This window comes from Lactuca virosa, chromosome 6, assembly GCF_052849685.1.
Source record: "Lactuca virosa cultivar CGN04683 chromosome 6, Lactuca_virosa_CGN04683_v6, whole genome shotgun sequence".
Taxonomy (NCBI): Eukaryota; Viridiplantae; Streptophyta; class Magnoliopsida; order Asterales; family Asteraceae; genus Lactuca; species Lactuca virosa.
This window is the reverse complement of record NC_136431.1, coordinates 181947696-182019784: the sequence shown is the minus strand read 5'-3', so window position 1 is coordinate 182019784 and position 72089 is coordinate 181947696. Positions and strand designations below refer to the sequence as shown.

At 35.9% G+C, this 72089-nt stretch overlaps 2 protein-coding genes across 2 annotated transcripts; both read right to left on the bottom strand.

Moving 5' to 3' along the window:
* Positions 1–37559: 37559 nt before the first annotated feature.
* Positions 37560–38856, bottom strand: LOC145119108 (expansin-A18-like). Its single transcript, XM_079054738.1, has 3 exons — positions 38601–38856; positions 38197–38506; positions 37560–38063 (listed from the first exon to the last, which is right to left on the bottom strand). Exons 1-3 carry the CDS (start codon positions 38770–38772, stop codon positions 37745–37747), a joined length of 801 nt encoding a protein of 266 aa, XP_078910864.1. The 5' UTR covers positions 38773–38856; the 3' UTR covers positions 37560–37744.
* A 9838-nt stretch (positions 38857–48694) lies between these two features.
* On the bottom strand, positions 48695–49857 carry LOC145119283 (expansin-A18-like). The gene is made up of 3 exons (XM_079054909.1): positions 49655–49857; positions 49249–49558; positions 48695–49121 (listed from the first exon to the last, which is right to left on the bottom strand). The coding sequence occupies exons 1-3, from the start codon at positions 49821–49823 to the stop codon at positions 48803–48805; spliced, it is 798 nt and encodes a 265-aa protein (XP_078911035.1). The 5' UTR covers positions 49824–49857; the 3' UTR covers positions 48695–48802.
* Between the last annotated feature and the right edge of the window lie 22232 nt (positions 49858–72089).

The window sequence follows — 72089 nt, the reverse complement described above, 5'->3', positions numbered from 1 at the left end:
CAATCAAGTTTGGAACTTGGTTGACAATGTACCTGATCATAAGATAGTTGGGTGCAAATGGATCTTCAAGAAGAAGACCGACATGGATGGTAATGTACACACTTATAAGGCACGACTGGTTGCAAAGGGTTATTCTCAAACTCCGGGAGTTGATTATGATGAGACCTTTTCACCAGTGGCCAAGATTAAGTCTATTAGGGTTTTGTTAGCCATTGCTGCATTTCATGATTATGAAATATGGCAAATGGATGTCAAAATCGCTTTCCTTAATGGAAAGTTGGCTGAAGATGTTTACATGGTTCAGCCAGAGGGTTTTGTCAGTACAGAGTACCCCAGTAGAGTGTGTAAGCTCGAGAAATCCATTTATGGATTAAAACATGCACCTCGCAGATGGAAGCTTTGCTTTGATGAGAAAATCAAAGAATTTGTCTTTTCTAGGAGTGAAGATGAATCTTGTGTCTATATCAAGGCTAGTGGGAGTATAGTCAGCTTTTTGGTACTGTATGTGGATGACATACTACTCATAGGAAATGACATCCCAACCCTGTAGGAAGTAAAGTCCTGGCTTGGGAAGTGTTTCGCTATGAAGGACCTTGGAGAAGCTGCCTATATCCTAGGGATAAGGATTTTGAGAAACAGGAGTAAAAGACTAATTGGACTTAGTGAAAGCACCTATGTGGACAAAGTGTTGAAAAGGTTCAACATGCATAACTCCAAGAAAGGAGAGTTACCCATCCAGAGTAACGCCAGATTGAGTAAGACACAAAGCCCTAGTACTGAGGCTGAGATAGCAGAAATGAGTCGAATACCTTATGCTTCAGCTGTAGGATCGATCATGTATGCTATGACGTGTACTCGACCTGATGTAGCCTTTGCTTTGATCATGGTTAGCAGGTATCAGGGGAACCCTGGCAAGGCACACTGGACTGCGGTAAAGAATATCCTCAAGTACCTACGGAGGACTAAGGACTGGGTCCTTACCCTCGGTGGCAGTGAGGACTTGAGAGTTGTAGGATACAGTGATGCTAGCTTTCAGACTGACAGGGATAATTTCCGCTCTCAGTCGGGCTGGGTCTTTTCTCTAAACGGAGGGTCAATTACTTGGAAAAGTTCCAAGCAGGAGACAGTGGCTGATTCCACTTGTGAATCAGAGTATATAGCAGCAAGCGAGGCAGCAAAGGAGGCTATATGGCTAAAGAACTTCATCGGAGACCTTGGAGTTGTACCAGCTATAAAGGAGCCAATGGAGATTTTCTATGACAGCAATAGTGCGGTTGCCTTAGCCAAGGAACCAAGAGATCATGGGAGATCCAGACACATTGACAGAAAATATCACTTCATTAGACATCGAATAGAAGAAGGAATCCTCGTGGCAAAGAGGGTATCATCAGATGAGAACCCAGCAGATCCCCTCACGAAGGGACTGACTCGGGCTAAGCATCTCCGGCATGCTCGGAGCATAGGGCTGAAGGATGATATTAGTTTTAGTAGTTAGATAATCTTGAAATTTGTAAAATGTAATTGACATTTGATGATAAATAAAAGTTGTTATTTATGAGTAAAGTGTTGCTATCTCTCGTCAATCGTTTACTATTATTTCTTTTTGTATGTTTTGACTTCCAGAATAATTATGTTATGGTTTATATAGTATTATTCAAACTCTCCACAGTCGGTCATATGTTGGAAGTAGATATGAATCAAGACTGTCATGGGTTGGCTTGTAGACGTCTAAGATGTTAGATAAAGCGGGGCTACGGCACTCATGAGTGCTCATAAGTTCTGAGTATTGGATTCAACCCACGCTCACTTGTATCACTTCATGGAATTTATCTCGGGTGATCGTGAGACGGTAATATCATATAAGTCTTCAAACCTAGAGATATGATTTGTTTCCTATGAGTTGGTTATGCATTGATTGCACGAAAACGCATTGGTAACTCGATGTTATAAACCGTGCTTTTGTGTGTAATTCAACAAGTAGTATAGCAAACATATGAGTCGGAGTTTATCTGTTCCTTCTAGGATTAGAAGCGATATCTGGGCCCCTCGATGATTTTGTTTTGACCTATGTATCGGGCCCGGTCAGAACTAAATTGATGTGTTCAGTTAAGTTCTATGTCAAACAAATCGGAAATCGGGAAACAAATGCTGGACAATAAGCAAGACCATGTTCCATGTATTTGTCCGGCTGATATCTAGAACAGAGGATTATATGATCACTTATCTAAAATGGCGCTTCATAGTTCAACAGAGTTTAAAGAGCTACGATTGCTGATCGGTTCCTGAAGTCATACTTGCAACTATAGTTATTAGACTTATCCAAGTGGGAGACTGTTGGATATAGTGTCTAAGTCCATAACTATATTTGGTATGTACTTGACCCGACCCGGCATGGTACATTTGGGTTGCACTTCACCCGAACAATTTATGGATAATCGTTTGAGAATAGTATAAGTTATGATTTATTAATATATTATAAGTCCTAATATATTAATATAAAATCATATTATTTAATTAGTATTGATCTATAATTAATTTAGAGATCAAAAGTATGACTAATTAAATATGGGCTCTTGTATTTATATAGTGTGGGCTAATGCTTATTTGGAATGGGCTAGGCTTGCATGGAAAGTCCATGGATACTCCATGGAGCTTTAACCCATGGATCTCATGGAAATGAAAAGACATGGGTATTAGGGTTTACATGGATGTAACCCTAATCCACCACACTATATAAAGGAGGCTTTGGTTCTTGAAATCACACTAGTTGATGTGTGTAAACTAAGAGGGCCGATTTCAAGAAGTTTGTGACTATTCTCTCAAGTTTCCAAGTTTGTGGTGATTTGTGACTTCCATTTGAGGCATCCACATTATTGGTGCTAGGCTCTCAAACTCCAAGCAATCAACTACTACTACAAGGTAAGTAATTCTACTAGTTTTATTTGATTCAAGTACCCCATGCCATGCTAGTTAGGATAAGAACCTTGGAAAAATAATTATTTGCATGTATCTTAGTCAAACATAGATCCAAGGTTTCTAAGGTTGCATGTACACTATAGGAGTGTTAGAATGCTGAAAACCTATCAGTGGTATCAGAGCCTGGTTTGTTTATTTGATACTTGAAGCAAAAAAAAAAACTTGAAAATCGAAGTTTTGTTCAAAAGCTCGTATCAAAATTTCAAGTTTTGTATATGTTCGTACGATTCTTGAAATTTTTGATATGAACATTCATAAACATATGAGTTTAGAAGATCATAGAAATTATGTGCTAATAATTGATTAGATTAATTCTTGATCTTTATGTGTTTTAATGGAGTCCGTAACTAGTTCTTAAGTTATGGATAACCAAAAGTCACATTTATAAATAACCATTAAAAGAACACATAGGTTACAAAAAATGAAGAGTCTTCATTTTTAATAACCATTAACTCATAAGTTATGAGAAATGAAAAGTTTTGAAAGTTTACAAAACTTGCCCTCAAGTTTTGGAACATGTAAAGTCATATTAAAAACTTTAGTTCCAACCCCTAGAATTTTAAAAGTTAAATTCAACCCTTATACTTTATAATATTATAAGTTTAATAATATTTATATATGTATAAGATCAAGTCGTCTTACCGCTAGTACGCCTCATTCACGAAGCCGGTCTATAAGGGGGGTATAAGGTTGTTGCCTATAAAATGGCAACTTAATGGGTGTCCACTCTCACCCACCGCTTCCTTGATCGGTGGAGGGTCGTTAGCCGAATGGGTAGGACAAGGACTTATAAATTCTCATTAAAAGTATAATGATAATACTAAAGTAACTAAACTTTATTGAATTCTCAATCTTAGTTATTTTAGGAAAATGTGAATAAGGTGCTAATCCATGAAATTACACTTTACACTTTGTTTAAGTCGTTAGTGGAGCGTGTGTGGTTAACCGGCACACTAACTTGAACTTAACAAGGTAGGTAAAGGGTGAGTTAATGTTTATCATAGTATCGATGGAGCGTGTGTGGTTAACCGGCACATCGATTGAGGGGTAATACATTAAGGGTACCAAGTAATTTGCATGGTTACTTCATACCTTGTTTTGTGATCCTCGGCATCCCAGTCACAGAACTTGAAGGGCACACTCGAGATTGAAACATGCCATTGAAGAAAGTTCAATGAATCTCAAAGAATCTAGGAGTTTCTAAACCAATTAAAACCTAATTAAATATTTCGTTTTTAATGGTGGAAATTGGTGAATCGTCATTCACCTACCTTCAAATATCTTATAGCTTAGATTACGGCATCCCTCTTCTAAGTTATAAAATATTGTGTTGGGTCCTAGCCTTAATATTACATTTGGGTTGCATCGGGGCTTCCATGGGTGCAAAAGCAACCCTTTTCTGCCTTGTAACTCCTTCATGGACCTAGATCCGAAGCGTCAACCCCCAACCATGCTTGCAATCGTGGTTGTTTACCAAGAATGGCTTATAAAAGCCCTAAATCTCCCCAAAAAGGGATATAGCAAAAGAACAAGCAAGGCATCGACTTTATACCTTCTGTGAACTGCAAATGGTGCACAAACTTGAACTTCCTTGGTCTCCTCTTGATTCCTCTAGGCCCTTCCTTCTTCCTTGTGATCAAGACCACCAAGAATCACCACAAATGCCTTTAGATCTGCACACACACAGTTAGGGTTTGCTATGGGTGGTTTCTGGAAGCAATAGGGACGAAGGGTGGCTGAATGAGACGTTTAAATAGGGTGCAAACCCTTAGATTAGGTTTTTGTCCAGTCAGAGCCTACTCGTCGAGTCTGCAGCCGACTCGACGAGACCGTCATTTAAATCCCGAATCAAATATGTTTCTACTCGACGAGTTGGTCCTTCAACTCGCCGAGTCCCAGGCCAAAAGTGCAAATTACTTAAATAAAATACGTACCAGGAACCGAGTGCTACATGTGGCCTCCGCCTCATTTCCTGTTCCTTGTTTGGTTGTGGGCTTGGGGCAGAAACACACAGTCGATTGTTTGTTCGATCTGGATTGTATATGATTTGTATACACTAAGTACTCGCAGGAGGAACTGGTAAGAATCATTTTTACTTAAGGTTATACATTCATTACATCAGAAAATATAGGATTTTCTGGAGAAAGATAACGCACTTTTCAAAGGAACAAAGGACAATTTTTCCAAAACAAAAAGGTTATGAACTCACCAGCTTTATGTTGATACTCTTTCAAAACCTACTTGTATTCTCAGGACATTAGTAGACAGGTACACACACTGGGTTGAAGAAGATGGAGCATAGTAGTTCGAGTCTTTGCTTGTTATTTACTTTTGGAGTCAATCGTGTATGATTCAAATGTAATGTAAACACTATACTATTAATACAATGGTTGTTGTTGCTTTGATTACTATTATTCAATTGTTGTGATACAATACATGACGTCCTCCGCCCCCCGAACGTTTCCGCCGTTTCGGTTTGGGGGTGTGACAAAAATCTACCAAATCCTCAGTTTGAGTTCAGACACACCCGAGAGTATGCAAGGTTCTGATACCAACTTGTAACGTCCCAAAATTTAAGACCAAAAATTTCATTTTTATAATAATAAAACCATCATCCAAAACGTGTTCATAAAACCATAGAAGAAAATCAGAGTATGTCAAGAATCATCCAAATACATAAAGTCAAAAAAATGTGGAAGAACATGGTAAGTGCAATGTGATCATCCCGAGCCTTTCCCATTCGGTCCGGAAGTACTTGAAACATAAACTAGAAACTGTAAGCACGAAGCTTAGTGAGTTCTCCAAAATACCGTATACGATACAGATCTGCCAACTCAAAGCTGTGCCGAGTCTATTTCACCCCCGTGTCTATTTCACCCCTGAGTCTATTTCATCTCATGTGTTGGCCCAAAGCCGTATCGGGTCTATTTCACCCCCGAGTCTATTTCAACCCATGTGCCAACATGAGACTGTATCAGGTCTATTTCACCCCACATACATATAACAAAGAGGCACACATGCATATAACACATACAACAACAGTCACAAAGACTACAAGCACATAACATACCCTAGTGTCCTACAATATAGTGAGCAAACTCACCTCAGTTTGCTGACAATTAAACAATGATCGGGCTGCTGAACTGGAAAATCCCCGCGCTAGTCAATCAAATAAAGACTCCAATTAATAAGCGGGCTATAAACCTTAACTAGGAATCTAGTTCACTTGTCCAATACCAAGGGTGAAAGACAATTTTACCCTTTCCTTACTTGGCCCAAAACAAAAGCCCAACCCAATGGCTCCAAAAGCCCAATATGGCCTATATTCCTAAATGACACTAAAAGGCCATTATGGGCCCAAATATAGGAAGTCCCAAAGTCATATAGACTAGTGGACCAACATGTCCCAAAACCTTAATAGTCCATGTATGGCCCAAAACCCAAAAGTCAACAAAAGTCAAGGATGGTGAGTATGCACGACGTACTTAGACTTACGCCCATGGTACACCATCTTTAGCCAGTACGCATGCCATACGAGCTGGGTACACCCAGGGTACTCCACAACCAACCCATATAACCATTAATTTCTTAATCAACTAAGCCACCTTGTCCAATTCTCATATCTGATCCTAAATGATGTCTTAACACGTAAAGTTGGCAAATTTACTCATTTTCATGGCTTAATGGGACCCAATACTCAATAAAGTCCATATTAAGAACCCTAACTCATGCATGGTTCACTATAACTCATCAAGATTGCATTTTTATGAATAAGAGACCTCAAAAATGCTAATATCTATCATCCTTATCTTCTGGAGTAGCTCATACTCTCATGCAAGGCTTAAAGGACCATAAAAAGTAAAAAAAAAAATCAAGCCCTAACTAGATCTAACAAAATGAATCATCAAGTTAAGAGCTTTATACCTCAAATAGCTTTCCAAGTTGATGACGATTTTGGATCCACAAGCTCTAGCCACACCAATGCATCTTCCAAGAGTTCCTCTTCCTTTAAAATTACCAAAAACACCCTCAAAGTTCACTTCTAAGATCAAAACACTCAAAGGGAAATTAGGGTTTTGTTCTTAGGGTTTTGAGAGGTGGAGGTTGGTCATAAGCGAGTCAAGAAGCAACTTAAGGTGTTTAAATAGCGTACAAAACCTAAAAATTACGGTTTTCCCCATCCAACCGTACCCCCTCCGTACTCCCATGTGTGCCCCGCGTATGTGGGCGCCTTCACGACCAAATCAACGAGCCAGTACGCCCAACATACTCATAGAGTATGCCCAATGTACTCGCCTAGGGACCAATTTGCAAGGATATTAAAATAAAGGTTTTAAAGGAAAATTACCCGAAATGCGAATGTTAAATTGAACTTGGACTATCTTGAACATTTGACTTCGGTATCCAATTAGTTACCGAATTGGCAAAAATGTTGACATTTACCTTTCGTATCCATTCCAAAATTGAGTTTGAAATACTTTTCGATGAAGATTTAAAAATACTTTTGAGAAATCTTTTCGAATCCACTTAGTTAGAAGATTTTGAACAAGTTTTAGCAATTGAATGAACCACATCTTGTTGTCTCACACACAAATTCATTATTTGATTCTTTGATTTCCTCTAGTGAAATTGATTTATCATCAAATAGATGGATGTTTTGGTATATCCATGAATGAAAAGTGTCCAATTCAGTTTTGTTCTTAATGAAAGTCGATTTTTTATGGTTTCACAAATTTTGAATTTGGAAAATTAGGTTGAATAGGTTCAAAAATATGTTTTTCCTCAAATGTTGACACTGTTTAGAGCTCCTTTATTTATTCTTTTTATTGTTGTGATTTGTGAATAAAAGTTTATCTTTCATAAATTGGTTTATGAAGTGTGGTGCCCTAACAACCCAAACTAGTTTCTTTTAATGATCAAAAATGGAATTTTCATTTTGAGCACCTTTTTAAATCCAAACAGATATCTTTGAATGATCAAAATTTTATCATGAATTAAAATTATTTTTAAACAGTTGAAACCAATTTTCAATCAACTTCTTATTTGGACAAGTTATAATAATTGGATATGCAAAAGCTTTGATATTCAAATTTTCTTTTCCTATTTCTTGTAAAAAAATGTTCAATTCAAAAGAATTGTCCAAATAAAATTTTGAATAATCACCATCAATTTCATCTATATCAGAACTTATTTATGAAGAACTATCTCCTTCGGAATTTACACATGAAGATTGAATTTTTAAACAAAGCTAAATTTGCAGAATCTACTTCCATTTCTTCTTCAATCTCACTCAACACGCCACTAATAATGTCATCTAAAGCAACAAGGTTCTCAATTTTATTCTATTCTTCCATCCTGGATTTAGTACAAATATAATTTTGTTTTGCAGCAGTTATTGTATTGTTAACAATTGGTACGCATTCAGAAGAAATCATATTTTCACACTCATATGACACTTAATCAACAACATCTAGTTTACACTCTAGAAAAGTTAGCAACTGTTTGAGAAGTTTTTCCAAAATAAAATGACTTTTTCAAAGTTCATTAAATTATGTAATCTTTTCGCAATATTACAAAAGTCATCAATCGTTCCTTACAACATGAAACTAATTCCTTATAAATTACAATTCAATCATTTTAAATTTCATCATGAACATATTGATTAGCAGATATAGAAATGTAATTTACGAAAATGATAGATATTACATGTTAATAATTTTACCCTTTGCATTTCGTGTCATGAGATATTTTATATCTTTAATTTTCTCCATTCTCTTATCGACTTCGCCAAAATTGTTTTCCTGTTTCGCAACAAAACACTTCCTATGTCTCGGTCATCTTACTTCTTCATTATTTGATCTAGAATACCATACCTCTGTTATATCAAAATCACCAGTCACAACTATGGAAAAATTCTTTTCCTGGTCTTGCACTTGCATCAACATACAATCTCTTGCAAGAAGATTCGTACCGAAACAATAATGATAGTCATAACTATAATCTCCTAACGAACTTTTCTTCTTAATTTCTTCCCCAATAGTCCTCTCTTGTTTTCCAATCTTAACAGCCGAACCAGAACCATATGAATGGTTGTTTCGAAAGCTTTTATTGACATTTCAACTTTGCCAAAAGCTTTGATTTCCAGACATAGTTTTTCGATAAAATTCTTTTATTTTACTGTTCCTCACAACCAAATGTATACTCTTCATCACTCTCTTCTCCATCATCATTCTCATAAAATTATTCCTTTGAACCCTCCATAACTTGTTTCAAAACGCCACTAGTTTTCTTGATATAAACACAATTCTCTTTAGAAACTAAAGTTAAAGGACCTCCATTCGATTTCTCATTATTCAACTCTAAAATTTCATCCTCATACGTTTTCAAAATGCCATAGAAAGAATACTGATACATTTGTTCATGTCCTTTTATGATCATGGAAATAAATTTCCATTCCTTTCGCAAAGAATGAATGACGTAACAATTATTTCATGATTATCCTTATGGATGTTTAATCTTTCCAGTTTGTTTATTAGAAAACAAAGTTTAAATGTGTCATCTAAACTTGCATCTGTTTTTTTGTTTTTTAAATATCTGAATTCAACGGGAAGATTTGTTGTTTTGTATTTCTATTGTTTAGTAGTACCTTAATACAAGTTTTTAAATTGAATCCATATTTCCTTAGTAGTTTTTTAATTTTGTATGAGAACAAAAACATTCGGTGGTAAACCATAGCTCAATTCTCTTTTGCATTTGAGATCATTTGCAAGTTTGTTCTTTTTCATCAATGTGATTTGATCACATATTTCCAATTAAATGCATCAATCATGATCACTTGATGAAATTTGAACATGATGACGAATAGATAAAAGGAACTTATTCTATAGATTTCCAAACGCCGGGGTCAGTAGCATACAAGTGGTCTTCCATTCTTTAAACCCGTTGACTGAATTCCTCTGGTTGATATCAAAACATGTTGATTTGATCCAATACTATCAGCTATATTTTATACTTATCGATGAGTAATTTACCATTTGAATAAAACAAGAATGATTAATTATCAAAACATATTAAAAATATGATCTCAAAAGACTAAACAAATCTAAGAACAAGAATAGATTTGTAAAATGAGAATTAAAATAGAAATTTACATAAACTTTTGATAAATCCTGCTCTAATACCACTTGTTCTGTCAAGAAATCAAATGAAAAATAAAATAAATAAACACATGATTGATCGGAATATGAGATTACAAAGGCTCCAGTGTTTCAGAGAAAACAAGAACTCTCAAAACATAAGCAACATACTCTCACTACACCTATATAAAAATTAAATAAAATAGAGTCGCTAATGTTGAACATGTCACTACAAAATATACCCCAAGACTCTTTCCTTTATTTTCGCTATGTTTTGGTCTTTCAAGATCATTGGATTCATCTTGTAAACTCGAGGATTGTAACTGCAAGTCTTGTTCATAAGAAGTGAAATCAAACTTTCGCATGCGTAATTCATCTCCTTAAGAGATTTTCAAGTGAAAATGTAAAGCAATCCTTTGATTCTTTTATTGCAACAACTATATATATATATATATATATATATATATATATATATATATATATATATATATATATATATATATATATATATATATATATATATATAAGTAAGTTCAAATAAAAAACAGTAAATATTGTGTAAACGTAAAAACATTATGTTTATGTTATTATTCTGCAGTGAATGTTGTATATGTGTATTGTTGCAGTAATTCAAATATGAATATTAACGTTTGATTATTTATATATTCATTTGTAACGCCCGCAGATTCGGGCTAGTCAATTTAGAGACAATAAACATCAAAAATGACTTTTTGATATAGGATTATTTATAATAAATAATCTTTACTAAGTTTTAGTAAATTTCACAAGGTTTCCGTACATATAAAAAGCGCCGAAATCCGAGTTATAACGAAGAAGTTATGACTTGTCGAAGTTTCGTGACAAAACCGGAACGACACCGAGAATCGTAAAAAGTGAGTTTACGATAAATTACTTTTTAGCCTTAGGGGTCCAAAATAAAATTGTAGATTACGTCTCCACCTACGCGTGGATATAAAGAACATCAAAAACGGAGCTCGTATGCAAAACTTATGACCTTCTGAAGATGCAGTTGTCTGAGAGCATGATACGTGTAAGAAACCCTAATCTGACTAGACTCACGATGTGAGCAGTCAAACAGACACTAATCGAGGCTAGAAACCACATGGTAAGGCTACGGGATGACTCTTAGAAGCTCACGACGTGAGCATATCATTCTCACGACATGAGAAGTCACCCGGACACCTTTCGGAGCTATAAACGCAAATGGCAAGTCTACAAGGTGAGCAGGCATGGCTCACGACATGAGCATGTGTGGCTCACGATGTGAGAGACAAAAAAATCAGCCTATAAATAGCAAATTCGACTCTTTCATTTCTTAAACCTTCTACTTTCATTCTCTCTCGTTTTCTGAAGGCCGTTTCCGGGTCCCGAGCCCACGATCACGAACCGCTGACCGTTTCTAGTTAGATTCTATCACATCACGCTACTAAAGTGAGTGCATAGTTACTTTCATCTTATACATAGATATAAAGTATTTAATACAAATTACGTGCTATGTGTGCATATTATCTGTATGCTTGTTATCTATGCTGGATGAATGATTTATACATGTTTTAAATGATTTAAATTGTATATGTATTTTATATCTACGAATATGTTGGGTAGAACATGGGTAGATAAATAATGAGGGATGAAAGATGATATAGATGAATATTGGCAGCTGCGCCATAACCCGTAGGTGTTTTTGATTTACGTGTTCACCAGATGTACTCTAAATATCCTGGATATTGCGCCTAAAGGATAATATCGGCAGCTGAGCCTAATAGAGAACATCATATTCATGGCAGCTGTGCCTAAAGGATAATACCGGCAGCTGCGCCTCATAGAGAATATCATAATCCTGGCAGCTGCGCCTAAAGGATAATATCGACAGCTGAGCCTAATAGAGAATGTCATAATCTTGGCAGCTGTGTCTAAAGGATAATATCGCCAGCTGAGCCTAATACAGAATGTCATGATCCAGGCAGTTGTGCCTAAATGATAATATTGGAAGTTGTTCCTAATAAATAACATTGGCAGCTGTGCCATAGGTAACGATGGACTTCGTGCCTATTCCTTAGGAGAATCCTTAGGAATGAAAAAGTGAATGATAGATAATTCTTAGGGTAGATCCTTAAGGAATAAAGAAGATAACGGGGATGGGTAATTGAGTTGATTGTTTGATGATTAAACATAATAATTATATTATTGGTGGTTGAAAACCCTATGTACTCACCAGATTTCACAACTTGACCCACTCAGTCTATTTGTATCACACGTATCGATACGAAGCTACTTTGCACTGAGAGATTTAAAGGAGATGTAGATCACTAATGTAAATAAATGTAAGGTCTGTTTATGCTTATGTTTCAGTAATGACGATGCCATCCCAAAGTTTTAATATGAACAAAATACATTTCTTCGGAAATGATTTGATAATATATTTATCATGTTTTTTTGGGAACAAATTCCGCAATATATTTCTTTAAAAATATACTCTGAAAATCAAATAAAGCATAAAAAAATCGGTATTTTTTGGCCGTAAAATTGGGGATGTTACAGTTGGTATCAGAGCATTAGTTTAAGCGAACTAGGAATTTGTAGGATTTCTAGACTTAAACTTAGAATGCTATGTGATGATCGTGAGGAGTGTGTATATTATGTTTTAGGTAGTACACCTGAATTGACACAAGCACTAGCTTACTTTAGGATTAGATGCCTAAATTGCTTTTATGTGCTAAATGATTTATGTTATAGCCTTATATGCTTTATGATGCTATTATTTGATCGGATCCATGGTCTATTGCCGACCGGATCTGAAAATTTTATGTGTTCAGCTTTCTAAAAGTTTAATTACGATATTAGAACTAGCATGTAACTTTTCGGAGGAATACGCATCAAAACCTTCCTCTATCTGTATTCTCGTTCCGATATGATGAACGCCTGTTTCCGTGAACATAACATCATGGTGAAGACTCATAGTGAACAGAGTAAATGGAGGAAATGAGAAGGCTTACGATAGTGATACCTATCGGAAGATATCCTAAGAGTGGTATCTTGCCTTTAGAATACGTCTAAGAAAATAACAGTACGTATAGAGGAGTACGGTACATCTGAATGTACACATTTGATTGGCGGGATGATAGAACGGTTGGTGTAATTCCTGAAGTTGTCCTATCATCTGGCGTTTCCATCACCAACCGAGTTGAAGCACAATTATGTTGAAGATATGCATGAAAGAAGTCCTAGTAGAGTCTAGGGAAATTTTTAAGATTATTTGGACACATTTATATGTGTTAAACTGTTTTGTGATTTTAGGAAATAAGAACTTGGGGACTGCGATACAATACTTGGAACAAGTATGAGTAGGTGTGAAAGGTAGTAGAGGCCTATACTACCGGAAGCACAAGACTCGCACTTGGATCAAGGAAAGTCATAAGGTTACCAAGAAGCTAGTAATTGATTCCGTTTTGTTCAAGTATGTCGTTACCATTGTTTCGGTGATGACTAAGAAGATGATTATTATTCCGAACCAAGTGGTCATATTAAAGGGAGTCCGAATAAGACGAGTATTTTACGTGGTTCAGAAAACCAAGATCGATGTACCATCCAACTTAAGCCAGAAGATTGAAGTGAAAGATAATCGAAGCGATCAATAGAAGTATCGTGATCGATGTTAAAGTAAGAATCTTGTAGCTAGAAGTGCTACATGCTAGAATGTGATTATATCACATTAGAGCATGAAGGAAGGTATATTCCATTCTGTATTTTGACTCTAAAAGACCTGAGTCTAAGCATTGCATCATACGATTAGAGGTCATTAGAACATGACCCACCGGTCTGTTACGATAAATGAAGGAAATAACTTATCTTAAGTCTTTTAAAGAGAATAAGGATTCTTCAATAAGGATTGATTTTGTAACTCGAAGGTTACGATTGAAAGTCCAACGGGAGATAGAGAGCGGGAGCAAGATTGAGCATCGCCTGCAGTGATGAAGTCCAAGAGTTAGATACTCATTCGAAGATACATAGGAATTACGGTTATTACCTATGATGAAAAGATAACGCAAGGAGTCATCATACAAGCCCTGTTTTGTTGATGATTTCGGGACGTAATCATCCTAAGGGGGAGATAATTGTAACGCCCGCTGATTCGAGCTAGTCAATTTAGAGACGATAAGTGTCAAAAATTACTTTTTGATAGAGTATTATTTAGAATAAATAATCTTAACTAAGTTGTAGTATATGTCACAAGGTTTTCGTACATATAAAGAACGCCGAAATCCGATTTATAACAAAGAAGTTATGACTCGTCGAAGTTTCGCGACAAAACCGGAACGACACCGGGAATCGTAAAAAACGAGTTTACAATAAAGTTCTTTTTAGCCTTAGGGGTCTAAACTAAAGTTCTAAAGTACTTCTCCACCTACGTGTGGATATAAAGAACGTCAAAAATGGAGCTCGTATGCAAAACTTATGACCTTCATGCAGCTGTCTGATAGCATGACACATGCCAGAAACCCTAATCTGACTAGACTTACGACGTGAGCCTGTTTTTGTTGGATTAGGTGTCTAATCCCATAACTATAATTGGGATGTACTTGCCCCGATAGTAGCATGGTCCTTTTGGGTTAACTTCACCAGTGCAATTTGATAGGATGGACTTTTGAGAATAAGGTTATTTGTGATTTATTAATATATTATAAGTATAATATATTAATTGAGAAATCATATTATTTAATTAGTATTGATCAAGAATTAATTTGGAATTAATTTAGTGATGAAAAGAGATTAATTAAATATACGAGGACTGATTAAGTAAATCAATGATTCTTATAGTGTGGGCCAATGATCCATGGTTAATTAGGATGGACTAAACCAATATGAAAGTACATGGAGGTTTAACCCATGGAGCCTAAGTAATATCAAGGGTCATGGTGCATTAGGGTTTGCATGGATGAAACCCTAGCCTTTGCAACACGATAAAAGCAAACCCTAGAGCCAAAATCGGTTGCCCCATTCATTCTAAGAGAGTGATAATCGATTTTGTGCTAACTAGCCTATTCTCTCAAGTCTCCTCTTGCATTTGGTGTTTGTGAAACATTAGAGGCATCACACTTGAGGTGCTAAAGCTTTCTAATGCCAAGAACTACAACTACATCAAGAGGTATTCATCTAACTATGAGTTTTATATTGTATATCCTCTATTCTATGCGAGTTAGGATGTATGCTTTGGAAAATTCAAATTGCATGTATAATTAGAGAAAACATAGATCCAAAGCATCTAGGGTTGCATATGCACCATAGGAGTGTTATAGTGCTTAAAACCCAACAGTGGTATCAGAGACTAGGATTGTTTTTTGTTATATTTGACGCTTGTTAATTTTCAAAGCTGAAAAAATTGATTTTCTGGCCTCTGACTGATGAACTCGCCGAGTCCATGAACTGAATCGACGAGTCCACTCAGTAAAAGGGCAACTCAACGAGTCATGATCATGCACTCGTCGAGTAGAGGCTTCTGTTTGCAGAATTTCGAGGTTTTAGCCAGAATTGGATTAGGATCATTACCACAAACTGTTTTGTATCATAAAAAATGTATTTTCTGATTTGGTAATGATGATTCTCATCCAATTAAAGGACAATTGTCAAATTTTAAGATAATAAGAAAATTATTTGTATTATTTGATATGAATTGCCTTGCTATGAGTTAGATTAGATCAATAGTGAAATTATATGATAATCTTGTTAGCTAAAATTGATCTAAGTTGTTCTTGAAGTGAGTTTTGTAACTTGTCCTCAAGTTATATGAAGAGTCTCATTCATGAACATTAAAACTCATAAGTTTTCATAAGTTATGGAAACCAAAAGTTTTGAAGAGCTACAAAACTTTCCCTCAAGTTTTGGAATTTGTAAAGTCTCACTAATGAAACATTTTATTCCAAACCTTAGAATTTTAAAAGTTTCAAATTCAACCCTTATACTATTATAATATTATAAGTTTAATAATATATATATATATATATATATATATATATATATATATATATATATATATATATATATGTATGTATGTATAAGACAAGTCATTCTTGCCGTTAGTAGGCTTCATTCATGAAGCCGGTCTATAAGGGGAGTATAAGGTTACTGCCTATAAAATGGTGGTTTAATGGTTGTCCACTCTCACCCACCGCTTCTTTGACTGGTGGAGAGTCGTTAGCCGATCGGGTAGGATAGGACATTAATTCTCGTTAAAAGTATAATGATAATTATAAAGTAACTCAACTTTTATTAAATTCTCAATCTTAGTTACTTAAGGAAAAATGTGAAAATGGTGCTATTTCATGAAATTTCACTTTGCACCTTGTTAAGTCGTTAGTGGAGCATGTGTGGTTAACCGGCACACTAATATGGGACTAAAAAGGGTGGAAAAGGGTAGTTTGATGTTAATCATAGATCAATGGAGCGTGTGTGGTTAACCGACACATTGATTAGGTGATTTGTAACATTATGAGTACCAAGCACATTTGCATGGTTATTCACACCTTGTTTGTGATCCTCGGCATCCCAGTCACAAACTTGAAGGGTACAATCGAGATTTAAACATGCCATTGAAAAGTTCAATAAATCTAAAAAGAATATAGGAATTTCAATCCAATTAAAACTTAATAATCAATTTCGTTTTTCATGGTGGAAATTGGTAAATCGTCATTTACATACCTTCAAATATTTTGCAATTGGATTAGGGCATCCCTCTTCCGAATTGTAAAACATTGTGTTGGGTTCTAGCCTTAAGATTTCATTTGGGTGTTATATTAAGGACTCTCATCTAATCTAAGATTTTTTTCTTTTCTTTTTCAGATGTCTATCCCAAACAATGCTTCAGGCTCCAACCCATCTAGCTCATTCTCCCTCATGAATTTGGTTGGGGGAACTATCTTCGATGGGTCAAACTTTAACGATTGGATAAGAAACATTCGTATGGACCTTCGCTACAAGGACAAAGAATATGTTCTCGATAAAGAGTTGAAAGAGATTGATGAACAAACTGCTACTCCCGAACAAATCGAGAAATACAGGGTTCATGAGAGGGACGCGGTAAAGGTGTCATGCATTATGATTGCTACCATGACTGATGAGCTTCAAAAAGTCCTATGAGGACTTCTGGCCCTTTGAGATACACCAAGATTTGATGGAAAGGTACCATCAAAGTGCTCGGCAGGAAAGATATGAGATCATTGCCTCCATGATCACAACCAAAATGAAGGATGGAGAGTCCATCACGGCCCACTTGCAAAAGATGCAGAGATATGTTGACCGCTTGCTGAAGTTGAATGTGAACTTCGATGAAGAGTTGGCCATTGACATCATCCTACATTCGTTGACTTCTTGTTATGCTCAGTTCCGTATGACCAATCATATGAACAAGGATGAGGTCAATCTTAGCAAGCTTCAAGGCCTTCTAAGAACAACAGAAAGCAACTTAAAAGGCAAGTCGGTTGTACCTACTCCTACTACTGCTACCCCTGTTCTGGCAACTGGACATGGGAAAGGGAAGAAGAGGAAGGCTCCTTCTAAGAGCCGCAAGGGAAAGACTCTTGATGGATCCTCTTCCAGTGGGACCAAAACTGGTTCTGCTAATCCCTCTACCAATCCAAAAGAAGCAGAGTGCTTCTATTGTCATGAAAAAGGGCACTGGAAACGAAGTTTCCCCAAATACTTGCAGGACATTAAGGATGGAAAGATAAAGCCCACCTTCGCATACATTTACACTATTCTTTCTAATAACTCATCACATGCTAATTCTTGGGTCCTTGATACAGGTTGTGGATTTCACATTTGTTCTGATATGCAGGGACTAAAAAGAAGTAGGGATGTGGAGCACGTGAAGATAAACTTAATCATGGGAAATAGGAAAATGTCGCATGTCACCAAGATTGGAGTTTATTCTTTATTGCTTAGTAGTGGGTTAAATTTAGAATTGAATAATTGTTGTTACTCGTCGGATATGCCGAGAAATATTATTTCCTTACATAGTTTGTATAAACAAGGTTTTACCTTTTCTTTTAATAATGAAATTGGTAGTATTAATGCTTATTATAATGGTACATTTTATTTTGAAGCATTACCTTGTAATGGTATATATGAAATTGTGATGGTTGTAGATAACCTAGGAAATGATGTGTTGAATATGGATTCGTCCAATGTTTTGGACAAGGCATGCTTGTGGCATTGTCGTCTTGGACATATCAACAAGAAGCGCATAGCCCAACTCCAAAAGGATGGAGTCTTGGAGTCATTCAACTTGAAATCGGATGACACTTGCGAATCTTGTTTGCTTGGAAAGATGAACAAGTCACCCTTCACTAGTACTTGTGATAGGGGGAAGGTCTGTTGGATCTCATACACACGGATGTGTGTGGACCCTTCAGAACCGCCACAAGGGATGCTAACCGCTTCTATGTGACTTTTACTAATGATTACAGTAGATATGGTTATATCTACTTAAGCAAGCATAAGTCAGAAACTTTTGAAAAGTTCAAAGAGTTTAAGCAGGAAGTGGAGAATCAATTGGGCAGGAAGATAAAGATGTTGCGATTCGATCGAGGATGAGAGTATCTTAGTATCGAGTTCCTAGACTATCTTAAGGAATGTGGAATTGTTTCACAGTTGACGCCACCTAGGACACCGCAGTTAAATGGTGTGGCTGGGAGGCGCAACCGAACCTTGTTGGATATGGTTCGTTCCATGATGAGTGGATCTTCGTTAACTATCTCATTCTGGGGGTATGCCTTAGAGACTACAGCCCATATCCTTAATCTAGTCTCTACTAAGAAGGTAGCCAAAACACCTCACGAGATGTGGACAGGGAAGGTTCCCTCATAGGATCACATCAAAGTTTGGGGTTGCGAGGCTTTCGTGAGACACGAGACTCACGACAAGCTCAAACCTCGTAGTGAGCAATATATTTTTATCGGCTACCCACAGAAATCCTTTGGATATCTCTTCTATAGAACGAGTGACAATGTTGTCTTCGTTGCGAGGAGAGGAGTTTTCCGAGAGAGATAACTCATATGCCAAAAGGACAGTGGGAGGCAAATTGACCTTGAAGAGCTTCAAGAGTTAAGTGATGAAGGAACCTCAAACACTAGCGCTCAACCCAAGGAGGAAACTCCTGTTGAACCAATTGACGAGTCCGTACCTCTGAGACGTTCCAGTAGAGTTAGCGTTCCACCTGTGTTATATGGATTTCATATAACATCTGAGGTTGATACATTTATCAGTGATAGTACATTGATAAATCTGAATGAACCTAAGAACTACAAGGAAGCCATGGCAGGCCCATAGTCTGCTAAATGTATGACAATCAAGTTTGGAACTTGGTTGACAATACACCGGGTCGTAAGACAGTCGGGTGCAAATGGATCTTCAAGAAGAAGACCGACATGGATGGGAAAGTACACACATATAAGGCACGACTGGTTGCGAAGGGGCTTTACTCAAACTCATGGAGTTGACTATGATGAGACCTTCTCACCAGTAGCGAAGATTAAATATATAAGGGTTATGTTGGCCATAGTTGCATTTCATGACTATGAAATATGGCAAATGGATGTCAAAACCTCTTTCCTTAACGGAAAGTTGGCTGAAGATGTTTACATGAATCAGCCAGAGGGTTTTGTCAATGAAAAGTACCCTAATATAGTGTGTAAGCTTGATAAATCCATTTATGGATTGAAACAAACATCTCGCAGATGGAATCTTTCTTGAAGACATCAAGTAGAAGAAGGACACCTCGTGGTAAAGAGGATATCGTCAGAGGACAACCCAGCAGAAAGTACTTCATAAGACATCAAATACCACTTCATAAGGACATCAAGTACCACTTCATAAGACATCAAGTACCACTTCATAAGGACACCTCGTGGTGAAGAGGATATCGTTAGAGGACAACCCAACATCTCGTAGATTTGAAACAAGCATCTCGTGGATGGAATCTTTGTTGAAGGCATATCGACAGAAAGTACCACTTCATAAGACATCAAGTAGAAGAAGGACACCTCGTGGTGAAGAGGATATCGTCCGAGGACAACCCAGCAGATCCCCTCACGAAGGGACTGAGTAGGGGTAGGCACTTGTAGCATGCAATGGGCATTGGGCTAACGGACAATATTAGTTTTAGTGATTAGATAAATGTTTAGAAACTTGTAATAGCTAAATTGTAATTGACATTTGATGATTGAATAAAATGAGTTTTATTTATAAGTAAAGTTACTATCTTGTGTCAATTATTTACTATTGTTTCACTTTTGCATGTTTTTACTTCTAGAATAATAAGATTATTCAAACTATCCACAGTCGATCATACTTTGGAAATAGGTTATGAGGTTAGACTGTCATGAGTTGGCTTGTAGATTGTCTAAGGTGTTAGACATAGCAAAAGTTTGCTACACCATTCATGAGTGCTCCTGAAATAAGATTTGAGTATTGGATTAAACCCATGCTCACCTGAATCACTTCATGGAATTTATCCCGAGTGATTGTGAGACGATAATATCATATAGTCTTTAAACCAAGATATATGATTTGTTGACTACGAGTTGGTTGTGCATTGATGATACGAAAACGCATCAGTAACTTGATGTTATAAAAGGTATCGTTGTGCATGATTTAACGAGTAGTTAGTACAAGCATAAAAATGTCGAAGTTTATCTGTTCCTTTTATCCTAAGAGGATTAAAAGCGATATCTTGGCCCCTCGATGATTTTGTTTTGACTTATGTGTCGGGCCCGGTCAGAACTAAATTGATGTGTTCAATTATGTTCTATGTCAGACAAATCGGAAATCGAGAAACAAAATGCAAGAAAATAAGTATGACTATGTTCCATGTATTTGCCCGCATGATATCTTGAGAACAGAGGAATATATAATCCCTTATCTAAAGGACGCGTCACTGACTAGGTCAGAGTTCGACAGCGGCTTTGGAAAGCTACGATTACTAATCAGATTATGAAGTTGCATTGACAGTTATAGTTATTAGACTTATCCAAGTGGGAGACTGTTGGTTTAGGTGTCTAAGCCCATAACTATAACTGGGATGTACTTGACCCGGTAGTAGCATGGTCCTTTTAGGTAGCCTTCACCATTGCAATTTGATAGGATGAACTTTTGAGAATAAGGTTATTTGTGATATATTAATATATTATAAGTATAATATATTAATTGAGAAATCATATTATTTAATTAGTATTTATCAAGAATTAATTTGGAATTAATTTAGTGATCAAAGAGACTAATTAAATATACGGGGACTGATTAAGTAAATCATCGATTCTTATAGTGTGGGCCAATGATCTATGGTTAATTAGGATGGGCTAAACCAATATGAAAGTCCATGGAGGTTTAACCCATGGAGCCTAAGTAATATGAAGGGTCATGGTGCATTAGGGTTTGCATGGATGAAACCCTAGCCTTTGTAACACTATAAAAGCAAACCCCTAGAGCCAAAATTGGTTGCCCCATTCATTCTAAGAGAGTGATAATCGATTTTTTGCTAACTAGCCTATTCTCTCAAGTCTCCTCTTGCATTTGGTGTTTTTGACACATTAGAGGCATCACATTTGAGGTTCTAAAGCTTTCTAAGGCCAACAACTACAACTACATCAAGAAGTATAAATCTAACTATGAGTTTTATATTGTATATCCTCTATTGTATGCTAGTTATAAGGATGTATGCTTTGGAAAATTCAAATTGCACGTATAATTAGAGAAAACATAGATCCAAAGCATCTAGGGTTGCTTGTGCACCATAGGAGTGTTATAGTGCATAAAAACCAATAGTTTTCTCACGACGTGCCGAGTCAAAGAGACACTAATCGAGGCTAGAAAACACCTGGGAAGGCTACGGGATCACTCTTGGAAGTTTACGACGTGAGCGTATCATTCTCACGACGTGAGAAGTCACCCGAACACATTTCGAAGCTATAGACGCAAATGGCAAGTCCACGAGGTGAGCAGACACGGCTCAGGACGTGAGCATGTGTGGCTCACGACGTGAAAGACCAAAAATCAGCCTATAAATAGCAAATTTGACTCTTTTATTTCTTAAACCTTCTACTTTCATTCTCTCTCGTTTTTCCGAAGGCCGTTTCCGCGTCCCGAGCCCGACGATCACGAACCGCTGACCGTTTCTAGTTAGATTCTATCACATCACGCTACTAAAGTGAGTGCGTAGTTACTTTCATCTTACACATAGATATGAAGTATTTAATATAAATTACGTGCTATGTGTGCATATTATCTATATACTTGCTATCTATGCTGGATGAATGATTTATACATGTTTTAAATGATTTAAACTGTATATATATTTTATATCTACGAATATGTTGGGTAGAACATGGGTAGATACATAATGATGGATGAAAGATGATATAGATGAACATTGGCAGCTGTGCCACAGGTAACGATGGACTCTATGCCTATTCCTTAGGAGAATCCTTAGGAATGAAAAACTAAATGATAGATGATTCTTAGGGTAGATCCTTAAGGAATAAAGAAGATAACTGGGATGGGTAATTGGGTTGATTGTTTGATGATTAAACATAATAATTATACTATTGTGGGTTGAAAACCCTATGTACTCGCCAGGTTTCCCAACCTGACCCACTCAGTCTATTTGTATCAAGGGTATCGATACGAAGCTACTTTGCACTGAGAGATTTAAAGGAGATGTAAATCACTAGTGCAAATAAATGTAAGGTTTGTTTATGCTTACGTTTCAGTATTGACGATGACTTCCCAAAGTTTTAATATGAACAAAATACATTTCTTCGGAAATGCTTTAATAATATATTTATCATGTTTTTTTTTGGAACAAATTCCGCAATATATTTCTTTAAAAATATACTCTGATTTTTAAATAAAGCATAAACAAATCGGTCTTTTCTGGCCGTAAAATTGGGGATGCCACATCATTAGAATGTTATTCTTCTATTATAAATTTATGTATGTGTATTTTTGTAGTAAATCCTAATTTTAATTTTAACATGTGAGCTTTCATTTATTAATTGTTGAATAATGACATAAAGTTGTGCATACAAAATTCATTGTAGAATAATAATATAAAAATAGTGTTTTTACGTTTTCACAGGATTTACAGCTTTTATTTGAACAATCCCCTATATATAGGGGTGAGATCCATTGAGAACTCATATTTTCCCTATAACCCGAGAACTAAAGGTGGAACGTTAGATTAAAATTAATCATTAAGGGCATGTTCGTCATCTTACCAATTTCATTTAATGTAATTTTTTGTGTTATGGGAAATATTAATAAAAATGTCTAAAATTTAACAAAAATAATTCAAATTTTCGGATTTTTTTTAAATAATAATTTTCGATTTTTTTTTTAAAAAAAATGCAGATTTTTATAAATTTTTTAGAAAAAATTATCTTTTTTAAAAAAAAAATTGAAAAAAATTATTTTTTTAAAAACCTGCAATTTGTTTTTTTAAAGCTGCAATTTTGTTTAAAAACAATAAATTAGAAAAAAAATGGAATATGTAAAAGAAAAAAACTATAAATTTTTTAACCAAAGAAATCAACGTTTCACGGGTGCATATATGCATATTTTTTTCAAGTGCATATATGCATATTTCGTATACTATAATGTTTATAAGTAAATCATAAAAACCCTATTTTTGTTTACTAATTTATAAACACGATAATACATGTATTTTCAAAATAAAATATAAAAAACAAAATACGCTACAAAGATTCAAAGTGCTATCATTTCTTCGTGTCAAAATTTTCATATTTTCTTCAATTTATCAGTTTTCACCTCTTCAATATTTTCCAAAAATTCTTCTAAATCTACAAAAAAATTTTAAACAAATTGATTAATGCAAGAACACTCACAAAAATGCATATGAATATATAATGTAATATGCACATGTGATTATATAAATATAATGTGATATTTACACGTGATTGTATCTTTTAAGATACAAATGTGAAATTCATAAGAAAATTAAAAAAAAAATCAATGAAGAACACTCACACAAAGCGCATATGTGCATATAGACGTAATTCATATGTGATTCACTTATGATTTACATGTAAATCACATGTAATTCTTATGTGATTTACTTGTGATTTACATGTGAATCACATTTAATTCATATATGATTCACTTTTGATTTGCATGTGATTCATATGTGAATTACTTGCGATTTACATGTGATTTACATGTGAATCACATGTAATTCATATGTGATTTGCATGTGAATCACTACATATCTGATATTGTAGTAAGTAAGAAAATCAAGTTGAATAAAAGGGACAAAAATATAAAAATAAAACATACTTGAGAGCCAACTCTGCATGATGAAGGTGATAGTAGAACACAAAAGATCCCCATAACTTTTCATGGTATCGAGATGATCCAATCCTAGGTGATGAAGTGGAAATGCTACAAGCTATGAGGTTCGAAATCGTATCCTTCCAGTTCATTTTCACCTGCGAGAGAAAACGAGGATGAAGGTGAAGATGGAAACACTATAAAAACCCTCATTAAAAGAGGGGTGATTGTTTGGTAGTTGAGTCATCGTCCAACGCATTAATTTCGGACACATCGACATCGCTACCGGTTGAATCGAAGGTAATCGGCTACAATGGGTTAGAATGCAAGTGTTTTCCGGTTTTAAGGACTATTTTGTAAAAAAAAAAACTTAAAAAGAGATGTAAAATATGAAGAAGTGAGAAATGCTTTGTGGATTTATGATCATAGCTATTGAAAACTATATAGGGTTTTTTTTTGAAAAGTCTCAAACTTTTGGCCAAGTTAACGAAATAATCATAACTTTTTTTTTTACAAAATAGTCCTTAAAACTGGAAAACACTTGCATTCTAACCCATTGTTGCCGATTACCTTCGTTTCAGCTGGTAGCGATGTCGATGTGTACGAAATTAATGTGTTGGACGATGACTCAACTACCTAACAATCACCCCTGGGTTTTTATAGTGTTTCCATCTTCACCTTCATCCTCGTTTTCTCTCGTAGGTGAAAATCAACAGGAAGGATACGAGTTCGAACCTCGTAGCTTGTAGCATTTCCACTTCATCACCCTTCATTTAATGGAACACATTCCTGATTTTGATACAATCGACATTGTAGTATATGAAGATTTGAAAAGGAAACAAAGAAGAAGATGCATTGATGATTTCTTAAACATCATTTGTGAAGATGAGCTTGATGACATTCATATCCCTGAAGATGACAACATTGACAAAGACTATGATGCAAACTCTGATGAAGAAGCTAGAATTGTATAGTTGATAATGGAAAGCAATGAGGAAGTAATTTATGAATTCGAGTACAATACCCAAAATCCAAATGTCAAGTGGAATCAAATGAAACCAGTATGGGGAGAAAGGTATGAAAATCCACACTAGTTGAAGCTTTGTTTAACAAACTATGCTATTAGTAAGGGTTATAAGATTAGGTTTAAAAAATGTGATAGTGTCAGGGTAGTTGCTGTTTGTGATAGTGATCCTGAAAAATATCAATGTCCCTTTGTTGTGAGAGCATTATCGATGAGTACTGAGAGGTCTTTTCAAATTAAAAACATAGTTGATCAACATAAATGTGTGAGGAATTTTAACACTGGAAAACTGATGGATCCAACATGGATAGTTAGGCAATTTCTCAAAGAGTTGATTCGGAAACCAAACATAAAGTGTAAAGAAATGCGGGCCATAATTTAAAGCAATATTCATTGCACGATTTCTTAGTCAAATTGATATAGAGCCAAGTACAGGTCCATGTCTTTAATTGAAGGAAAATTAGGTGATCATTATGCTAAAGTATGGGACTATGTGTATGAGTTGATGAGATCAAATCCAGTTAGCACTTTTAGAGTCTATGTTGATGTAAAGGCTGGTAACACAACTAAACCTCTCATACTACGAAAATCACGTTTCCATCCATCTTTCATAGATTTAAAACATATGTAAATACTATTCTCAAGGGACAATGTAAAGGAGAATTGTTGACTGCAATAGGTAGAGATGCAAGTAATCTGGTGTATCCTATAACATGGGTTGTCATTAACATTGAAAATAGGGCTAATTGGACGTGGATCCTGAAAATGATTGGAGATGATATTTATTTGGATTGTGTAAGGGGTATGTGTGTAATTTGATATCAACACAAGGTAATTTATACAAATATTTATTTTTCTATGTACTTGTGATTACTATAAACTAATTCAATTGTTTTATGTAATTGAAGCAAAAAAGGAAGTACTGCCACATGTAAAGCACATACAATGTGCCAACCATATTTATGCCAACTTTAGGAAGGTTTATAATGGAGTGGAGTTCAAGGTATTGTTCTGGAAGACTGCTAAATCAACAGCTGAAGGGGAGTTCAAGTTAAATATGGAAAAGATCAGAGAAATCAGCCCACCTACATATGAATACTTAATGGCCAGAGAACCAAAATCACGGTACAAGGCATTCTTTGGTCCTGGATTTCCTTGTGAAGCTGTGGAATATGACATGTTTGAATGTTTCAATTCCATTACTATAGGTGCCATAAAGAAGCCCTTGTTGACCATGCTATAAGAAATTAAGCTCTATATGATGGATATGTTCTTCAGCCTCAAGGAAGAATGTTAAAATTAGGAAGATGTAATTGATGGGTTTTGAGCACTATAGCAATCCTGTGGTGCACATACAACCCTAATGCTTTGGATCTAACTTTTCTCAAGTTATACATGCAATATTCATATATCCAAAGCATGAACTCTAACTAGCATACTATTTGAGATTCACAACATAAAAACAAGTTCGACGAATACTTCTTTGTTATAGCTTGTAGAACTTGGCCTTTCAAGAGCTTAGTACCTCAAATGTGATACCTCTAATAAGTCACAAACACCAAAAGCAAGAGGAGGCTTATGAGAGAGAGGTTAGGAAGCACCAAAATTGGCTAGGGTTTCACCCTAGAATGCATTGGCCGATTTTGGGAAGGCTAGGGGTTCAATTTATAGTGTGGAATCCTTAGGGTTTCTTACATAAAACCCTAATTTACTTAAACCTTTAAGTATTCCAACAATCCATATGATAGGCCCTTTGGACTAAATCTCCATGGACTCTCACATAGATTTAGTCCATCCTTAATCAACATGGATCATTAGCCCAAACTATAAGTATTACTGATTTACCTAATCAGTCCCTGTAAATTTAATCAGTCTCTTTTGATCACCAAATTAATTCTTGATTAATACCAATTAAATAATATGATTTCTCAATTAATATATTATTCATATAATATATTAATAAATCACAAATAACCTCTTTCTCAAATATCCATCCTATCAAAATGCTCCGGTGAAGGCAACCCAAAAGGACCATGCTACTATCGAGTCAAGTACATACCAATTATAGTTATGGGCTTAGACACCTAATCCAAAAGTAATGTATCCAGGAACTGTTAAGACAATAGATGAATTTGGTGAGACATAAGATATATTGACTTGATTGTTTGATTAAGGTATATGGACTTGATCGTATACTAATTCTTTTGTGTAATGGTTTCTAGGAATTAGATGATGCATCCAAGTAGATTAGGGGAATTAGAGGTTAGGAGTGGGTTTTAGGATTATGTAGTTGATTTACAGCAAATGGTATGTGCATGTATGGTTTCTAGGAATTAGATGGTGCATCCAAGTGGATTGGGGGCATTAGAAGTTAGGAATGGGTTTCAGGCTTATGTAGTTGATTTGCAGCAAATGGTACGTGCATGCACGCTTTGGGAGTTATCAAGGATACCCTGTATATATTCCCAAGTAGCCATCCTATATACTCAGTAGGATCCAGTGGAGTTCATCAGCCATTGGTTTATAAGAGAAAAGTATTTAGATTCATATTCTTGAAACTAACAGTCAATGGTAGTAGATTGTGGGAGGAAACTGAATATATGAAACCCCTCCGACCTATTGAAAGGAGGATGCGTGGAAGGCCTAATATCAATAGCGAAAGGCATGTGTCTGAGCATGAAAACAAACACTCTCAAGTCTCTTCAAATGAAAGAACTATCGAGTGTAAGAATTGCTTACAAATGGGACACAACAAACTTTCTTGCAAGAATCCTTAAGTAATGACTTGAACCATTAGACAAGGGATGATAGAGGGCCTAAACGAATAGGCAGGAGTATTAGAGGAGGAGGCAGGGGTAACAAAGGTAGAGCTGAGAGAGGAGAAAGTTCTAGAGTCCCACTAGAATCTGTCCCATAGCAAACTGATTTCCAAAAAGAAACACAAGAAGTTTTCACAAAAGAATTTTTCCCACATCAAAATGATGTCACAAGAGAAACACAAGAAACACAACAGTCTATCCCCGATATACAAAAACATTAAGGATTTGAGAGAGTCAACCTATAATGATGAAGAAGTCATCAATTATATTGGTATTACTTTATCTCAGTTGAAAGACTTTAAATCTAGAACAAATTACTGAAATCGTCCCTATGGTTTGGTAAAAATTACTAGTTTGGTCCCTAAGTTTTTTTTTGCACTCGGACCGTCCCTAGGTTTTGGTTTTATTACGTCTTTCATCCCTGTTACACATGAAAAGACTATAATACCCTTTTCTATTTTTTTTTCATTTATTTATTTTGTTAGAGTTATTTATATTTTTAATTAATTAAATGGGTCTCATCTAATTATATCCTTACACTTAACATCCCCATCACCAACACTTAACCTCCATAGAAATCAATTCCCGATTCTCACTTCTCCGGTGAACAACCATACGCCACTACCATCTCCATCGGAAATCTCTTGCCTCCAGCAAGACCAAAACTCCGAGGAGACTAGAACACCAGCAAACAATAGATCCCGCTCCTATTTTTTTTCTTCCTGTCCATTATCAAGCCTGATGATAGAACACCACACACCACCACCATATCTGGCGGAACCAGAACTCCGACGAACACCATACGCCATCACTCGCCACCCCACACCCACCTCCATCATCTCTTCCCCCTAAACCAGTAAACCCTCATCAGTACCCTAACACTCACCCTCACTGTAATTTTTTCCCTCTCGTTCCTCCATTGAACTGCTGAAGGAGATCTTAAATCGAAAATGGAGATCTGCAATATAAGATCTGGAACTCAAATCGAAGATCTTCACTGAACCTGTATCTCAAATCTCCTATCACCATCCCCGTCTTACTGAAGTTAGAGCCACCACCATCGTGTTACTGACCGGGTGATTTTCTGAAATAGGAATCATCACCGCCATAGGTGGAGTAAGGTATCAGAGAATGAGAAAATCGAATTGTTTCCTTCCACCACTGCAGGCGGCTGTTTCCTTCGACCGACGCAGGAGGTTGTTTCATATGATTTTTCTTTCATCAACGATTTTGAGGGTAGGTTTTGGGTTCTGATTTTCTGATTTGGTTCGTCTTTCATTTTTGGGATTGCATATGATTTTTCTTTCATCAACGATTTCAGGGTAGGCTTTGGGTTTTGATTTTCTGATTTGGTTTTGATTTTGGGATTTGATCTTGATCTAGTTTTGATTCTTGGCATTTAATCTTTGGATATGACCTCTGATGAAACTGTTTACGTTGGCGATGGTGGTGCCGGAATAAATGGATGGTGGTGGTGTTGGTGACCGGTGGTGATTGCCGGTGAACAATGACCGGTGGTGGTTGTGCCACAAGTGGGAGTTGGGTCCCAATAAATCACTTAATTGATTTTATTAAATCAATAAATAATAAAAAAGATAATAAAAAAACTGAAAAGAAAATACAAAGGGTAATATAGTCTTTTCATTTCTAAAAGGGATGATAAACGCAATAAAATCATAACTTAGGGACGGTCCGAGTGCAAAAAAAAACTTAGGGACCAAACCAGTAGTTTTTGCCAAACCACAGGGACGATTTCAGTAATTTGTTCTTAAATCTATGATGAAACAAGTTTATATAGATACTACTAAAACACAACAATCTCACAATGAAACATAATTGCTCCATGAAAATAGTTAAGATGAGGACAGTGGAATTGATGAAACCCAAATACATGTGGCATTTTTACTACCTTTCTTTTAGTTAAGTATGTATTAAGCTTTAAAACAAGTGTGCTTACTAACTTTTTAGTTATATAGGTGGATGCTAGAAAAAACAATGAAGATGGTATTAATGACACTCAGATTACAAAACAAGAAAACTTACTGCCTGTTAGCAGGAGAAAGTCTTCACAAAGAATAACTAAAATTAAATTGAAAGCCAAGGTGGTAGACAAGTATGGAAAATTGATGAGTGATGTTAAGGCAGTTGTCATAGATTAGGGTGTTTGCTTTTGTTACTTTTGTTTCTTTTGTTAGTAAAATACTTATATTGTGTTGGTTTTTAATGCTTTTTTTGATAACTTACTGGCAATGGGTGTGGATAACCCTTTTTGAAACTCATCTTTTGTAAAGTTCCAAACACTATGGCTTAAATTCCAACCATTATAACTTAATGTTACATGCAATTTCTTTTGATTAAGTCATTATGTAGTTTTGTTTGTCAACATACATGCCTTATTTTAGTCAGTATGCATTTCTTGGTAATTATGCAGGTTTTGGTTAATATATAGTTTGTGGTTATGCTGCATGCTTCAAGTCAATATGTAGTTTTTGGTTTACTTCAACTCAATGTACATTACCCATAATATATTCAGGTGAATAGATTGCCAAAAGATACAGAATACCATCTTCGTCAGATTACGTTGCCTAGAGATAAAAGAAAAAAAAAGATACCCTGGTTATACCCATTACAGTTTACTTGAACATTAACCAAACAACTACTAAGAAATAAACCTATAAACGAAACTTCCAACTTCTAATAACAAATCCACCTTCTCCTTGCATATGGCCACCTTGAACTGCTTCTACCATATGTTGTTCCACATAATCTTCATTGAAGCCTAAATTACCATTGTTGTAAAGCTCCCTTAACATGTCTTTATATCATTGGTTTGACAATGGATGATCGGTAAGTACTTGCAGTCGTTCTCCTCATCTTGCATTACATATTGTTAAACCTAATTCAACCTAGAGTGGGTTAAAATTAAAACATGTCACAAATATTTACCTGAAAATTTGGGGCAGCCAATGAATCTCCTTCCAGGGTTTCCTGGGCGTCCACTTCCCAACAGGATCTTCTCAATGACATTTTGCCCTTAAAGCACCCCTCCTTGTTCGAGAACCATTCATGCTTCCAAGAGATGAGGAGGACGCCATTTCTTCGTTCTTTGCGTGCTAGGGTATATGAAAGCTACCCACCACTTTAAATAACGAGTTTGAGCTAGACTATCATTTAATGACATGGAATCCATCTTAGCTTGGTAACCGGTTAAATAGAGGGTCACTGAAAAAAAAGAACAATAATACAAGTATTTATTGGTTTTTAGGATTATTTTGTAATAATAAAAAAAATCATGATTAATTCGTAAACTAGTTCAAAAGTTTAAGAATTTTCACGAAATTTTCAAAGTATACATTAGAGACTTCAAAAAAAATGTATATAATATATAATTATGGCAGATTTTCCATAGAATTGGTCTATCATGAGCCAATTATCGTACGCTTAAAATGGGGTCTTCAATTATTTGCATCTCGTTGTTATCTTCAACAGCTAACGAAATCTGGAAGGATTTAGATGATAGATTTGGTCAATCAAATGGAGCCAAACTCTATCATCTTCAAAAGTCTATTTCCGATTTATCACAGGGATCGGATGATCTAGCAACTTATTTTACCAAACTTAAGAAACTTTGGGATGAATTAAATTCCTTATCGTCAATTCCTACTTGTACTTGCGGATCTGCTCAACAAGTCCAAGAGAATCAACAAAATCAAAAGCTGATCAAGTTCCTCATGGGATTAAATGGTGAATATGGTGCTGTTAGAGGAAGTATTCTCATGATGAAACCTCTTCCAACTGTTGCACAAGCTTATGCTCTCTTAATTCAAGATGAAAAACAAAGAGAGGTACACTCATCTTCCAACTTCTTTCTTGAATCTGTTTGCTATGAACATTAAGGCTGGTACATCTCATGTCAAGAACAATTATGAAGGGAAAGATTATAAAAGAAGTATCACATGCAATTTTTGTAAGAAGCCTGGTCACACAGCCAATAAATGCTACCGTCTTATTGGTTTTCCAAAGGATTTTAAATTCACAAAAGGAAAAGGAATTGCTGCTAATGCCATTTTCCATAATGATAATGAAGAACACCATGCTCAACAATCAAATAATTCTTCTTACAACATTCAAAATCTTCCTGAGTTTTCAAAAGAACAGTTCCAACAATATCAACAATTCATTTCAATGTTCAACAACTTCAACAAAGGATTTGAATCACAAAATCAATCACAGATGAGCACTTGTCAGCCTCAAACACATCAAGTCAGTTCAACAAATGCCAATTTTGTTCAAACTTCATCAACTTTGAATCAACAATCTCAAAGCAATCATCGAAACAATGCCAATGGGAATCATTCCAACTTCAACTTTGCTGGTAATACATTTTTTTCCCAAAATACCCCTAATCAATCTGCAGTCAATATTAATCCAATTAGTTGTCATTGTCTTGTTACTGCTACAACTACTTGGATTATTGACTCAGGGGCTAGTGATCATATGTGTCATAACAGATCCTTGTTGTTTCAAATCCAAACTTTAAAAATTCCATATCAAATCACTCTTCCTAATGGACATCAAATAAGTGCTTATGAAGTTGGAAGTACTTATCTTGCTGATGATGTTATTCTTCACAACGTTCTTTATGTACCTCACTTCCAGTTCAATCTTTTGTCAATCAGCAAGTTGTGTCATAAGTTAAACTCTTTTGTTGTATTTTCAGACAAGTTTTGTTTCTTGTTACAGGGCCTTTCTCTGAAGAGGCCTCTGGTTCTTGGTAGACATAAAGTTGGATTGTATTTTATGCATTCCAATCAAAACAAGAACAAAGCCATTGCACTTTCTATTACTTCAATCATTCCTTCAGATCCATCTGTTATTTTTTCTAGTTCTGTTTGTAATAATGTTACCACAAACAATTTGTTTCTTTTGTGGCACAATAGACTTGGGCATTTGCCATTGTACAAGTTGAAAACTCTAAATCTTTTGAACAAAGAAAATATTGATTCTAATCTTCCTTGTGACATTTGTTCTAAAGCTAGACAGCATAAATTGCCTTTTGGTCAAAGTACAATTCATACATCTTCTCCTTTTGATCTCATTCATGTTGATACATGGGGCCCATATCATACTAAAACCTATAATGGAAAGTCTTATTTCCTCACTATTGTAGATGATTACACTAGAACCACATGGACTCATCTTTTGAGTACCAAAAGTAATGCTTTTAATGTCATTAAAGGTTTCATTCAGATGGTTTTAACTCAATTTGGCAAGAACATCAAGGTTATACGATCAGACAATGCTTATGAATTGGGATCAAGCAATGAGGCTATTTCATTTTTTCAAGAACAAGGCATTCTTCATCAAACAAGTTGCAGAAATACCCCTCAACAAAATGGGGTTGTTGAGAGGAAACACAAACATCTCTTGGAAACTTCTAGAGCTCTCATGTTTCTGTCAAAATTACCCTTAAGCTTTTGGGGTGATTGTGTATTGACTGCTACTCATCTAATAAACAGATTCCCATCAAAGGTTCTAAAAGGAAAATCTTCTTATTTTGTTCTACATGGTAAACATCCTACATATTCTGATTTGAAAAGTTTTGGATGTCTATGCTTTGTTAGTACTCTATCACATAATAGAGACAAGTTTAAACCAAGAGCTCTTCCAAATATTTTTATTGGTTATCCATATGGCAAGAAAGGATACAAAGTTTATGACATGACAACAAAACAAGTTAATGTTTCTAGAAATGTCATTTTTCATGAACATATCTTTCCTTATCATGATAAAAGGTCATTTTTTGAGCCTTTATTTCCAAGAGAAATCAACCCATCTCAATATGAAAATGATTTTTCTAATGTTCCTACTGCTAATGTTGACAATACCCAAAATACCCCTGATGACAGCTTTCAACCATTACCTGATAATTCTCCACCTGTTCTTAGACGTACCACCAGAACCCTCAAAACTCCTGTTTATTTACAAGATTTCATTTGCAACAATGCTTCTTGCAATTTTCAAAATCCTCAAAATCCTCAATGTTATTTATTCTTATCTTGTTCTCATCATATCACTCATACTTCTTCACCAAAACATGTTTGCTTTTCTACTTTGTCAAAAGAAAGCAAACGTTTAATTCAAAACATGAATCAGATTTCTGAACCATCATGCTTTGAAGAGGCGGTTTTAATACCAGAATGGCAAGAAGCTATGAACAAAGAGTTTGAAGCATTAGAAGCAAATAATACATGGGTTCTTGTTGATCTTCCTAAAGGGAAGAAACCCATCAGTTGCAAATGGGTATATAAAGTGAAATATAAGGCAAATGGTGATGTGGAAAGGTGTAAAGGACGCCTAGTAGTCAAAGGATTTACACAAAAAGCTAGAATTGACTATACAGAGACTTTTTCACCAGTCGTCAAAATGACTACCATCAGGGCTTTAATAGCTACTGCAGTCAAGAAAGGATGGAGTATGTATCAACTAGATGTGAATAATGCATTTTTGCATGGAGATTTGCATGAAGAGATCTATATGAAACCACCACCTGGTTTAAAAATGTCTAATCCAAATCAAGTCTGCAAACTTCAAAAATCATTGTATGGGCTCAAGCAAGCATCAAGACACTGGCATGCTAGACTTTCTTCTACTTTAAAGGATATTGGATATCAAAATTCCAAGAATGACTCTTCACTATTCTTCAAGAAAATGGGGGATCATGTTACTTTTGTTGCTGTATATGTCGCTGACATTATGGTAACAGGCAACAACACAGAAGAGATCATTCAACTAAAAGCATTTCTAGATTCAACTTTCAAGATAAAAGATCTTGGACATCTCAATTTTTTTTGGGGCATTGAAGTCTTGTATACTACAAATGGCATTGTTCTTACTCAAAGGAAATTTGCTTCAGAATTGCTAAAGGAATTCAATTGTTCTGGAAATGCAGTTTGTCCTTTGCCATCAAATCAGAAATTGTTTCTTTCTCAAGGGGATCATTTAGAAAATCCAGAAATATTCAGAAGCTTAGTTGGCAAATTGAATTTTCTGGTCAATACAAGACCTGATCTAGCTTTTTCAGTTCAACATCTTAGCCAGTTCATGTCAGACCCTAGATCTCCTCATTTGGAAGCAGCTATGCATGTTCTTAAATATCTTAATAATGATCCAAATCAAGGATTGTTAATGAATAACAGTGATGCTTTCTCATTAAGAGCTTACTGTGATTCTGATTGGGCTTCTTGCCCCCAAACCAGAAGAAGTATTAGCGGATTCATTATTTTTCTTGGTGATAGCCCTGTTACTTGGAAATCTAAGAAGCAAATCACTGTCTCCTTGTCCTCGGCAGAAGCTGAGTACAGAAGTATGAGAAGGGTAACAACTGAACTAGCATGGCTTACAAGATTACTACACGAGTTCAATGTTCCCAATTTAACTCCTGTTCCTATTCATTGTGATAATCTAGGTGCGATCCATATTGCTCGAAATCCTGTCTTCCACGAGAGGACAAAACACGTGGAGATTGATTGCCATTTTGTCCGGGAAAAACTGCAAGATGGTTTAATTTCTCTCAAGCATATACCAACACAATCTCAGTTAGCTGACGTGTTTACAAAGAACCTTTTGAGGGGGGATGTTAGAGTTAGATTTGACTTATGTTGACTTCTCCTGTACAGTTAGTTAGATGATGACGTAAGCGTTTGTTAGAGTTAGTTTTATTTTGTTAGATTAGCTCTAGTTTGTACAGATTATATATTCTTACTCTCAGTATTGTAAAAGTGATATTGGAGAATAATGAAAATTTTCTCTTTCAATTCTTCACAAATCATCACTCGTTGATAGGATTACATAGCAGTGAATGGTCACAATGGACATAATCTTTTCTTTATTTATATACAATCTAAGTTACAAAATTTGTCTCGAAAATCTTCTTTATTAACAAACTACCCATTTTTTTTTATTTCTTTTAAACCTTTTTTGTTCTAGAAAGTTACGGATTTAATCTTAAACTTTCATCTTTTATATATTTTGATTTTATTTAAATTTATGGTTTTCTTTTATTCTTTTGTTTTGACATATCTTCTAATGAGTACCCAATTGCGAGCAAATTTTCCCGCTCAAATTTTCTATGTGAAGTTCCAAAAATACCGTTTCTGCTTCTTAATACCCATCCGCCTTCATTCTCGCTCTGCTTTCCAACTTCTATGCTATAAATCAGCCCTAAATTCCAGAAATCTGGGATGTAATCTCATATAGAGATTCGATTTTCAAATTTCAACCCTAAAGGATCACCTTTTTTCTTTAGTGTTACTCTCTCTCTCTCTCTCTCTCTCTCTCATTTGACGATTGCTTTAGCCACCAAGTCTCAATCATCTATGTTGTGTAATTCCACCGCTTATGTGCGGAAAGGAAGTTCAAACTGGCGGGATCGATTCTGATGGTTTCCTATCCACACTTTGTTGATCGTAGTTGTTTCTAATACCACGCTATTCGTTTGGTTTAAAATCCGTGGAGGTTACATCAGAATCATTTCAATTACTTTTTTTTAGTTTTAATAATTGGATGGCGAATCAAGTCCCAATTTGGGGATAATCGGTATCCAATATCTCTTTTCCGGATGTGAAGTAGGGATCATGGTTTCTCCATTGTTATGTGTGTTGTGTGTTGTAGACGGATGTCCGGGGCAATCAAGTTGACGGTTACCTCTTCCAAGCTGCTTGCCACCTTCTCCTAATCAAAAGTAATATATTTGTACCCTTGTTTTTTCATATTATTGAGAACGTCAAGAATTTTGTGTTAATAGAATTTTAATTTTTGAAAATCGTCATCAGCTTCTCAGGAAATTTAAGTTTGATTTGATTTGTTCTCATGTTACCGCCATGTTTATGCTCCGATTCAAGCAAGCCTACTTCGGTTTTCCTTTTTACATGGTAACACTTGCTAATATTTACATATGATTAGATATGGTGAGGCTTTTTAATTGCAGGCGATGAGTTCTCTTTTCATTTGGAAAGAGAAGAATTTGTATCCAGCTTCCATCTGTTGCTGTTATTTTCATAAAAAATGAGACTCCAATAAAGGAGTGTCAAAAATTAAGATATTATCTTTTATAGAAGAAATTTAGGTGGGTTTTAGCTCTGGTCACCCTTCTTTGAGGTATATCTTATAATTTGTTGGTAACATTTGTACAACACTACATCCCCTGATTCAACTGCTTTAAGGAGAAATTCAAAATGACCTAAATGTATATTCCTCTTTTATCCTTTGATAATTTTACTTTTCTTTTGCTAGATACTCAAAAATCTTTCAGTTCATTACAGTCTCAAAAATACTAACTGGATACAATATTATTTAAAAGCAGATGTACCAGCTTCAACTGAATCAAACGGTTTCAAATGCGTTTGAAGAGCCAGAACATTGAAAGGTGATCAATGGAAGTTGACGTTGCCTTGATATGCCAACCCTAAGTTCCAGTTAGCAGGGGCGACATTGTAGGCAGTGATAGTCTGTTTGGTGGTGTATGAAGTTAATCGGAAGGAGAGGGCTTGACCCTTAAGAGTTGCGAAAGCTTGGTATGAAGCACCCCAGTTATGACTCATGCTGATCCAACCTGTCTTTGTCCCTTTCACCCACATCTGTTTGATGTCTCCAGCACCAGCAACATTCATCACATAAACCAACAGCCAGTAGCCATTTCCTTGAAAAGAGAATCGAATGCCACCTTTTCTAATAGCATTGCATGGTACCCTAAAATACAAAAACAATAAAATTAGCATGCCAGAGATTACATATCAAATTAAGTTAATTTGTTCATCTTTGTACATCAAATGTTATAAAGTAGAAAAGTTTGATGCTTGCTAGTATAGGAAAAGAAATGCACCTGCGGTACATGACAGGGACAATGCCTGCCTTCCATTGAGCAATTTTCTTGAAGGCAGGCTTGGCCATGTCGAAGTGGGTTCTGGGAGGATTACACCATCCTCCATTGTTTGAATCCTGAGACCAGTTAGGCGGGCAAAGGTTGGTGGCAGTAACGGTGGTGTATCCTGTGTAGCACCATGGAGATTGGACACACCGTATTTGGTAACACTGACCACAGGCGTAACCATCGCTAAAGATGGTTGTGCTCAAAGCAGCTGTATCCGTTCCGTATCCATTAGTTATCAAGTTTCCATATCCACAAGCACCACCTGAAATATATATATCCAGAAATGTTATATTTACTTGATAGTGAAACGGGTATTTGATCGCTAGAAGATACTAGCTTTAAGCCATGATATTTACCCATGGTTGCAGATGCAGTCTCATCCCCATAAAACGTGGCATGTGCGAGAGTCCAGGGACTCGGCACATAGCCATGGTAGGCAGCTCCAGTAAGGTTTGCAAACCAGGAGAAGACGATTGTGATGATGCTATGGATGAAGCAAAACCTCCGTGAATGATGAAATGTAGCCATTGTCTTTGGTTTCTTTAACTTAATTTGAAGGTGTTGATGTGAATTTTGTACAACTGCTGCTTATTGATAGCTTCAACATCAACAGTTATTTATAGGACCCAAAATCTAGCGACAAATTGTCGGAAGAGGGTGGGTTTTGTGACGCTCACGAATATAAAAACGTACGTAATGCTTATAAGCTTATTGGTATATTAAGATATTAAGACGTTGGAATTAAAAAATTGTTTTTTTAAGATAAGCATCTTCTTACAAATGTTTATGAATTAAATCCCATCACAACGTGCGAGCAGGTTGTATGTTTGCTGTTTGGCTAGAAAACTCTCAAAGCTGAAACCATTGCTTAAACGAAGATTATTAAATAAGTTGACTGCATAATTAATCTACGAACCATTATAATAATATTATCAATAAATTAAGAATCTTGTTTATTTACATGTTTCTGACAATAGTAGTTCAAAGATTTTCTGTTCCATGCACGTCTGCTTATCGTTAGCCGACTTTGTTGTACTATTGGAATTTATTGCATTATTAAGGTTATACGTGGAATCGATTAAAATATTATGTAGATATGTTAGGTTGTGTTTGAGGCATTATATCTAAACTAGCTTATTTTTCCAGGCAACGTTGTTATTGGGTTTGACTACTAAAAAACAAGGAGTTTTCCCACGGAAAACAATTAGCTACGGAATCGTTAAGGATCAGCTACAGAATGGGATGTCCTAATTTAGTAACGGCATAGCTACGGAATAGCTAGGGAGTAGCTACAGATGCTAATCCGTAGCTATTCGGTAGCTAATTAGCTACGGAATAGCTACCGATGCTAATCCGTAGCTATTCCGTAGCAAATTAGGTACGGAATGGCTACGGAATACCTACGGATACTAATTACTCACGGATTAGCTACGGAGTATGCTTTCCGTTAGAATTCCATAGCTAATCCGTAGCTAAGTAGCTACGGATTAGCTACAGATTTTTCTTATTTTCGATTTTTCAGACACCAAACGTCGTTTTTTTCGCTTCGTTTTTTTTCACACCTCTACTATACATGATTATCTATATTTTCACCAACTTATAGCTATTAATATCATTCATAAAGTCGTGTGCCCCTTCGGGATCAAGTACTCGTTTCATAGTTTAACATGGTAATGCATATACTTTTCACCAACTTTGTGATGGATTATGTTTGTATATGTATATTTATATACATGAATGAGTTGTGGTATATATGTACGTGTATATGTGTATGTATACGTGTTTGTGAGATGTATGTGAATGTATTCATAAGCATTATAGTGTTAAACCACTAAACAAGTAATGGATCCCGTATGTGCACACAACTTTATAAATGATATTAATAGCTATAAGTTAGAGAAAATATAGATAATTATTTATAATAGAGGTGTGAAAAAAACGGAGTGAAAAACGAAATTTGGTGCCTGAAAAATCAAAAATAAGAAAATATCGTAGCTAATCCGTAGCTAATTGATTAGCTACAGATTTTTCTTATTTTCGATTTTTCGCGCTCCAAACGTCGTTTTTTTCGCTACGATTTTTTTCACTCCTCTACTATACATGATTATCTATATTTTCACCAACTTATAGATATTAATATCGTTTATAAAGTCGTGTGCCGCTTCGGGATCAAGTACTCCTTTCACAGTTTAACATTGTAATGTCTATACTTTTCACCAACTTGTAATGGATTATGTTTGTATATGTATATTTATATACATGAATGAGTTGTGGTATATGTGTACGTGTATATGTGTATGTATACGTGTTTGTGAGATGTATGTGAACGTATTCATAAGCATTATAGTGTTAAACCACTAAACAAGCAATGGATCCCGTATGTGCACACGACTTTATGAATGATATTAATACCTATAAATTGGTGAAAATATAGATAATAATGTATAGTAGAGGTGTAAAAAAACGGAACGAAAAAAACGACGTTTGGTGCCCGAAAAATCGAAAATAAGAAAAATCCATAGCCAATCCGTAGCTAATTAGCTACGGATTGGCTCAATTTATAGGTATTAATATCATTCATAAAGTCGTGTGCACATACGTGATCCATTGCTCATTTAGCGGTTTAACACTATAATGTTTATGAATACGTTCACATACATCTCACAAACACGTATACCTACATTATGATGATGATGATCATCATCATCATCATCATCATCATCATCATCATCATCATCATCATTATCACCATCATCATCACCATCATCACCATCATCAACATCATCATCATCATCACCATCACCATCACCATCACCATCATCATCATCATCATCATCATCCTAATCATCACCATCATCATCACTATAATCACCATCACCATCACCACCACCACCACCACCATTACCCGTTTCATTGTTTAACGTGGTAATGCTTACACATACACATACATATACATACACATACATATACATAAGCACACACATACATACATACATACATACTTATACAAATATACATATTTCCCATAATTATCATATTTTTTCATTATTTAATTTATACATTAAACGTATATTATTTCACCTTGTTGATGTATTAAATGTAGTATTTTTTTTTCTTCGATTGTTCGTTTGTTTGTGTGTTAAACACATTAATTACCATTATTATATTTTATCATTATGTTTGTGAATATTATTATTATTCGGACTATTAGTATAATTTTTAATTGTTTGTGTTTTAAATATGTAAAAACAAAACGATCATAAAAAAAGTTTTAAGACTTGAATATTGAAAAAATAAATAAATAATAATAATAATAATAATAATAATAATAATAATAATAATAATAATAATCGAAAAAAAAAGTGTATAAAACTAATAGGAGACTAATTCAGCAAGGATGTGGCATGCCCGGCCAGATGGTAAGTGTGTTGGTTAGTTATGCCCGAGATGCGAGTTTGATTCTTACCCCACCCCGTTTTTCTTTATTTTCTTATTTTCGATTTTTCGGGCACCAAACGTCGTTTTTTCCGCTTCGTTTTTTCACACCTCTATTATACATGATTATCTATATTTTCACCAACTTATAGCTATTAATATCATTCATAAAGTCGTGTGCATATACGGGATACATTACTCGTTTAATGGTTTAAAACTATAATGCTTATGATCTACATTCATATATAAATACTCACAAACACGTATACATACACTTATACACGTATATATATACCACCAACTTATAGCTATTAATATCGTTCATAAAGTCGTGTGCACATTCGGGATCAATTTATAGCTAATAATAATAATAATAATAATAATAATAATAATAATAATAATAATAATAATAATGAGGAAGTGTTTAAAAGAAATTGTCGACCTACTTGGCATGGATGTGGCATGCCCGGCCGATTGTTAAGATAGTCGCAGAATACATAGGCAGCACGAGTTCGAACCCCACCCTAATTTTTTTTTTGCTAGTCGTAGCTAAGCGTAGGTAAGCTGTCGCTAATGGCCATCCGTAGCTAATCCGTAGCAGACTCCAAAGCTGGGCCGTAGCAAATCGGTAGCTATTTCTTTTAAATAAAATCCCTCATCTTTTGCTGTATTTGTATACTCTCGGACGAAACATACCCCATTCGACGAACAGAAAAGAAAAACCCCACTGAAGGCGACCACACGAACACAACTCCCGTTCGTCAGCGACCCTCTTCTCCGTCGACGTTGTCGTCGCCGCCCAACTCGCCTTCTTCTCCGGCGCATCTGCCCTCGTATCTCTCGGCCTCTTTGCTCGATTCTTCCCCAAAAAGGTAAAACCCTAGTTTTTTTTTTGAAATTACTTCATGTATACAATTTAGATGCTTTATTCATTGATAATGTTGATATGTTTTGTTGAATGTGAGGTCGAATTTAAGGGTTTAGGTTAAAGTTTGGTTGAATTTGATAAAATATTTGGTTAATTTCTTAGCTTTGTTGAAAATGTGATACATGTTAGGTTAGTTTGTTAGATTGTTAAATGTGATATAAATGTTATATAAAAAATGTTGTGAACTTCAATTTGTTAAAAATGTTAATTTTGTTGAAATGTTAGGTTAATTTTATAAATTTGTTAAAAATGTTAGATTAAATGGGTTAGGATTCATTTCGATTTAGCTTTGTTTTGATTTAGGGTTTATTTTGATTTTGGATTCATTTCGATTTAGGTTTTGTTTTGATTTAGGCGCGTCCATCCCTTCTCCGTCACCTCTTTTGCTCGATTTCTTCTCCAACTAAGGTAAACCTTAGTATCTATACCCGGTGCACATTTTGCTAGACAGATATTGCACATTTAGCTGGACCGATATCATAATTCTTCGATAATTACAAACTTTACAAGACCATTCATAGTTTCTCTAAGAATTGCTTTCCTTTTTACAGCTTGTAATACCTTATCGGGATTTATCTAACAGATTTGCTTTGTAGGCTCGATTTGCAGGTGATGCAAGTAGACCACCATTGTAGCTCTCCAAGATCGGTTTGCAGGTGAAAAAGACAAAAAAAATTTTCATATTTTCGTTAGTTTTTGTTCCAATTTTTATCAGATTACATTGATTTTGCCATTATTTTACGGGTTTCACTTCAGTTTTGGATTTTCAATTTTCGATAATTGAAAATTTGGGTTTAATGGTGGCTGATTTGGAGTTGGAGATGAATTTTGAGGTTATGATTTAAACAGTTAATGGACCATGTATTGCATTGTAAGTTCATATTTCTTTAAACATACTTTCCTTTTATTTTACTACTAATAAACAATTGACACAAATATGTTATTTTTGGGAACTAGATGTAGCATCTTTCAAAGATTTTGGTAGCCATGAAAGGCATATTAGAGTGGTGAATGGTTTTTAAATGATTAAATCTTGGTGCATGCATATATTTGCTTTAATTTCTATCTTTATTATGGATTATAGATCATTGTATTGGTAACCAACTTCTTGTGATGACAAAATAATGAATGAGTCAATTATTGTAGTGATTCAACAACATGATGAAGGAGTCGATTATTAGAAGGAAATGTGTTTTTATTTTTGAACTAGTTAAATGCAAGATATATATGTTTATTATAACATCTTACTTTCATTATGTCTTACTTATAACGTTGTACTTTCGAAAACGTTCCTAATTATGGCTATATTAAAAAAATAAATGAAAGTACATTACTATATTTGTATTTTTTGTGATAATTGATTATGGTGTGTTGAAACATGAACAATATGATTCAAAACTCAAATTGAAGAACACTTGTCGGCCTTTATCGATTCAGCTTACTCTGTAATTTGCCAAGCAATCCACCATATAATTCTCAAATTTATGTATGTAAGCATTTAAATAAACATTTGTAGTTGACACTTTTAATGTGTATTATTAGACACATTTAATGTATCATTAGACAATGTTCATTAGTAATATGTATTTGTATTTGATACTTTTTTAGGTTTATTAGGTTTATTGTAATGTTATTTGTTTTGTGGTTGAATTTCATTATTATTATTAGTTTAATGTAATGAGTTTTTTCAATATTTTGAACAAAAAAAAACTGGATTTTTTTATTAAATTTTGCTGTTTTTTTTATTTTAAATTAAAAGTAATTACCTACGGATTACCTACGGAAAATCCGTAGGTAATATGAGCCGTAGCAATTTCGTAGCTATATATTTCCGTAGCTATTCCGTAGCCATTTGGATCCGTAGCTATTCCGTAGCCATCCATTTCCGTAGCTAATCTGTAGGAAATCCGTAGCTATTTATTTCCGTAGCTATTCTGTAGCTACGTTAGCTACGGAAAATTCTGTAGCTTTTTCATAGCGATTCCGTAGCTAATCCGTAGCTATAATTTTCCCATGGGCCATTATGCTACAGACATTTTTCCGTAGCAATTCCATAGCTATTTACTTATAGCTACGGAATAGCTACGGATTGTGCTGTAGCTATTGCACCAGTTTTCTAGTAGTGTTTCCATGAGGAAATCACCACAACATGCCATAAGGTTTCCAAGTGGCATAGAATGTGTTATTCCACGGCCAAGTTATTTAGTTAATTTTATGCGGACCAAGGGTATCGACTACCCATACATGTTAGGATTGTGTTAGAAACTAGCATTATGCTGGTACTTTATGTGAAATTCTATATGAGAACATGTAAGATTGGCTAGATGTTTATAACAGTTTTGAGATGTGTCATGTATTATTTTACTTGTAGCTCATGATGAGTATTTGGACTTACGTATGTTTGTACTATATTCTCAATAAAAGAGACTAATAGAAAGTTGTATAATCATTTCCTCTTTTACTATGGTTGAGGTTACTAGTGTCATTTTGGATGCTAGGAAGAAACCTATTATCAGCATGTTGGAGGACATTCATATATATGTGATGCAAAGGATGGTCACTATGAAACTCACTGGTCAAGGATGAAATCCTTATTCTGTTTGTCCAAACATCAGAACAAGATTGAATATTCTCCAAAATGAGCAAAGGTATGCACACTTTTATTTCATACATAACTTACCTCTTTCAACTCTAAAATTTGCATTACTTTATGTAGGCATTGGCAGGTTGTGTCTTGTGGGAGTATGAAGTTTGAAACAAGGAATATGGATGAGTCATACATTGTCAATGTTACAAAAAAAGGAATGCAGTTGTAGGTTATGACAACTAAATAGGTATGATTGTGTTCATTTAGTAGCTACATTAGCTTTTTTTAACGTAACACCTGATGGGCCATATGTAGACCCTTTGTACCTGGCAGCCTTCTTCCATAATACTTACAAAAAGTCTATAAGTTGCATGAATGGGATGAACATGTGGCCTTCAACAACCTTTACACCTCCATTGCCTCCTTTAAAAATAAGAATGCCAGGCAGGCCAAAAGTCAAAAGAATAAGGGATTCTTTTGAAATGTCTGGAAAACACATTGTTTCAAAGGCAGGAAAAAAAGGTTTCTTGTGGCATATGCAAAGAGAAAGGGCACAACAAGACCACTTGCACTCAAGTGCCAAGGTCACCTAAAACTAATCTCACAAAGAAACAAAAAATCATGCAAACACAATAATCAGTGAATATGCAAGGGGGTGGAGAAGATGTTGTTATGGGTGATGCAGTTGAGCCACAAACTGATGAAGTTATAAGGGTAAACGAATCTGAGCAAGTGGTGAGGGTTAATGAAGCTGAGGAAGTGGTCAGGGTTAATCAAGTTGTTAGTCAAGTGAAAACTACGAGTCAACCAAGCAATAGGAAAAAGTCAGAGAGAATTCTTAAACTAAAGCTCGCTAAAAGAGTTGAAGGTGAAGGTAGTAGTGTTGGATCGCTAATGGGGTTAGATTAATTACACTTCTAATTGTGTGTTTGTAATGTGGATTGAACAAAGGAATTTATGTTTGCTATGTTGATGTATGTTATAACAATCTTAACATTTGATATTGGATGCGTGTTTGTATTTTTAATATGTGTGGTATGTCATGTTATTATTAAGGTAGGGGTAGTTTGGTCATTTGAATAAGTTAATACAATAGGTGTATGGTATTTCATGTTATTATTAAAGTAGGGGTATTTTGGTCATTTGAATCAGTTAATACAATAGGTGTATGGTATTTCATGTTATTATTAAAGTAGGGGGTATTTTGGTCATTTCAATCAGTTAATACAATACGTGTATGGTATTTCATGTACTTATTAAAGTAGGGGTATTTTAGTCAATCGAAGAAGTTAAATTACATACAATCCCCCCAGGTGTATTAGTCTCATTTTAATTGGTGAAAGAGGGCAGGTGAATGATAGTTTAGGGGTATTTCTGTCATTTTAATTTGTTAAAGAATTAGGGGTATTTCTTTCATTATCTTTTATTTTAATAAACCGATCAGGGATATTAGAGGCAATTTATATTATGTGACTTAACCCACTAGGGGTATTTAAGTCAATATTTATTATGTCACTAAACCCACTAGGGGTATTTTAGTCATAACTTTATTATTTGACGTAACCAATTAGGGGTATTTCATTTCTTCCAGACAATTATTCAAAGTAGGCAATCACAAATACAACAAAAAAGCACTTTTCATTGTTTTCCATTTCTGGATATAGGAAACGACAAATCTGGGTATTAGATTCTTCTCTTTTGTCCCATGTCCCCACAAACAAACATTGGGGTTCATGTTTTAATGGTATTAAACGTTTGACTATTTCATGTGGTCCTAAGAACAAAATCAACATAAAAAATTCCTAATTCTTCACGACACATGCACATTTACATTTATAAGAGTACTCATTTTATAACGGGAACAAGTTAACTTAATCAACATTTCATTCATGGGTTTCTGCATCTTTACATATATTGAACAAGCTATAACAGGATTTCCATAACTACCTAAGTACATACGAGAACCATCACCTGTGACTACCATCAAAATACTGATCATCACAACATCATGATCACAAAACCACGAAATACTACAACCAGAAACCAAAAGACAACCAACAAAACCTGTTACTAATAAGGAGAATAAACAAGATGCACATCAAAACAAAATAGAAATCGAGGATTGAAATGTTTAACCTAAAATTCTTCTGTCATTTAAAAAACCTGTAGGTTCAAACCCCCACAACAGCAACGACTAAAACCCCAAAGACCCATTTCACTTTCTTCTACTTCTTTTTTCCCAGAACAAAGTTGACATACGACGCTTGCATTGAACATAAATGATTCTTTAAATCAACAACCATGTTAGATAGCTCGAGTTGACATGCGCTAACATCATCGACTTCATGATTTAGGGCGTTCATCTCTCTAGTGAGGCTGCGTCGTAGTTTATGAAGGTCGTTTGCAATCTCTTCCCTCACAAGCTACACCTTTAACTGTGTCTGCAACAGATTGATCGTCAGGTCTTCATTTGTGACTCCATTCGACACATTTCAGCCATGTTCCGATTGTAGTTGGGTGACCAACTGTGATCTTGAGATGATCGTGAAGGCATCGTTTTTGCGTTTGGTATCGAAGTTTAGGGTGCAATCGGGGTAACCAGGTTATGAATTGTGCCATTTTACGGCACAAGCTTCACATTTTATACGGAGGCGGGTGAACAGTGTGAACTTGGCCTCTACTTTTCACATTCCAAAACGACGTCGTTTGGGTCGAAGACTTAAATACAATGTCGCCATGTCATCGATGATGTGTCAAATTGGGACGATGTGACATGGTTACGGGGTATAATAAGTTAAAGGGACTAAATTGCTAGGTTGCAACACAATTCGCTCCCTCATAAAGCCACTAAAAAGGTTTAGTGACTAAAAGGGTAAACCCTAGAAAGTTCATAGGTCGTATGTATCATTTTCCCATCTAAATAAATAGGTTGGATTGGATTGAAATCTTCGACCCAATTAATAAATGGGCTAAAGTTGAACCCAAGATCGACCTATTGTCAATTCTATGAAAATTCATTAAACTTTGTTTAATAAAGTGTTAATGTTAAAAAAATATTATTTAATAAATAATAAAATACTAAAATGACATTGATGTGATAATCCGAGTGTAAAGGGTTTTTAACACCGTGACCAATGGACATAATCTTCTTTGTTCATAAACCATCTGAATTACAAAATCCGTTTGCATAATCTTCTTTTTACTCACAAACTACCCATTTTTTATTTCTTCTAAACTTCTTTTGTTTTAGAAAGTTACAGGTTTAACCTCAAACTTTCAACATTTATATATTTTAATTTTATTTAAACTTAGTGTCTTCTTTTGTCTTTTTGTTTTGACATATATAAAATTAAATAAAAAACCGTAACAACGTCCTTATTTATACTAGTTAAAATACACAGCTAGGTTAATATCCATCTCTACCCCATTAGAATGTTTTAATTTTAATGGGGTGGACGGAAATTAATTACAATTGAAAAATACTATCCGGATACAATACTACTGAAAAGTAGATGTACTAGCTTCAACCGGATCAATTAAACGGTTTCAAATGCGTTTGAAGAGCCAGAATTAAGAGGTGTTTGAATACTATAAACACGGCCAGTATATCAATGGAAGTTGACGTTGCCTTGATAAGTCAACCCTAAGTTCCAGTTAGCAGGGGCGACATTGTACGCAGTGATAGTCTGTTTGGTGGTGTATGATGTTAATCTGAAGGAGAGGGCTTGTCCCTTAAGAGTAGCAAAAGCTTGGTACGACGCACCCCAGTTATGACTCATGCTGATCCAACCTGTCTTTGTTCCTTTCACCCACATCTGTTTGATGTCTCCAGCTCCAGCAACATTCATCACATACACCAACAGCCAGTACCCATTACCTTGAAAAGAGAATCTGATGCCACCTTTCCTAATGGCATTGCATGGTATCCTAAAATACAAAAAATGTTAGCATGCCAGAGAATACATATCAATTAAGTTAATTTGTTCATCTTTGTGCAACAAAAGTTATAAAGTAGAAAAGCTTGATGCTTGCAAGTATGGGAACAGAAATTCACCTGCGGTACATGACAGGGACAATGCCTGCCTTCCACTGAGCAATTTTCATGAAGGCAGGCTTGGCCATGTCGAAGTGGGTTCTGGGAGGATTACACCATCCTCCATTGTTTGAATCCTGAGACCAGTTAGGCGGGCAGAGGTTGGTGGCAGTAACGGTGGTGTATCCTTTGTAGCACCATGGAGATTGGACACACCGTATTTGGTAACATTGACCACAGGCGTAACCTTCGCTAAAGATGGTTGTGCTCAAAGCAGCTGTATCCGTTCCGTATCCATTAGTTATCAAGTTTCCATATCCACAAGCACCTCCTGAAATATATATCGACAAATGTTATATTCACTTGATAGTAATTAAAACGGGTATTTGATAGCTAGAAGATACTAGCTTTAAGCCATGATATTTACCCATGGTTTCAGATGCACTCTCATCCCCATAAAATGTTGCATGAGCAAGGGTCCAAGGACTCGGTACGTAGCCATGGTAGACAGCTTCGCTAGGTTTCACAAACCAGGAGAAGGCAAGTGTGATGATGCTAAAGATGAAGAAAAACCTCTGTGGATGAAGTGAAGCCATGGTAAGTATTAAACTGTGAACTTTGTGTAAAGCGCTGCTTATAGACTTCAAGTAATTCAAGAGCTATTTATAGCACCCAAAAACTAACGACATAATGTCCGCAGTGGTTGCCCTTAATTTGTGGCCCTCACGAAGGTTGACATTCGTAAGTCAACGTTGATTACATTTTCTTAATTCTATATATCACTCCAAGTTCATCCTAACATACATACATTCCCCCAAGTAAAAAAAACATTTTTCATATAGAAATTTGACAGAACTCAAAGTAAATGATGATAGCATTAGTAATAACAAGCAAATATGAAAATTTTACATTTAGTGACTTTTTAAGATATTCAACGGTTGCTAACAAGAATAAGAAATATTTTTAGGACGGTCATATTGGTACGACAGTATTTTACTTTGCACGAATGAAATCCCACGAAAGTCGATGACAACGTGCGAGCAGGTTGTATGGTCGTTTGTTTGGATAAAAAATGTATCGAGAAATGAAATATCTAACATTTAGATTATTATACATAAGTTCAGTCTCTAATCTACGAATCATTATGATAACGCTAATCATGGGTTTAAAAATCTCGTTAATTGCATGTTTATTGGTTGAAAGATTTTTAGTTCCACGTTTGGTTATCCTTTGTCGCCGACTTTTCGTATATTTGGAATTTATCGCATTATTGAGCTGACGTGATATCGACATCTAATTCAAAGTGATACGTTGTGTTCGTACAATCAAGTGTTAAATGAATTCAAAATTAACTAAGAATTTAATCTTAATTATTCCAGTCATAGAGATCAAGTTACCATGCAATTCATCAATGATAAAAACACATCAACACTAAAATTAACTGGTAATCCCATCTTCATAAGCTTTTTCCGTCGACACTAGAACTAGAAAACGAAGTTTTTCTATCTGTCATATACGTCTGTGTCTGTATTCCGTCTCGGGTGTTTCCGACAAAAAAGTGTATCGTAAAATAGCTCATGCGTAAATGTAGTGACGGATTTCGACGGAAAGATTTGTCATGAGTAGCGACGGAATACCGATAAAAAGCGTTTGCCAGGTTTGACCACTTATATTGACATGTAGTTTTTTACTGACGAAATATTTATCACAAATCCGTTTGGTAAAATAGTAATAATTACAAAAATGGTAAACTTTTTAAAAGAATCCATAATTTGTTTTATATATATATATATATATATATATATATATATATATATATATATATATATATATATATATATATATATATATATATTGAACATGTAAATAGTATTTACATTCAAACACAAAACTATGTATTACAATAAAAAGTGTAAAATACATTTTTAGAGTAACATAAAATTACCAAGTGTTTATAAACTAAGAAATACATTACAATTTACAAGTATTAAATACAATTATTAAATGTTTAGAATCATAAAACTAAGAACGAACAGATTGAATTGTCTCAAAACGGTCATGATTTGTTCTTCTAATTGCGTTTGTCTTTCTTGTGTGATAGAATCTTCGGGATTTGTTCTTCTAATTGCATTTGTCTTTCCTATGTGATAGAAACTTCATTTGGGCGGATAAAATAAATTTGAAGATGAGGACATCTTTAGCAGATGGCATCAGTTTGGCCACGCAAAAAACTTGTTACTATAGACATTTAATGACGTTTTTTTTTTCAATATGTAACGAAAGGTCTCATCATTAAAGGTAAGTGATTGTGACGTTTAATTGTGCTGAATATAACCCATAAAAACCGTTATTATAGGTAAAAAACCTTCACTATAAGATACCAATTTTTGTAGTTTTCTCGATTTATAACCGTCACTATAAGCTATTTTCCTTCACAAGTTGTTTTGTTTTCATGATTATTGTTGAATTTTAGTGACACGTAATATAATAAAACATGACCATAAACTAGTATTAGTCACATGTTTGTTCATTTTTCATAGTTATTGTTGAGTTTTAGTGACACGTAATATATTAAACCGTGACCATAAACTACTTTTAGTCACACGTTTTGTTCGTTTGTCATAAGTATTATTAACTATTAGTGACACATAATATATTAATCTCTTACCATAAACTACTATTAGTCACATGTTTTTTCATTTGTCATGACTAATATTGACTTTTAGTGACAAATAATATATTAAGCCGTGACCATAAACTACTTTTAGTCACACGTATTTTCATTTTTCATAGATATTATTGACTTTTGGTGACACATAATAGATTAAATGGTGACTATTATTGACGTTCAATCACACTTTTTTGTTTGTCATGGTTATTGTTGAATAACTTAAAATCATTTGTATGCCAAATATCGTTCAGTTAACATCATATACGTTATTTTGATACACAACTTAAATTAATAAACATACTATACAAATTATCTAATACTGAAACATCCCAAAATACAGACCAAAAATTTCGTTTTTAATTATTAACAGAACCATAGTTATCCAAAACACATGTCATAATATCTCAAACATCACATCAATGTATATCAAAATATCAGAGTATAAATATCCCAGGCTGGACAAATGGTGTGTGCACTACAATTATCCCAAGTCCTTCCCCTTGCTACTGGAAGTACCTGAAACCAAAACTGAAAACTGTAAGCACGAAGCTTAGTGAGTCTCCCCAACTACCACCTACCATACACATAACATGCAACTAGGAGATACGGGCCCCGCCCACTCTCATGGAGATTCGGGCCCCGCCCACACTCCGCTGTCTAGGAGATTCAGGCCCCGCCACACTCCGTTGTCTAGGAGATTCGGGCCTCGCCCACACTCCGTTGTCTAGGAGATTCGGGCCCCGCCCACACTCCGGTGTCTAACATGCATACAAGTATCACACAGACAACAAGTATATCTATTTCTATCAAGCAGTCACATAACTATATTCAAATAATACTACGAGATTCGGGCCCCACCCACTCTCGGCTACTATGAGATTCGCACCTCGCCCACACTCAGCTACTATCATATCACATATATGGGCCGGCCTTGGTGCCATAGACTCGTTCCTACTGAAGGAAACTCACCTCGTATGCTAGCTGTGAAATCTCGTGTGAGGAATCTCTGACTGCTGCTCCGACGACTCCCCGACTATCAATTTCGTAATAACACTTAATCGAAATCTGATAATCCTTCTTAGGGTAAAATGACCATTTTACCCCTGGTCAAAGTCAACGCTTGGGTCAATGTCAACCTTCTGGTTGACCCAACTCGTCGAGTCCTAGAATAGATCTAGGCCTTGGACATCAGTTGGATCTAGGCCTTGGACATCAGTTGGACACGTAAAGTTCTAAGCTTTCCTTCCATGCATGGCCTTTTAGGGCTAAAAAGGTCATATTAACGCTTATAAGCTTGCATGGGGCTTCCATGTGCCATCGAACTCCTCTTAGATCCCAGATCTGAGATATAAGTCACTGGGGACATCAAAATCCCAAATACCAAGGTTCTTGCACCAAAACCCTCATAAAATGGAAATAAATAGATCTAAGAAATGAATGATCAAGTTAGAGACTTGATTACCAGAAAATGTAGCAAATGGAGTGTAGTTCCTGGATCTACTCCTTCCCTCTTGAGCCTTCTATTTTCTTCTTCTTCCACAAGCTTCAAAAGTGCACAAAGATCACTCAAAATGGCTCACACTCTCAAATAAAGCTCTAGGGTTTTGTGGATTAGGGTTTAGGACAAGGAGGCTGGAAATGAGGCCAATGGGTGGGGGTTAAGGAGCTTAAATAGGGTGCAAAACCCTGAAATTAGGATTTCACTCTGACAGGCCTACTCGCCGAGTCGAGGGCTCTTGACTCGTCGAATAGGTGGTTGAAATCCCGCGTCCAAAAACTCAATTCTACTCGACGAGTCTAGGGCTTCCAACTCATCGAGTAGCTTTATAAAACTGAATAATTTGTAAATAAATGCGTACCAGAGATCGGGCGTTACATTTCTCCCCTACTTGTCTTAGACTTCGTTCTCGAAGTCTGATGCGTCTGAAAACAACTCCAGGTAGTGCTCCCTCATCTCCACCTCGGGCTCCCACATCCACTCTAAACCCTTGCGGTGCTGCCACTGCACCTTCACTAACTGAACAACCTTGTTCCTCAAGGTTTTCGTCTTGCGATCCAGAATCGCTACAGGTCTCTCAATGTAGTTCAGGCTATCGTCAACCTGAATATCCTCCAAGGGCACTATCGCTGAATCATCCACTAAGCACTTCCGCAACTGGGAAACATGGAAAGTGTTGTGGATCTGACTGAGCTCTGCTGGTAGATCCAACCGATATGCCACCTTGCCCACCCGGGCTACAACCCTGAAAGGACCAATGTACCTGGGGCCCAGCTTGCCTCGTTTCCGGAACCGAATGACACCTTTCCAAGGTGACTCCTTCAGGAGGACCATGTCGCCCACCTGAAACTCCAAGTCAGAACGTCGCTTGTCGGCGTAGCTCTTCTACCGACTCTGAGCAGTCTGGAGCCTGCTCCGGACCTGTTGGACCCGCTATGTAGTCTTGAGTACTACCTCGGTACTCCCTATGACTCTCTGACCGACCTCTCCCCAACAGATTGGGGTCCTACACTTCCTCCCATAGAGCATCTCAAAGGGAGGTCGGTCTATGCTGGCGTGGTAACTGTTGTTATACGAAAATTCCGCTAACGGAAGATATGTATCCCAACTGCCATCGAAATCCAAAACATATGCACGTAGGATATCCTAGAGAGTCTCTATCGTCCTCTCGCTCTGTCCATCCGTCTGAGGGTGGAAAGTGGTGCTGAAGTGGAGACGAGTACCCATCTCCGCGTGAAACCGCTTCCAGAATCTGGAAGTGAAACGGACATCTCGGTATGACACCACTGAGACAGGCACTCCATGTCGTGCCACTATATCACACACGTATATCTCGGCCAGCTTCTCGGCCGAGATAGTCTCCTAGATCGGGATAAAATGAGCACTCTTGGTCAACCGATCCACAATGACCCATATCGAATCTACTCCACGTGCGGTCCTGGGATGCTTGGTAAAGAAATCCATAGTTATATCTTCCCATTTCCACACGGGAATGTCCAGCGGCTACATCTTCCCGTGGGGGCGCTGATGTTCGGCCTTGACCTTCCTGCAGGTCAAACACTGCTCTACGTACCAAGCCACGTCCCACTTCATGCAGGGCCACCAATAATCAGGGCGAAGATCCTGATACATCTGCGTCGCCCCGGGATGGATGGATAACCTCGACTTGTAGGCCTCATCCATCAGAACCTGTCGTACTCCGCCCCAGTACGGAACCCAGACCCTCCCATGCAGGGTCAATATGACATCTCCATTTTCACGGCCAGAAAAGACCGATTTTGTTTATGTTTGTTTGAAAATCAGAGTAATATTTTACATAAAAGTATTGCGGAATTTGTTCCCAAAATAAAAATATGATAACGATTTATCAAAGCATTTCCGTAGAAATGTATTTCATTAAAAAGACTCGGGATGTCATGTTCGATACAGATCAAAAGCATAAACAGTACAATATAAGCCTTACTACATTATTTCATATCTACAGGCCTATATCCGTAATCCCTCATCCAAAACATCACATCTATGCTCGAGCGCCACTACCTGTAATACATGAAACTGAGTGGGTCAGGCTTGAGAGCCTGGTGAGCACATAGGGTTTTCAAACCACAATAAATAAGTTTATTAATTTCATCGACCAACAATAACCCGATTACCCGTTCCCGTTATCCTCACTTTACGTCCCTAAACACCTATCATAAGAGACCTAGCCTAAGGATCATCATCGGGATGGACACTACTGCTAAGGGGGTTCCTCCGCAATAAATGTCCTAAAGGCAACCATGAGGGGGATGGAGTACACCGGTAAACACATCGTTCACAAACACCTACAGGTTGCGAGCCTGCTAGCGTTCCACTGGACTGTCTAGAAGAGTCTGTGGTCGTCATCTATACTCCGCTAGATGACTGGATCACCAACAACATCGAGGCCTCTCTTCATTTTATCACACATCGTCTTATTACATCTACCCATGTTTTACCCCAACATTTTTGTAGATATAAAATACATATACAGTTTAAATCATGAAAAACGTGTATAAAATCATTCATCCAACATAGACAGCAAGTATTCAGATAATATGCACACATAGCACGTAATTTATATAAAATACTTCATATCTATGTGTAAGATGAAAGTAACTATGCACTCACCTGAAAGGTGGTGACTCGGTACTCGAACAGCACTTTGTTATCTCAAAACAATTTTTTCCTTAACCAAAACCTAGTATCAATACCACTAGAGTTTAGTTTTAACGTTAACCGTTACTAATTAATAGTCTAGCTATTATTATTATTATATAAGTGTTAAATAACACTCAATATAACTCATAATAATAGCCCAAATAATTATTTTAAGGACCTAATAACATTACTATAATTATTTAAAAGTTATATTAAAAATTGCGTAGGCGTAGCTCACTTACAGCGGATTTTAAAGAAAACCAAATCTTCATCAATTGAAAAACATTTCCAATGAAGCTCATTTCACAATTCCAAATCTTCATCACAAGTGTAAGAATTCCAAATTCCTGCCACTATAAGAATGTTTTAGATTCTAAACTATCATGCAATGTACCTTTTGTAATGTCATGGTACCAAAGTTACGGAGACTTTGCCAACGATATTACAAAACTTTCCACTGGATATTTATAACAAAACAATTCCAAGGAAGCGAAGTCTCAAATTCAAAGTACATTCCTTTGAACATCCTTCTTGCATAAAAGTTTCTAACCTACATATAGATTCTTAGTATCCAACTCCCATTATGGAAACATTTCCATATTTGCCTTATAACAGCTCATTATAATAGAATCTTGTCTATTCATAATAATGTCAATATGGTCCATCCATTACTATACTTCCAACTGTCCTTAAGCAGCCAATCTTTGGCGAACCTTAGATTGTCCTTAACAGTTGTTTAACCACTTTAGTCATATCCGGTTCTAGTCCTTTTTCCCTCTTAATGCCCTAGGCATTTGGAAAGTTAGAACACGTGAATATTATAACATATGTAATCGATCCTACACCCGAAGCATATGGGATACGATTCATAATGTCTTACATAAAGACATGATACTTGACCAGTCTCTTGCTATAATATTTCCATATATATAATTTCCAATATTGAAATATTTCAACATGGTATTCATATATATCCATGACTAAGTTTGATTAATATCTCAATCTAAGCTTTTAGATTCGAAATAAAGTATAAGTATCCTTTCTCCCTTACTATAACGAAACAACTTTTCAAACTTTGCAACTTTGCAAATTAAAACTTTGTTTCCTATAAATAGCATTACTGACTTGCAATACTTAGTATGATAATCATGCTCCCACTATCATCATAATTATATTCTTACTAGCATAACACTTATGTTCCTACTAGCTTTGACATGTACCCAGAAATCAGCTGGACTTCTAGAAATCAATACTTATTGACTTTCTTACCAAAGTTCAAATTCCATGATACGAGATGCTTCGATAAGCCTTTATCTAAGCTCATACACCTATCATAAGAAAGCTTATATGTGTGTCTAAACTATTTCAGAACTCACGACAGTAAGTTCCGAATGTTCAAACTATTTTCCATTTCTCACAATTCGAACTATGAAGAGGGATGCCGTAATCATAATCGAATTTGAGAACGCAAGTAACACAACTTCTATCTCCTTAAAATCTACTTAGTGGAAGCGTTTCCTCACAATCATTTTCATGAATTGGAGAGAACCCTTATGTCACTTAGATTTATGGTGTAGGTGTTCCTATCCATGTGAATATTTTATTTCTAACCATTATCGTATGATAAGGTCTATGACAAACTCATATGGACTGAACTTGTTCAATCTTAATTTCTTTCCATATGGTAGCACAAGGGCCTACCATGTCTTCCAAGTTGTTGAGCAGCTCACCCATACTGATCAATGAACTTTCACTGATCTGGGTGTTTTGCCTTATGCAAACAATTGAGAACTCATAGAACTCACATTTATAGTCAAATTTAACTGGAATGGCACAGAAACAAGAATAAGTCAACACGATAGGTCACAAAACTCAAGTCGTGCGCTAGTGTTAAACAATAGGTTTATTCTTGATTAGTTCTTGAAACTTTTCAAGATATTTAAGACTCTCACTGACCTCTTTACATATAAGATTCTCTTGTCAGGATACATTCCTTGACAACCGAATATTCAAGAGTTAGTGCGGATTCTTATCTAGAATAACACTTCATATAATTGGTCTTAGTTGGTATTTGTTTTAGCCAAAACATCACAACTACCAATTTGAAATATGCAAGAGTTAGAAAACATTTCTATTCCATATTTCATGATGTGTTATAAACCTAATTAAGATATGTCACTCAAGGCACAATCTTGAAGTAGGACTCTAAGACTTGAATTTGGAACGAAGTATGACTCATCTTTTTGATCTAACCAATTCAACAATTCCCGATACCTCTTCTTAGCCATACAAAATGCACTAAGGTGTCCTTAGAGGATAAATAGTGATATGGTTTTCATAATTATTAAGATGATCATAAAACATGATACTAAAGTACTCTCATTTCCTTTAAGATTGGAGAAACTTTTATCTTTCTGCCTAATTTGATTATTCTTATTCGTTCTGCTATACACTGAAACTTTTCCAATGATTCAGAATTACACTTAGTCTTGTAAGCATAACCATATTTACTAAACTTTAGTAAATCATGACGAATAGTCTTATCGTTCTTTGTGGTGGACTTGACCAGTGCACAACAAGGTGTACTAGATCCCTTAGTCCTTCACTTGACTCACATTAACATGTGAACAAGGAATTAGTCTTAATTTCCCAAAGACAAAAGTTCTCATTCATCATACAATACAAGTTGCATGATTCCAAGTTTCTGTCCAATTGAAACTTGGGTGATGAGAATCTTTCCTTATTTGGTAAATTTCCGGCATTACCACAAACGAAAGAATCAATTCCATTTGCTAAGAAACATACAAACATCAATTTTCACAAATGCCATTGCAAGGAAATATAAAATAAGATAAAATCAAATTTTTATTTATTTATAAAATGTGGAAAAACTTTTCCTTACAATGCAAGTACAAATGAAAACTATGTTACTACATATTTCTAAGTAATCTATCATAACTCCTAAGTAGCAGCTCAAAAATCTGATTCGCGACCAGACTCAGCTTGCTTCTTCCTTTAAGCTTCCTTCGATTCTACAAAACATCAAAATGTAATCTTATCACATCATGTACTAAGAATCTTCAAATAGGAACTTAATAGAGTTAGATAGTGGACTTACCTGAAGCAGAGTCAAATACTCTGACTTTGCCTTCTCTTAGATCTTTCAGGTAGTAAGGGTAGCTTCGCTTCCAATGTCCCTTCAAATAGCAGTAGAAACAAGTGGATTTTTTGGCATTTGCACATGGAACTATCTCAGAACCGGCTTTTCTCTTATGGTCAAATCTTTTGACCATAGCCAATTCCCTTCCCATAGGAGAAGGGATCTTTTCTGGACTATCTATGTCCTTGCCTATGTCCATGGCAGCTTGGGAAGTAGATCTTCCAATCAAATTTGCTTGACCAGTGCACCAAATCATTGCTAATTCAGCAGCAATTAGCAAATAGGTAAGATCGATAAGGGTCACGTCGTGATCTGTCATATAGTAGTCAAACTGACTATGCGACTCGGGAAGTGATTGAAGAACCCAGTCAACAGCCAACTTCCTTGGAAAAAACGACGCCCAACATTCCCATCCTATCAATATGTGACTTCATATTCAAGACATGTACACATACAGACCTTCCATCTTGGTGTTTGCTAGCCAATAGGGCTTGAGTGGCCTTGAACTTTTCAAGTCGACGAACATGTGGGTCAGGGAGAATTATTGGAGGAGGTGGAGGAAGCGAAGCATGATATTGAGGAATACAATCTTCATGAGGAATGTTTTTTCCAAAAGATTCGGGAAGACCATATGTCACACCCCAAAACCGTAACGGCGGAAACGTTCAGGGATGGAGGACGTCATGTTTAGTATCACAAGATATGCATTATAGTAAGCAAGTAATGAACAACCATTTCATTAGAAAGAAATTGTTTACAATGTGTGTGTTCACAAAACATGGAATACATAAGCAAATAACAAACAAGACTTGAAGCTATACTGCTCCATCTTCTGAATCCCAGCACGAGTACCTGTCTACTAGGCTCCTGAGAATACAAGTTATTTGAAAGAGTTGATCAGCAATTAAGCTGGTGAGTTCATAAGATTTTAGTGATGTAAGTAAGTTGTAAAATGTTGTTGTAAAATGTAGTTGAAAATGTAGTTGTAAATGTAGCTGTAAAATGTAGTTGTAAAATGTTGTAAGTTGTAAGTTCTGTTTAGAAAAGTTCGCTTGTTCCTCTAGAAAATCCTATATTTCCTACTTTAATGAAAGATAAGTAAAGATGACTCTACAATCCTTTCTATGAGTACTAAATGGATACAAGTTATATAAAACTCAGAGTAAACAAACAATCGACTGTGCGCATCTTCCCTAAGCCCACAACCAGACAAGGAATAAGAATTAAGGCAGATAGCACACATCCCGTTGGTTGTTAGATCATTGTTGTATATAGCCCTGGTGTATTCACTTGTTACTCATGGAGTTAATTGTAATGGTTCCTTTATCTTTAATGAAAAGATTCTTTAAGAAAACCCGTATTTCTTATAATAAAATGGTAACCACAGCGATTACTTTTATAACAACTTAGTTTATACTGGGTATATATGATCTAATATCGGATAGAAAGTTAATTGGGTGAATCTGCCCTAAGCCCACAACCAAACAAGGAACAGGAAGTAAGGCGGAAAGCACACATCCAACTATCTATTGGGTATTAATTATATATAACCATGATGTATAAACTAAAGTATTATAGAGTTAATCACCTAAGGCCTTTTAAGTTGATACTGGTTTAATAAAATGGATTAAACCCTTAATTGGTAAGTTTCTAGTTTTGTATACCAAAAGTTCTGATTTAGAAAGTATTGTTTGTACTAGAAAACTGTGCATTGACTCTATGTCCTATGACTTGACCCATACCTGGTATCCTTATGATGACTTAATGTATACTAAGCATATATATACTTAGAATCGAATAGAAAATAGTCTGGGTGAATTCGTTCCAAGCCCACAACCAAACAAGGAACAAGAAATAAAGCGGAGAGCACACATCCTATTACCTGTCGGATCCTATTAATATATACATATATATATATATATATATATATATATATATATATATATATATATATATATATATATATATCCTTTGATGTATACATTAAGGAATCATAAGGTTAGCATTATGGCCCTCTCTACTAAACGTAGCCTTCTACCAAGGCATCTAATGTTATCTATGTTTGTTTCTTGCATGAGTTGTGTAATTTCCCAAGTGAGACTATCATTAACCAAAATATAGTTTTTACATTATTATTCATTGTGAGAAGATCACAATGTGAATGAAATGGGGAAATAATAAAGTACCGTAGTGTTGTATTAAAGTAACTACTGCTGTACTTTCTACCTTAATCTGGCCGGTAATTAAGATTAAATGTGGAATGGTTGCACCATACTGTCGACTAATAACACGACGATGAAAGACGTCGGAAGAAATGACATTTGGCACCCGTAGACTTGCAAGTCGCACTGTAGCTAACAGCAGGGTGTAGGATAGTGAATCAAGTATAGATCTATACATAAATTCACGCTCTCCCTCCAGGAGATTCTGGCTACAAATCGAGCCATGACAGGTGATGCCATGCCCCGAATAATGGTTCACATTTATGTTATTGTATACTTGTATATGTATTGTATGTACTAGCTGTATTGTATGTTCTCTCTGTCTAGTATGTATGTATGTTCTGTTTGTTTCTCATCATAGTATGTTCTTTAGGTTTCTCATCATAATATGTTCTCGTAGTTTCTCATCATAGTATGCTTTGACTTATGTATGAACTGACTCTTTGTGTGCTTCATTGTACTAGAAGTAATGAATAGTATCTTCCTAAACTATACCTATTATAGTTTACTCACGTTTTACTTGAACCGTTATTGAAAAGACTCATTTTACTACTAAGTTATGCTTGTACTTTAAAAACGGAGTTTGATTAACTATAAAGTAACGTAACTTTAAAAGAGTTTTTGAAATGTTTTTATCACTTATAAAAGACATAAGAAACATTTTGAAAGATGTTTATAACAAACAATTACACAATTATCATTGCGTTCAACTTGTATTCCCCCCCTTAAAAGCATTTAAAACAGTTAAAAGATTCATTACGGGGTATGAACTCACCTGATGTGGGTGATTAAACGAATATGCGTGTAAAGATGAGAAGTTCCACGAATGAAGTCCCGAGACACAATAAGTCCTAAATGACATATATTGGCATGAATATAGTGTTTATAAGCAACTATATGAAACAAAACACCTTCCGGGACTAGGAAACACTTTGACCAAGTGTTGGAATCACATGTGATTCATCAAAGGAGAGTGAATGGCACTAACATGAGTTTACTACCATGGGTTTACGGACCAAGGGAGTTTACGGCCGTAAACTCATGGTCAATCATGCATAAGTGTTTGTTTGAAGGCTAGGGAAACTTGAGGGACCATTGCTCTACACAAGGATGATAAAGACCATCATAAGGAAGGCTTTTGATGAGTTTACAGCCAAGCAAGGAGCTTACGGTCGTAAACTCATGGACATTATGAAGTGAGTGTGGTTTAAGGTCCTATACTCATCAATGAATGGTTCTAGGTCACAAGCTTTACACCTAGAAAGGTTTATGGTCCATACATGCTATAACATTGAGTTTACGGCCAAGGGAGATCTTGGGCCGTAAACTCAAGATGTTCTTGGGAAAATGTATGTTTCAAGGGTGTGATTCAAGGCTTCCTAGTAGATATGAATTATAATGAAGGAATACTTACGATATGGAGGCTTGAAATGGTGATTAAAGTCCAAGAACACTAGTGTGTGTTCTTGGTGTTCTTGGTGTTTCTTGGAGATCTAAGAAAAGTGGATTTCCATGGATGAAATCAATGGATGAAGCTAGTTAAGAAGGTGTAACAACTAATCAATAAATAATACTTACAACTTTTGAAGATCTAGGAAGAAAATCGGGATGATAGTTGAGAGAGAAATGGGGTGTTCTTGAGGTGAAAGTGAGATAATGAATGAAAAGTGAAGGAAATGAGTCTTTAAGGGGAAGTTTACGGCCCATCTTGAGTTTACGGCCGGAAACTCAAGTGTTTGTGGCCGTGAACTCTTGTTGATGAGGTTAAGGCTGGATTTGTTGCACAGTGTCTCTAGTAGGTACATTCTAACACTCATTCCTTAAGTGTATTAGGCTTAAAACTCCTTAGAATGACCTTTAACCAGGCTAGAACTCATTTCCAGTGAGTTTGACACTCAGTTGAGTTGACTGACTGGGCTTTCAAAACAAAAATTTTCGGGTTGTCGCATCATTCCCCCGTTAGATGGAATTTCGTCCCAAAATTAGCTTTCTTAGCAGTACTACTGGGGTTGCGCTCCTTTGATTGGCAGAATACCTACTTGTAGACCTGGCAACTTTGCCCTGGTGTTCATGATAGGTTTTTTACTTGGTCTATCCATCATTACCTCGTGTATACAAGTCGTATATAATTAGGATTAGTAAGACGGTCGGATGTGCGACCCTGCCCAGGTCCACAACCAAACAAGGAACAGGAGATAGGGCGGAAACACACATGCTAAATTTGCGTAATCATAATCATATACCACCCTCGCGTATACACTGAATAGTGATAGGTGGGCTGTATTCGTCCATAGCCTCTGTGCTCGAACTTGGTCTGTTGGACGAGTGGTATTTCATGACGGTCTGCGGTCATTCGACGATAAGGCTTCGGAGGACAAAGTACTCTTCGCATGAGTACTTCGGGGTTTAGAATACGAAAGATAAAACCGAGGTTTAGGTCGGACTGTCGATACGAATGACGAAAGTTTCGAGAACTTGCCGATCGAGGCGATAGAAACATATGAACTTAGTATGGTGAGGACCACGCCAATTCATGACGAATGATAGTAACAGACTTTTTACTGAACAAAGTTTTGGCCAATTTGAAAGAAACGTCTGTTATACGATGATGTATCCCTAGTGTGTTCGATAATGTACTCCTAGTGTGTTCGACAATGTACTCTTTGTAAATGATCCAGGGCTTTCTGTTTTCCCTTTGATGTTAACACTTCTACGTATCGTACCGCTATGTGCACATACATACAAATGAAAGTGCTTTGATAACTGGTGATGATACTTTATATCATGATCCTCCTTGGTACCACTACGATCGCCTGTCATATACAAGTTATGAATATTTAAGACGAATAAGACAGTCGACTGAGCAACTCTGCCTTTAATCCTCACCCAATTAAGGAACAGGGATTAAGGCGGAATCACTCACTCTAAGCCTGCAGCCTCTTAGTTATTCACAACCATGATGTATATGCTACGCCATCATAGCTTCTCTAAACGGATCTTTTAGTTCTCTTGAATACTGTGATCTATCTCAATATGTGAGTTATTATAATTACTTTTTAAGTGTTTTCCCCAAGTTTTAATCTTATATGAATAGAAATTGATTTTTTTTCAAAGTAATTACTATTTCGAAAACGCACCGCTGCTCGTCGACGACTCCGGGGTAGATTCTCCTGCGGTGATCATCAGAATGCGTCCATCCGCTCCTGAGTTCTTTGTTATCGGGCAGTCCCTCTGATAGTGTCCAATCTCACCACAGTCATAACAGGCTTGGTTTTCTTCAGCTCCTGGGACTTGGGAGATCGGTTGAGCCGGTGCCCTGCAGAAACGGACTGTGTGTCCCTTTCTGTGGCAGTTCAGGCACTGCATTACCCGGCATACTCCGGTGTGGTGATAGTTGCACTTTCCACACTTTGGGAGGGTTCCAGCATATCGACTGGCAGGTGCTGGAGCAGCAGGTGTTGTAGCGGCGTACATAGTACTCGCTTCTTGCTCTTGCGAGGTGTCCTGTGTTGTTCGCTTCTTCTTCCTCTTGTTCCCCGACTTCTGATTATAGTCCTTTCCCTTAAAAATCTCGGGAATGAGGACTTCCACACCATGGCGGACTCCATGGTCGATGAGTCACTGGGCCAGGTGTTTGGCGCTATCGAATGTGGCTGGGTTAGAAGACAACACATCTCCTTGGGTCGGGGCAGTCAGACCCCAGATGTATCTTTATATCTTCTTGCTCTCCGGGGTAACAATCTCGGGGCATAGAGCTGCTAGGTCGCTAAACCGGTCAGTATAGGTCACTATGTCTGAGCCGACCATAGTGAGCTCCCATAGTTCTTGTTCCAGCTTTTGAACTTCGCCCCTTGGGCAGTATTCTTCCAGCATTAACTCTTTTAGGTTTTCCCAACCTATTGAGTTAGCCACTGATAGGGTCAGTGACTTAACATGGCTGTTCCACCATGTCAGGGCTTTGTTGGAGAAGGTGCAGGCAGCAAACTTCACTTTTCTCCCTTCCGGGCACGAACAGATTTCGAAGACCAAATCTGTTTTCTCGAACCATCGCATCAGAGCGATGACTCCACCATTCCCATTAAAGGAAAGGGGTTTGTAATTGGTGAAGTCCTTGTAGGAGCACTCTCTCGAGCGCACAGGGACCTCACCTTGAGTAGAATGAACAGGTGTTCCACCTCCGCTGGAACTGGTAGGATGATATTGAGCCATGGCTGTTGCCACAGCCACAGCTACTGCAACATTTAGAGTTGCCGCATCGATTTGTGGAGAAAGTATTGGAGTTATCGGAGTAGTGCGTCTGTTTGATCTGCGAGGAGGCATCTTTGCTAAAAGATTACAAAGATGAGATGGGAATAAGTCTATAGCAGTGGAGATAAGCCGAAAGCTGAAAGACAAGGTTATCCTAGTTCTGAGTGTATCGGGTCCTGACTTCCACAGGGTTCTAGAAACAATTCATAAAAGAGTATATACCTAATAAACTCTATGAATTTGAAATGGCTATCCTTGAATGAATATTTGTTGACTGAATAACTGTTACCAGCTGCATGTAAGAAAATAATCCTAACACATAATGTGAGCAGTGTCTCCACTCGCTCATTAAGTTAACAAGATTATTATTTATTAGTGTGACGTGTAAGACGTTTTGGTTACTTCTGTTGATCCCTCTTTGAAAGCTCCTCTTGAACTTGCTCTTGTTTCCTCCTGACTCTTCTGTTGTCTACTATGAGGAAGTGGTTACATCTATCTGGGCTTGTCGTGCGAGAATGGAAGTCACTAAAGAATCTATGAGATTAATGGTAACTTTATGGGGTGATCCTTACAGAGTCCTTCTATAATTGTACAATGTATACAAGTTGTATATAATTCAAGATTAAATAGACCTTCGAATAAGTGATCCTACTCCAAAACCACAACCAAACAAGGTACAGGTAGTGAAGCGTAGATCACAAATTCTAAGTCTATAAAATCTCAATTATATATAACTTTGGAAGTATACATTGCAAGATTATAGACTTATCCGTAAGGGTCTTTTAAGTTATCACATAAGTTATTTATATGGCCTAAAATACTCCTATAGTATTTTAACGTAATCTACTTGGTATATTTTAAACTTGTTATCGCGTTATGGTATCATAGAATACTCCTATAGTATTCTAACTCTAATGTACTTGATCTAGTATTCTCTTGACTGATGTTAGGTAAGTTTTAAGACTGTTGCAACACCACATCCCTCCCAAACTCATGTCGGTCACATCTCGAATGAATATAGTTGATCAGGCTATATTGATCCTAGCTATGATTACATAACTGTTCAGGTTTGACGACAGTGTTCAACCTTTAAATACTTTAGTTCTGTTCTTCTTGTGATACTTGGTCTAGTATGTACATGTATTAGCAAGTAGGTATATTTTTATAACTTATCGTTATACTCTAAAAAATATATCATTATCCAGAGCACTTAAGCCCCATTGTATTTATAGTTGTATATCTTTTATTGGTTGATATACTTAGTTCACTATAAACAATGCTTTGATACCAATCTGTCACACCCCAAAAACCGGAACGGCGGAAAAGTTCGGGGGTGGAGGACGTCATGTTTAGTATCACAAGATATGTATTACAGTAAGCAAGTAATGAACAACCATTTCATTAGAAAGAAAGTGTTTACAATGTGTGTGTTCAAAAAACATGGAATACATAAGCAAATAACAAACAAGACTTGAAGCTATACTGCTCCATCTTCTGAATCCCAGCACGAGTACCTGTCTACTAGGCTCCTGAGAATACAAGTTATTTGAAAGAGTTGATTAGCAATTAAGCTGGTGAGTTCATAAGATTTTAGTGATGTAAGTAAGTTGTAAAATGTTGTTGTAAAATGTAGTTGAAAATGTAGTTGTAAATGTAGTTGTAAAATGTAGTTGTAAAATGTTGTAAGTTGTAAGTTCTGTTTAGAAAAGTTCGCCTGTTCCTCTAGAAAATCCTATATTTCCTACTTTAATGAAAGATAAGTAAAGATGACTCTACAATCCTTTATATGAGTACTAAATGGATACAAGTTATATAAAACTCAGAGTAAACAAACAATTGACTGTGCGCATCTGCCCTAAGCCCACAACCAGACAAGGAACATGAATTAAGGCGGATAGCACACATCCCATTGGTTGTTAGATCATTGTTGTATATAACCCTGGTGTATTCACTTGTTACTCATGGAGTTAATTGTAATGGTTCCTTTATATTTAATGAAAAGATTCTTTAAGAAAACCCTTATTTCTTATAATAAAATGGTGACCACAACTATTACTTTTATAACAACTTAGTTTATACTGGGTATATATGATCTAATATCGGATAGAAAGTTAATTGGGTGAATCTGCCCTAAGCCCACAACCAAACAAGGAACAGGAAGTAAGGCGGAAAGCACACATCCAACTACCTATTGGGTATTAATTATATATAACCATGATGTATAAACTAAAGTATTATAGATTTAATCACCTAAGGCCTTTTAAGTTTATACTGGTTTAATAAAATGGATTAAACCCTTAACTGGTAAGTTTCTAGTTTTGTATACCAAAAGTTCTGATTTAGAAAGTATGTTTTGTACTAGAAAATTGTGCATTGACTCTATATCCTATGACTTGACCCATACCTGGTATCCTTATGATGACTTAATGTATACTAAGCATATATATACTTAGAATCGAATAGAAAATAGACTGGGTGAATTCGTTCCAAGCCCACAACCAAACAAGGAACAGGAAATGAAGCGGAGAGCACACATCCTATTACCTGTCGGATCCTATTAATATATATATATATATATATATATATATATATATATATATATATATATATATATATATATATATATCCTTTGATGTATACATTAAGGAATCATAAGGTTAGCATTATGACCCTCTCTACTAAACGTAGCCTTCTACCAAGGCATCTAATGTTATCTATGTTTGTTTCTTGCATGAGTTGTGTAATTTCCCAAGTGAGACTATCATTAACCAAAATATAGTTTTTACATTACTGTTCATTGTGTGAAGATCACAATGTGAATGAAATGGGGAAATAATAAAGTACTGTAGTGTTGTATTAAAGTAACTACTGCTGTACTTTCTACCTTAATCCGGCCGATAATTAAGATTAAATGTGGAATGGTTGCTCCATACTATCGACTAATAACACGACGATGAAAGACGTCGGAAGAAATGACATTTGGCACTCGTAGACTTGCAAGTCCCACTGTAGCTAACAGCAAGGTGTAGGATAGTCAATCCAGTATAGATCTATACACAAATTCACGCTCTCCCTCCAGGAGATTCTGGCTACAAATCGAGCCATGACAGGTGATGCCATGCCCCGAATGATGGTTCACATTTATGTTATTGTATACTTGTATATGTATTGTATGTACTAGCTGTATTGTATGTTTTCTCTGTCTAGTATGTATGTATGTTCTGTTTTTTTCTCATCATAGTATGTTCTCTAGGTTTCTCATCATAGTATGTTCTCTTAGTTTCTCATCATAGTATGCTTTGACTCATGTATGAACTAACTCTTTGTGTGCTTCATTGTACTACAAGTAATGAATAGTATCTTCCTAAACTATACCTATTATAGTTTACTCACGTTTTACTTGAACCGTTATTGAAAAGACTCATTTTACTACTAAGTTATGCTTGTACTTTAAAAACGGAGTTTGATTAACTATAAAGTAACATAACTTTAAAAGAGTTTTTGAAATGTTTTGATCACTTATAAAAGACATAAGCAACATTTTGAAAGATGTTTATAACAAACAATTACACAATTATCATTGTGTTCAACTTGTATTCCCCCCCCCCCCTTAAAAGCATTGAAAACAGTTAAAAGATTCATTATGGGGTATGAACTCACCTGATGTGGGTGATTCAACGAATATGCGTGTAAGGATGAGAAGTTCCACGAATGAAGTCCCGAGACACAATAAGTCCTAAATGACATATATTGGCATGAATATAGTGTTTATAAGCAACTATATGAAACAAAACACCTTCCGGGACTAGGAAACACTTTGACCAAGTGTTGGAATCACATGTGATTCATCAAAGGAGAGTGAATGGCACTAACATGAGTTTACTACCATGGGTTTACGGACCAAGGGAGTTTACGGCCGTAAACTCATGGTCAATCATGCATAAGTGTTTGTTTGAAGGCTAGGGAAACTTGAGGGACCATTGCTCTACACAAGGATGATAAAGACCATCATAAGGAAGGCTTTTGATGAGTTTACAGCCAAGCAAGGAGCTTACGGTCGTAAACTCATGGACATTATGAAGTGAGTGTGGTTTAAGGTCCTATACTCATCAATGAATGGTTCTAGGTCACAAGCTTTACACCTAGAAAGGTTTATGGTCCATACATGCTATAACATTGAGTTTACGGCCAAGGGAGATCTTGGGCCGTAAACTCAAGATGTTCTTGGGAAAATGTATGTTTCAAGGGTGTGATTCAAGGCTTCCTAGTAGATATGAATTATAATGAAGGAATACTTACGATATGGAGGCTTGAAATGGTGATTAAAGTCCAAGAACACTAGTGTGTGTTCTTGGTGTTTCTTGAAGATCTAAGAAAAGTGGATTTCCATGGATGAAATCAATGGATGAAGCTAGTTAAGAAGGTGTAACAACTAATCAAGAAAGAATACTTACAACTTTTGAAGATCTAGGAAGAAAATTGGGATGATATTTGAGAGAGAAATGGGGTGTTCTTGAGGTGAAAGTGAGATAATGAATGAAAAGTGAAGGAAATGAGTATTTAAGGGGAAGTTTACGACCCACCTTGAGTTTACGGCCGTAAACTCAAGTGTTTGTGGCCGTGAACTCTTGTTGATGAGGTTAAGGCTGGATTTGTTGCACAGTGTCTCTAGCAGGTACATTCTAACACTCATTCCTTAAGTGTATTAGGCTTAAAACTACTTAGAATGACCTTTAACCAGGCTAGAACTCATTTCCAGTGAGTTTGACACTCAGTTGAGTTGACTGACTGGGCTTTCAAAACAACAAATTTTCGTGTTGTCACACCATAGTTTTCTGAACTAGACATCTACAAGGGAGATATTTCGTGTTGTCACACCATTTAATTAATTTTTTAAGTTATGAACCCAAGAGTTGCATCTTTTGAAACCTTTCAATTACTAGATGTTTTAGAATTCAATATTTCAAATTAAAACAATTTAATTAAACTTTTCAAATTCCATAACTTAATTCAAAAACTCTTGAATTCCAAACTTGATGACAAGTTTTGTAACTCCTTAAAAAAAACTTTTGAGTTCCAAAACTTGATGGCAAGTTTTATAACTCTCTTTAGTCATAAAAAGAGACTTTCCAAGTTCCATAGTTTGAGGGCAAGTTATGAAAACCCTTCAAAGCCATTTAGTTCAAATTTTAAAATAATAAAATAATCATATAATTTTATCTTTTACTAATTTGAACTAATTCATTTCATATGGCTAGATAATTTCAAATTCTACAAATAATTAGTTTTTCACAAAATCAAGTAATTATCTTTGAATTTGACAATCATCATGTTAGTGGATGGGGAAAATCATTACCATATCAGTAAAATTGAATTTTATGAGCCAAAACATTTTGTGGTAATGATCCTAATCCAAAACAAGCAAAAAAAACTCGAAAAATCTGCCATCTAATATTTCAACTCGGCGAGCCAGGCTATGGACTCATCAAGTTCATAATCATGTGAGTCAACTCGTCGAGTCCACTCATGGGACACGTCGAGTCCAGTAGTCAGACAACAATTTTTCAGGTTTTTCAACTTCGAACAATTAACCAATGCATCAATATAACAGAAAACTACCCATGGCTCTGATACCACTGTTGGGTTTTATGTATTATAACACTCCTATGGTGCACATACAAACCTAATGCTTTGGATCTAAGTTTTCTCTAGTTCTACATGCAATAAAAATTATCCAAAGCATGAAGCCTATAACTAGCATACATTTGATATTTGAATCATAAAAACTAGTTAGAATATTACCTCTTGTTGTAGCTTGTTGAATTTGGCCTTTCAAGAGCTGAGCACCACAAGCGTGATGCCTCAAACGGTTCACAACACACCATAAGCAATTGGATGAATATGAGAGAGAGGTTTTGAGACACAAAATCGGCTAGCTCTTCCTTTGAACTCATAGATCCGATTTTAGGCTTAGGGAAATACATATATAGTGTAGAATTCCAAGAGTCATATGAAAACCCTAATTCTTACACTTAGGCTTATATTCGAATAACTTATATGGACTAACTCTTCATGGAAACTTACATAAACTTAGTCCATCATGGATCAATAGCCCAAACCATATGTATCACTGATTTACATAATCAGTATCCGTTAATTTAATTGGTCTCTTTTGATCACTAAATTAATTCCAAATTAATTCTTGATCAATACTAATTAAATAATATGATTTCTAAATTTAATATATTATACTTATAATACATTAATAAATCACAAATAACCTCTTTCTCAAATATCCATCCTATCAAATTGCCCTGGTGAATGCAACCCGAAATGGACTATGCTACTCTCGGGTCAAGTGCATACCAATTATACTTATGAGCT

What these genes read in the sequence shown, in the direction of transcription:
- LOC145119283 (XM_079054909.1), bottom strand. Translation starts at nt 49,823, where the DNA reads ATGGCTTCACTTCATCCACAGAGGTTTTTCTTCATCTTTAGCATCATC. An exon ending in GAGTGCATCTGAAACCATGG is followed by an intron (nt 49,559 to 49,654) that starts GTAAATATCATG and finishes TATATATTTCAG; the next exon opens with GAGGTGCTTGTGGATATGGA. An exon ending in GTCCCTGTCATGTACCGCAG is followed by an intron (nt 49,122 to 49,248) that starts GTGAATTTCTGT and finishes TTTGTATTTTAG; the next exon opens with GATACCATGCAATGCCATTA.
- LOC145119108 (XM_079054738.1), bottom strand. Translation starts at nt 38,772, where the DNA reads ATGGCTACATTTCATCATTCACGGAGGTTTTGCTTCATCCATAGCATC. An exon ending in GACTGCATCTGCAACCATGG is followed by an intron (nt 38,507 to 38,600) that starts GTAAATATCATG and finishes TATATATTTCAG; the next exon opens with GTGGTGCTTGTGGATATGGA. An exon ending in GTCCCTGTCATGTACCGCAG is followed by an intron (nt 38,064 to 38,196) that starts GTGCATTTCTTT and finishes TTTGTATTTTAG; the next exon opens with GGTACCATGCAATGCTATTA.